Source organism: Scyliorhinus canicula, chromosome 6 (assembly GCF_902713615.1).
Source record: "Scyliorhinus canicula chromosome 6, sScyCan1.1, whole genome shotgun sequence".
NCBI lineage: Eukaryota > Metazoa > Chordata > Chondrichthyes > Carcharhiniformes > Scyliorhinidae > Scyliorhinus > Scyliorhinus canicula.
Window position 1 is genome coordinate 209,298,279 of NC_052151.1, and position 71,449 is coordinate 209,369,727.

General features: G+C 46.7%; 2 protein-coding genes across 2 annotated transcripts; one reads left to right on the forward strand and one right to left on the reverse strand.

Annotated features, from left to right (window-relative positions):
• Positions 1-4,916: 4,916 nt before the first annotated feature.
• LOC119967849 (NACHT, LRR and PYD domains-containing protein 3-like) lies at positions 4,917-17,517 on the reverse strand. The gene is made up of 5 exons (XM_038800897.1): positions 17,234-17,517; positions 6,109-6,195; positions 5,819-5,989; positions 5,541-5,708; positions 4,917-5,357 (listed from the first exon to the last, which is right to left on the reverse strand). Exons 1-5 carry the CDS (start codon positions 17,404-17,406, stop codon positions 5,264-5,266), a joined length of 693 nt encoding a protein of 230 aa, XP_038656825.1. The 5' UTR covers positions 17,407-17,517; the 3' UTR covers positions 4,917-5,263.
• A 419-nt stretch (positions 17,518-17,936) lies between these two features.
• On the forward strand, positions 17,937-59,736 carry LOC119968002 (NACHT, LRR and PYD domains-containing protein 3-like). The gene is made up of 9 exons (XM_038801103.1): positions 17,937-17,967; positions 18,709-20,509; positions 34,836-34,922; positions 40,826-40,996; positions 41,179-41,349; positions 48,870-49,040; positions 53,633-53,803; positions 57,788-57,955; positions 58,116-59,736. The coding sequence occupies exons 1-9, from the start codon at positions 17,937-17,939 to the stop codon at positions 58,210-58,212; spliced, it is 2,868 nt and encodes a 955-aa protein (XP_038657031.1). The 3' UTR covers positions 58,213-59,736.
• The last annotated feature ends 11,713 nt before the right edge of the window (positions 59,737-71,449 follow it).

Genomic DNA, 71,449 nt, shown 5'->3' on the forward strand with positions numbered 1-71,449 from the left:
TTGATACGTTTTTTCTATTCCGGTTCTTGCTCTGTTTCCAGGTGGTTCTGTTGGGTATGGTTTTGTGTTATGCGGGGGATGTTGGGGGTTTGTTTTTTCGCTGTACGGGGCTGGGGGATGGGGTGGAGCTGGAATTTGGGAGCTGCGTCAGAAGGGTGGGGCAGTGTGAAAGCGCGGGCTTTCCTCTGGTTTCCCGCGCTGTGGGGCAGGGGGGGTGGAGCTGGCGGTGGGGGCGTGGCCTCTACTGGTTTTTTCCCGCGCTGGAGCGGTGCCAAGGAGGTGTGGCAGGAAGGGTGATGACCCCATGTCGGGAGGGGTCGGGTTTTGGCGGGAGTTGTTGGGGTCAGCAGAAGTCAGCTGGCTCACGGAAGTACCATGGAGGGTGCGTCGCGGCTAGGAGGGGTCCTAGCCTGGGGCAGGGTGGGGGATGTGGGGGGTGGGGGGGGGATACCGGGTTGCTGCTGGAAGGGCCAGGAAGGAGCTGGTGTGGGCCGGGGGGTGTAGAGGAGAGGTGCTATCGTCATGGGGAACGGGTCGGGCGGGGTGTGTTGGCCTGGGGCGAGCAGTCGATGAGCTATGGCTAGTCGGCGGGGGAGGGGGGCGGATTGCCCTCTGATCTGGCTGATCACCTGGAACGTGAGGGGGCTGAAGGGCCGGTTAAGCGGACTAGGGTATTTTCTCATTTGAAGGGGCTGAAGGCCGATGTGGCCATGCTCCAGGAGACCCACCTGAAGGTGGCGGACCAGGTTCATCTGAGGAAGGGGTGGGTGGGGCAGGTTTATCATTCAGGATTAGATGCGAAGAACCGGGAGGTGGCGATTCTGGGGGGAAGAGGGTGGCGTTCGAGGCGTCTGAGGTGGTGTCGGACAAGGAGGGCATATTTGTTATGGTGAAGGGTAGGCTGCAGGGAGAGAAGATGGTGCTGGTAAACGTGTATGCCCCGAATTGGGATGACGCTGGTTTTATGAGACGTATGTTGGGCCGCATTCCGGACCTGGAGGCGGGGGGCCTGATCATGGGGGGAGACTTTAACACGGTGCTGGATCCCCCACTAGACCAGTCCAGTTCAAGGACGGGTAGGAGGCCGGCGGCAGCCAAGGTGTTGAGGGGGTTTATGGACCAGATGGGAGGGGTGGATCCCTGGAGGTTTGGGAGGCCGAGGGCGCAGGAGTATTCCTTTTTCTCCCATGTGCATAGGGTTTACTACCGAATAGATTTTTTCGTTCTGAGCAGGGGATTGATCCCGAGGGTGGAGGAGCCCGAGTATTCGGCCATAGTAATTTCAGACCATGCTCCGCACTGGGTCGATCTGGAGATGGGAGAGTTGCGGGACCAGATCCCGCTGTGGCATCTGGATGTGGGGTTGCTGGCTGATGAAGAGGTGTGTAGGAGGGTCCGGAGAAGCATTCAGGGGTACCTTGAGACCAACGATACGGGGGAGGTCCGGGTGGGGATGTTTTGGGAGGCTCTGAAGGCAGTGATCTGGGGGAGCTGATTTCCATCCGGGCCCATAGGGAAAGGAGGGAGAGGAGGGAGAGGGAGAGACTGGTGGGGGAGCTCCTAGATGTGGATAGGTGGTACGCAGAGGCCCCGGAGGAGGGATTGTTGGGGGAACGGCGTAGCTTGCAGGCCAAGTTCGACTTGCTGACCACCAGAAGGGCGGAGACACAGTGGAGGAAGGTGCAAGGCGCGGTTTATGAGTATGGGGAGAAGGCGAGCAGGATGCTGGCGCATCAGCTCCGCAGGCGGGATGCGGGTCGGGAAATTGGTGGAGTGATGGATAAGGGTGGGAATGTGGTGCGGAAGGGGGCAGAGGTGAACGGGGTCTTCAGGGACTTTTACGAGGAACTGTACCGGTCGGAGCCACCGGCGGGGGGGGGGTGGGGATGGAGAGCTTTCTGAACAGGCTACGTTTCCCAAGGGTGCAGGAGGAGCTGGTGGAGGAGCTAGTCAGGGGGATTGGTCAAATGCAGTCAGGGAAGGCGCCGGGGCCGGATGGGTTCTCGGTGGAATTTTTTTAAAAGTATGCGGACCTGGTGGACCCCCTGTTGGTGCGAGCCTTCAATGAGGCATGGGAGGGGGGGGGCTTTGCCCCCGACGATGTCACGGGCGCTGATTTCTTTGATCCTGAGGCAGGATAAGGACCCCTTGCAGTGTAGATCATACAGGCCAATCTCGCTCCTCAATGTGGACGCTAAGTTGCTGGCGAAGATCCTAGCCACCAGGATAGAGGACTGTGTGCCAGGGTGATACACGAGGATCAGACAGGATTTCTCAAGGGAAGACAGCTTAACACAAATGTGCAGAGGTTGTTAAATGTTATTATGATGCCGGCGGTTGAAGGGGAGGCGGAGATAGTGGTGGCGCTAGATGCAGAGAAGGCTTTTGATAGAGTTGAGTGGGGGTACCTGTGGGAGGTGCTGGAGAGATTTGGATTTGGGGAGGGGTTCATCAAATGGGTGAGGTTGCTTTATGAGGCCCCGATGGCGAGTGTAGCTACTAATGGAAGGAGGCCAGAGTACTTCAGGCTCTACCGTGGGACCCAGGCAGGGGTGCCCCCTGTCCCCCCTGCTTTTTGCACTGGCAATTGAACCTCTGGCTATGGCGTTGAGGGAGTCGTGGAGGTGGAGGGGTCTGATGCGGGTGGGGAGGAACATCGGGTATCACTGTATGCAGGTGACCTGCTGCTGTATGTGGCGGACCCAGTGGGGGGAATGCCGGGGGTGATGGAGGTGTTGGCTGAGTTTGGGGGCTTCTCGGGCTGTAAGCCGAATCTGGGTAAGAGCGAGGTGTTTGTAGTGCAGCCGGGTGATCAGGAGGATGGAATTGGTAGGTTCCCGTTTAAGAGGGCAGTGAAGAGTTTTAGGTACCTGGGGGTACAGGTGGCCAGGAGTTGGGGGACTCTCCACAAGCTTAATTTTACCAGGCTTGTGGAGCAGATGGAGGAGGAATTTAAAAGGTGGGACATGGTGCCGCTATCGCTGGCGGGTAGAGTGCAGTCCGTCAAAATGACGGTGCTCCCGAGGTTCTTGATCCTTTTTCAGTGCCTGCCCATCCTTATCCCTAGGGCCTTTTTTAGGAGGGTGACTAGCAGCATCATGAGCTTTGTTTGGGCGCATGGGACCCCGAGGGTGAGGAGGGTCTTCTTGGAGCGGGGCAGAGATGGTGGGGGGCTGACGTTACCCAACCTCTCGGGGTATTATTGGGCGGCCAATGTGTCGATGGTGCGCAAGTGGGTGATGGAGAGGGAGGGGGCAGCATGGAAAAGGTTGGAGATGGCGTCCTGTGGAGGCACAAGCCTGGGGGCCCTGGTAACGGCGCCGTTGCTGCTCCCTCCTACGAGGTATACCACGGGTCCGGTGGTGGTGGCTACCCTCAAGATTTGGGGGCAGTGGAGGCGACATAGGGGGGAAGTGGGGGCTCGATGGAGGCTCCGCTAAGGGGGAACCATCGGTTCGTCCCGGGGAACATTGATGGGGGGTTCCTGGGGTGGCACAGAGCGGGCATCAGAAAGCTAAGGGACCTGTTCGTTGATGGGAGGTTTGCGAGCCTGGGAGAGTTGGAGGAGAAATTTGAGCTCCCCTCGGGGAACATGTTCAGGTACCTGCAGGTAAAGACGTTTGCTAGGCGGCAGGTGGAGGGATTCCCTTTGCTGCCCGCGATGGGGGTGAGGGATAGGGTGCTTTCAGGGGTCTGGGTCGGGGATGGGAAGGTATCTGATATCTACAAGGTAATGCAGGAGGTGGTGGAGGCGTCAGTAGAGGAGCGAAAGGCTAAGTGGGAGGGGGAGCTTGGGGAGCGGATCGAAGATGGGACATGGGCGGATGCCCTGGAGAGGGTCAATTCTTCCTCCTCATGTGCGCGGCTTAGCCTCATCCAATTTAAGGTGCTGCACCGGGCCCATATGTCCGGGACTAGGATGAGTAGGTTCTTTGGGGGCGAAGACAGGTGTGTCAGGTGTTCGGGGAGTCCAGTGAACCATGCCCATATGTTCTGGGCATGCCCGGTACTGGAGGAGTTCTGGAAGGGGGTGGCGAGGACGGTGTCGAGGGTGGTAGGATCCAGGGTCAAACCAGGCTGGGGACTCGCGATTTTTGGGGTTGTGGTGGAGCCAGGTGCAGGAGGCAAGAGTGGCCGGTATTTTGGCCTTTGCGTCCCTAGTAGCCCGGCGGAGGATCTTGCTACAGTGGAAGGATGCGAGACCCCCAAGCGTGGAGACCTGGATCAATGGTATGGCGGGTTTTATTAAGCTGGAGAAGGTCAAATTCGCCCTGAGAGGATCGGTACAAGGGTTCTTTAGGCGGTGGCAGCCTTTCCTCTATTTTCTGGCTCAACGATAGGGAACTAGGTCAGCAGCAGCAGCAACCCGGGGGGGAGGTGGAGAAAAAGGCGGGGGGGGGGGGGGGGGGGGTGTTGACTATGTTTATTTAATTTAATTTATTTTCAAGTTCTTTTGTTATTTATCGGGTTTGGGGGGGTGGGGGGGGCTCGATATATGCGTTGGTACGGTCTTGGAGGTGTTATGCTTATTATGTTTTATTGTTGTTTATTACTGTTTGTTGTTATATATTTTGTAAAAAATTTTCAATAAAAATTTTTTTTTTTTAAAAACCGGAAACAAAAAAAAATGTGGGGGAAAATCACGTGTGTGTTTTAGTTTCTTGAAATTTTGTTTTCACCTAATTGTTTTTTTTTCTCCAAGGAAGGGGAGACTAAAGTAATGGGTTAAGAGACATTGCAATTAGCTGTCTCATTTATGTTAAGTGTCCAATAATTGGCACTGATATGTAAAGGGGCTTCAGGTGGCCTCTGGGTCTGGTGATGTGTAGAGTTTTGGGCAGAGTCTGTTGGAAGAAGTAAAAGTGTGTTGGTGAAAAAGGAACAGAACTTTTGTCTCTTCATACCACAGCATCTAATACGTCTAACAGTCATGACACTTTTAATAATTTCACTCTACAGCTATGCATTCAATTAGCACCGTGAATAAATCAATAATTTATCAACCAGTGTCACATGACATAAAATATCAAAGTATCTTCCCTCCACTTGAATGATGAAGGCCTGCGATGGTGCCGTTTGTGGACTCCGGTACATTTCCAGATGCTCTCACACCTGCTGAGATTGCCCAGTATTTTCTACATTTGTTTCAGATTCCAGAATTTCCAGTAATTTGCTTTTATCCGGTATGTTTACTGTCCATTTTTTGCATTGTAGTTTCCACTGTTGTATTCAACATTCAAAACATGTTCCTCTTTGACCAAATTTATACTGTCAACTTCAACTTTCGGTTGAGTCTGGATTCCTGCAGCGACTCTAGCTGTCTCTTTCCTTGTACGCTGAAATTATTCTGCCCCAGACTGAAATGAATGAAGAAATAAACAGAATGAACAACGGTGAAATAAAGTAGAGATTGGGGTGATATTTCAATAACAATTACAAACTAAAACGATTACAAATTAAAAGTTATTGTATCTTCTGTATGTGTTATTTATCTCCTGCACTGTTATTTATAATTTTAAAATTCAACACTGAAAACTCACTGGATCTGCTCCAGACTCTTGCAAGTCAGTACAAACTGGCAGAAAGCAGAGACAGATTGGTCTGTCAAGAAGTTTGATTTCAGGTTCAGAAATGTCAGTAACTTGTTTTCACCGAAAGCAGAGGCAAGATCCTGGGCACAATGATCTGTGAGACCAACAGATTCCAGCCTGGGAATCAGAGAATAAAAATTATAGTGTTTATTTGTAACGCTATTACTGATAAGATACAGTGTAATATTCAGTATTGCAAGTAGAATATCTCAGAGTCTAGTGCTTACCACAGTTCATGTATTTTACAGTCTGGGTTCCTAAGAGCCACCAACAATTTTTTCACCCCTGAATCTCCCAATTTATTGTTACCCAGGTTTAGAACTGTCAGTGACCAGTTTGTACTGAGAGCGGAGGCAAGATCTTCAACGCAAGAATCTGTGAGAGCGTTATTCTTCAGCCTGTAGTTGAGAACAAGGGAAATAATAGGAATCAAAATAAATCTTTGGGGATTATTATCCTTGATAGCAATATTGATTCACAGTATTTTAATCACAGTCTTACACATTCTGGTACTTACTCAAGTTCCTGTATTTTACAGTCTGGATTCCTTAGAGCCGCAGACACCAGTTTCACTCCTGAATCACCCAGTTCATTTCTTCCAAGTCTGAAAAGGAAGGGAAAAATAACTAAATCCAGCTCAGGATCTGATATATATTTTTTCCATTGGGTATTAGAGGAAACATTTTTAAAAAGTCTTGAGTCAGGGTTTTTATAATGGTGGAGTTTTCCTTCTTGTCATGCGAAGAGTTGTGATTTTTACATGATCTTAGGATTTACAGTGCAGAAGGAGGCCATCAGGCCCATCGAGTCTGCACCGGCCCTTGGAAAGAGCACCCTCTTTAAGCCCACACCTCCACCCCATCCCCGTAACCCAGCAACCCCACATAACCTTTCTGACATGAAGGGGCAATTTAGGATGACCAATCCACCTGGTTTAGCTCACAAGGCTAAATCGCTGGCTTTTAAAGCAGACCAAGCAGGCCAGCAGCACGGTTCGATTCCCGTACCAGCCTCCCCGGACAGGTGCCGGAATGTGGCGACTAGGGGCTTTTCACAGTAACTTCATTGAAGCCTACTCGTGACAATAAGCGATTTTCATTTTTTCACCTAACCTGCACATCTTTGGACCAAATGATTTAGCAGCTGAGAACACTACCTTCCCCAGTGATCGCATGCTCCAACAAGCTTTAACTGACTGGAAATTGAACTTCTACCCCTCCATTAAGATCAACTCCTGCCGCAGATAGCTAATTCACCCAGAGGCTCCATGGTCCCTGCAGCGAATATCTGCTGTCGACACCAATTGGACTGCACATAGACCCTGGGATCCAAGTTTCAGCATTCCAGGACCAAATGAGTGTGGGGGTTTCATGGCAGGGAGGTGAGGCCCAGCAGAATTGCCAAAGGGGAATGGGAGATGTTAATCAAGAGTGTGCTGGATGGGAAGATAGGACTGCAGAGACTGGAGATTCTGGGGTATTTTTGTTTGGGGGGAGTGGCTGATAGAGACACTTTCCCCACCTTCACACCCAACACATGAACACGGTTGATTTACGGGCATTTTCCCATTTGAGTTAAGGTACTATGTCTGATTCCCCCACCAGCCTGAAAACTGACCCATGGCAGAACCGTTAGTGGTCCATATTTGGTCAGTTAAGTGGCTCAAGTAAGCCAAAGGCAGCTGGGCACGGTGAGGCGCCACATGCTAAAGCATAAAGCTACAGACAGATCGGAGAGGGTAGGAAGGTTGTCTGAGAAATTACATACTCAACCCCCTCGCATTCCCCTGCCATCCTTCTCCCCGCTTACAAATCCATTGATGGGGGGGGGGGGAAATAGAACTTTGAGGAAATTAACAACCACATTTCTCTGTGACGGTCAGGGATGGTAATAGATAATATTGGCACAAGCCCCCAGTTATTAGTAAGGAGGACTTTGCAGGGTCGACAGGGCAGGTATTGCCATTGTTCTTTCCAGTGCCTGGGTCGATGCTGGGTGGTCTGTTCTGTTTCTTTCCTTTTTATTGACTTTGTCGTGGTTTAAAACAACTGGGCGGCTTTCTGTGGATCTGGAGTCACATGTAGACAAGAACAGGTAAGGATGGCAGAGCTCCCACTCTTTTTAAATCTCCACTCTGACTCTCAGCTCCCGCTCTTTTTAAATCTCCGCTCTGACAGCGGGTATCTCCGCTTCATGGCAGCAGGGTAGCATGGTGGTTAGCATAAATGCTTCACAGCTCCAGGGTCCCAGGTTCGATTCCCGGCTGGGTCACTGTCTGTGCGGAGTCTGCACGTCCTCCCCCTGTGTGCGTGGGTTTCCTCCGGGTGCTCCGGTTTCCTCCCACAGTCCAAAGATATGCGGGTTAGGTGGATTGGCCATGCTAAATTGCCCGTAGTGTCCTAATAAAAAAGTAAGGTTAAGGGGGGGGGTTGTTTTGGTTACGGGTATAGGGTGGATACGTGGGTTTGAGTAGGGTGATCATGGCTCGGCACAACATTGAGGTCTGAAGGGCCTGTTCTGTGCTGTACTGTTCTATGTTCTATGTTCTATGACGATCAGCTCGCGCTCATTTTAAATCTCCGCTCTGATTCTCAGTTCCCGAACTTTTTAAATCTCCGCTCTGATTTTCAGTTCCCGAACTTTTTAAATCTCCGCTCTGATTCTCAGCTCCCGCTCTGACTCTCAGCTCCCGCTCTGACTCTCAGCTCCCGCTCTGACTCTCAGCTCCCGCTCTGACTCTCAGCTCCCGCTCTGACTCTCAGCTCCCGCTCTGACTCTCAGCTCCCGCTCTGACTCTCAGCTCCCGCTCATTTTAAATCTCCGCTCTAATTCTCAGTTCCCGAACTTTTTAAATCTCCGCTCTGACTCTCAGCTCCCGCTCTTACTCTCAGCTCCCGCTCTGACTCTCAGCTCCCGCTCTGACTCTCAGCTCCCGCTCTATTTCAATCTCCACTCTGACTCTGATCTCCCGCTCTGACTCTGAGCTCCCACTCTTTTAAAATCTCCACTCTGACTCTCAGCTCCCGCTAGGACTCTCAGCTCCCGCTCTTTTTAAATCTCCACTCTGATTCTCAGTTCCCGCTCTTTTTAAATCTCCGTTCTATCATCTTCCGCTCTTTTTAAACCTCCACTCTGACTCTCAGCTTCTGCGTTTTTAAAAGGCCTCTTCTCACTCAGCTCCCGCTCTTTCTGAATCTCCGTCCTAAGCCTCAGCTCCCGCTCTTTCTAAATCTCCGTCCTAACCCTCAGCTCCCGCTCTTTCTGAATCTCCATCCTAACTGTCAGCTCCCGCTCTTTCTGAATCTCCGTCCTAACCCTCAGCTCCCGCTCTTTCTGAATCTCCATCCTAACCCTCAGCTCCCGCTCTTTCTGAATCTCCGTCTTAACCCTCAGCTCCCGCTTTCTGAATCACCGTCCTAACCCTCAGCTCCCGATTTCTGAATCTCCATCCTAACCCTCAGCTCCTACTCTTTCTGAATCTCCGTCCTAACCCTCAGCTCCCACTCTTTCTGAATCTCCATCCTAACCGTCAGCTCCCGCTTTCTGAATCTCAGTCCTAACCCTCAGCTCCCACCCTTTCTGAATCTCCGTCCTAACCCTCAGCTCCCGCTCTTTCTGAATCTCTGTCCTAACCCTCAGCTCCCGCTCTTTCTGAATCTCCATCCTAACCCTCAGCTCCCGCTTTCTGAATCACCGTTCTAACCCTCAGCTCCCGCTCTTTCTGAATCTCCGTCCTAACCCTCAGCTCCCGCTCTTTCTGAATCTCCATCCTAACCCTCAGCTCCCACTCTTTTTCAATCTACTTATTGACTCTTACCTCCTGCTGTTTTTAAAAGGCCTCTCTGACCCTCAGCGCCCGCTCTTTTTAAGTCTTCGCTGAATCAGCTCCCAGTTTTTAAAAGCTCTCCCTGAATCTCAGCTCCCACTCTTTTTAATTCTCTGATTTGACTCTCAGCTGCCATTCTTTTTTAAACTCCTTTCTGATTCTCAGCCCCCGTTTTTTTTAAAACTGTACTCTGACTCTCAGCTCCCGCTCTATTTCAATCTCCGTTCCGACTCTCAGCTCCCGCTCTTTTTCAATCTCCGCTCTGACTCTCAGCTCCCGCTCTTTTTCAATCTCCACTCTGACTCTCAGCTCCCGCTCTGACTCTCAGCTCCCGCTCTGACTCTCAGCTCCCGCTCTATTTCAATCTCCGCTCTGACTCTCAGCTCCCGCTCTATTTCAATCTCCGCTCTGACTCTCAGCTCCCGCTCTATTTCAATCTCCGCTCTGACTCTCAGCTCCCGCTCTGACTCTCAGCTCCCACTCTGACTCTCAGCTCCCGCTCTGACTCTCAGCTCCCGCTCTATTTCAATCTCCGCTCTGACTCTCAGCTCCCGCTCTATTTCAATCTACGCTCTGACTCTCAGCTCCCGCTCTGACTCTCAGCTCCCGCTCTATTTCAATCTCCGCTCTGACTCTCAGCTCCCGCTCTATTTCAATCTACGCTCTGACTCTCAGCTCCCGCTCTGACTCTCAGCTCCCGCTCTATTTCAATCTCCGCTCTGACTCTCAGCTCCCGCTCTATTTCAATCTCCGTTCCGACTCTCAGCTCCCGCTCTTTTTCAATCTCCGCTCTGACTCTCAGCTCCCGCTCTTTTTCAATCTCCACTCTGACTCTCAGCTCCCGCTCTGACTCTCAGCTCCCGCTCTGACTCTCAGTTCCCACTCTGACTCTCAGCTCCCGCTCTATTTCAATCTCCGCTCTGACTCTCAGCTCCCGCTCTTTTTCAATCTCCGCTCTGACTCTCAGCTCCCGCTCTATTTCAATCTCCGCTCTGACTCTCAGCTCCCGCTCTATTTCAATCTCCGCTCTGACTCTCAGTTTCTGCTCTTTCTCAATCTCCGCTCTGACTCTCAGCTCCCGCTCTATTTCAATCTCCGCTCTGACTCTCAGCTCCCGCTCTATTTCAATCTCCGCTCTGACTCTCAGCTCCCGCTCTATTTCAATCTCCGCTCTGACTCTCAGCTCCCGCTCTGACTCTCAGCTCCCGCTCTGACTCTCAGCTCCCGCTCTGACTCTCAGCTCCCGCTCTATTTCAATCTCCGCTCTGACTCTCAGCTCCCGCTCTATTTCAATCTCCGCTCTGACTCTCAGCTCCCGCTCTGACTCTCAGCTCCCGCTCTATTTCAATCTCCGCTCTGACTCTCAGCTCCCGCTCTATTTCAATCTCCGCTCTGACTCTCAGCTCCCGCTCTATTTCAATCTCCGCTCTGACTCTCAGCTCCCGCTCTATTTCAATCTCCGCTCTGACTCTCAGCTCCCGCTCTATTTCAATCTCCGCTCTGACTCTCAGCTCCCGCTCTGACTCTCAGCTCCCGCTCTGACTCTCAGCTCCCGCTCTGACTCTCAGCTCCCGCTCTATTTCAATCTCCGCTCTGACTCTCAGCTCCCGCTCTATTTCAATCTCCGCTCTGACTCTCAGCTCCCGCTCTGACTCTCAGCTCCCGCTCTATTTCAATCTCCGCTCTGACTCTCAGCTCCCGCTCTATTTCAATCTCCGTTCCGACTCTCAGCTCCCGCTCTATTTCAATCTCCGCTCTGACTCTCAGCTCCCGCTCTTTTTCAATCTCCACTCTGACTCTCAGCTCCCGCTCTGACTCTCAGCTCCCGCTCTGACTCTCAGCTCCCGCTCTGACTCTCAGTTCCCACTCTGACTCTCAGCTCCCGCTCTATTTCAATCTCCGCTCTGACTCTCAGCTCCCGCTCTTTTTCAATCTCCGCTCTGACTCTCAGCTCCCGCTCTATTTCAATCTCCGCTCTGACTCTCAGCTCCCGCTCTATTTCAATCTCCGCTCTGACTCTCAGTTTCTGCTCTTTCTCAATCTCCGCTCTGAATCTCGGCTCCCTCTCTATGTCAATCTCCGCTCTGAATCTCGGCTCCCACTCTACTTCAATCTCCGCTCTGACTCTCAGCTCCCGCTCTTTTTCAATCTTCGCTCTGACTCTCGGCTCCCGCTCTATTTCAATCTTCGCTCTGACTCTCAGCTCCCGCTCTTTATAAATCTCCGCACTGACTCTCAGTTTCTGCTCTTTTTAAATCTCCACTCTGACTCTCAGTTTCTGCTCTTTTTCAACCTTCCCTCTGACTATCAGCTCCCGCTATTTATAAATCTCCGCACTGACTCTCAGTTTCTGCTCTTTTAAAATCTCCGCTCTGACTCTCAGTTTCTGCTCTTTTTCAATCTTCCCTCTGACTATCAGCTCCCGCTCTTTATAAATCTCCGCCCTGACTCTCAGTTTCTGCTCTTTTAAAATCTCCGCTCAGACTCTCAGTTTCTGCTCTTTTTCCATCTTCGCTCTGACTCTCAGCTCCCGCTCTTTTTCAAACTTCGCTCTGACTCTCAGTTTCTGCTCTTTTTAAATCTCCGCTCTGACTCTCAGTTTCTGCTCTTTTAAAATCTCCGCTCAGACTCGCAGCTCCTGCTCTTTTAAATCTCCGCTCTGTCTCACAGCTCCCGCTCTTTTTAAATCTCCGCTCTGACTCTCAGTTTCTGCACTTTTTCAATCTCCGCTCTGATTCTCAGTTTCTGCTCTTTTTCAATCTCTGCTCTGACTATCAGCTCCTGCTCTTTTTAAATCCCCGCTCTGACTCAGTTTCTGCTCTTTTTATATCTACGCTCTGACTCTCAGTTTCTGCTCTTTTTAAATACCCGCTCTGACTATCAGCTCCTGCTCTTTTTAAATCCCTGCTCTGACTCTCAGTTTCTGCTCTTTTTAAATCCCTGCTCTGACTCTCAGTTTCTGCTCTTTTTAAATCTCCGCTCTGACTCTCAGTTTCTGCTCTCTTTAAGTACCCGCTCTGATTCTCAGTTTCTGCTCTTTTTAAATCCCTGCTCTGACTCTCAGTTCCTGCTCTTTTTAAATCTTAGCTCCGACTCTCAGCTCCCACTCTTTTTAAATCTGTTCTAACTCTCAGCTCCTTCTTTTTCAAAGGGCGCAGATATGGGGAGGCTCCGAGATGTAATGCAGGCCAGGAGAGTTGTCATGTTTCCCCAAGGGTCCTGGGGGGGCAGCCACAGGGAAGCTAGTGCTGCCTGGGACGAGGTGGCGGCAGCTGTAAGCTCCAGGAGTGTGACCTTGAGGACTGGCCTTCAGTGCTGCAAAAGGGCAATGTCCTGCACTGGGTAGCACAAGTGAGTAGACACCAACTCTTGCCCCCCCCCCCCCCCCCCCCCCCCCCCGCCCCTCCAAGACCATTCTGCCCCCATGTAAGCATCAACGTCCCCAACTCTCCATGCAACCCCCAACCCTTCCTTCATCCCCTCCCCACCTCTGTGAATCACGCATGTGGCTAACGATGCCCTCTCTGTATCTTCTCAGGAAAAGCTCTCCCCCAATCGCCGGGAGAGGGCTCAGACTGACGGTAGGGTGCCAGAAGAATCCTCACATCCTTCAAGGAACAGGCTCTGGAGGTGACTGGTGTGGCTGAGGACAGGGCGGTCACCCATGCGGAGGTTGGCAGATGCCACAGAGGTGAGGAACCACTCTGACTGTCGGCTCCCGCTCTTTTTATACCTCCTCCACCTCTTTTGAAAACTTCTTAAATTAGAAAGGGTTTACTCAATTCAAGGAACTTCAATTCAAGGAACTTATCAAAGGAAACCATTGAAAAGTAGAATAAAATGGTGCTACCAACTGCAAAACAGAATCTTAAAAAAAAATAAGTTTAGAATATCCAATTATTATTTTTTTTCCAATTAAGGGTCAATTTAGCATGGCCAATCCACCTACCCTGCACATCTTTTGGGTTGTGGGGGTGAGACCCACGCAAACACGGGGAGAATGTGCAAACTCCACATGGACAGTGACTCAGGGCCGGGATTGAACCTGGGACCTCGGCCCCGTGAGGCTGCAAAACAGAATCAATGAACAGGATTCTCCAGCCGCTTCCGCCTGGCGACCAGAGAATCTCGCCCGAGGTCAATGGACTTCTTCATTGTCCGCCTCTCGCCCGTGGCGTTCTTGTGGCGGGTGGGGTGGAGGTATCCAGCCTTATATTAATGGAGATAAGATAGAATAAAAGATCAACCACAGTATTAAGAGTTGCCTACGGATAGCCCAATAGTGGATGGAAAGTGAAGGAACTAACAAGAATAGATTTATTTTTCTCTCAGGGCGTTGTGTGACTTCGGAATTCCTTGTATCTAAAAAAATGTGTTTTTGTTGAAGTTTTCAAGTTTTAACAATTATCGCATCAAAGCAAAAGAAGAAAGAGTAAAAAAGCCATAACAGAAATCATTGCAAGCATAGGCACAATAAAACTGGATGAGTTGGGAACAGCACCTCCAACATGTTCCCTCCACGGATACAAGATGTGTCTGCACGAATGCAGAATATAGTCAATAATGGAGTCACATCATACCCACAGCTTCAAATAAAAATAGCAGGGGAATAAAAAACCCAAGAACAACAGATCTAAGGGAGATGCCCACAACGCAATGCCTGAGGTTGTGAAAGATACCATCAGATCCCAGCTGGAAGGGGGATCCCTGTCGAAGAGAAGAGGGGGCCATCAGTGCACGCCCTAGAGGGGCGGCGCCCTGGGAGGGAGGCCAGCCCTCCCTCCCCCCAAGCACCAGGGAACCTGCCCTGACATCCTGGAGCATTCAGGAAAAGAGGGAGGGTTATTTCAGAGAGAAAACATGACGCTCTGATCCAAATGAAAAGCAAAAAAAAACAAAACTGGTTCGATCTATTCTTTGATCACAGCGAGGACAAACTAACCTTGACAGGATCAGATTTGGATGAGGGATGGTGTCACCTGAGAGCGCCAGTAAGAGGACTATGGGAAATTATATAAGTAGATGACCATGACCCTCGGGATATCAATTGAAACTGATCATGCCAGCCTCGACCAATCACAGATTGATCACGTACCCCTATTAAAGTTCACCTCACAGATGGTAATACATGAGGGTCAGACAGAGACAGATATAGTGCAGGTGCCAAAGAAGCATGGGAGGGGTATTAAGGAAACCCAGGGGCACACTGTTAATTGCTCATGATGTGGATATACGAAATTTTGAACCACTAAAACCCATCCCGACTACAACCACAGAGACTGGCTCAGTTAGAGATTGAGGAGCAATGTTGGACGTGTGGCAGAGACAAACAAAACCGTTATGGTCCACCGAACGCCAAGCAGCTTCTGGGAGATCAAAGGCCATGTTGGAGGATGAATCGGTGCTGACCACTCTGGACTCTTCCAAACCATTAACCACTTGCATTGATGGAGACATATAAAACATGGAACGCAAGACTATTGTATTGGAGTTTGTTATTGCAACAGTTTGTTGTTAAACCTGTACGTATTCCTGGAAAAGATAATTGGCTGGATTCTCCGCTGTCGGGATTTTCCATTGCGCCGGCAGCCCAGTGATTTCCCGACGGCGTGGGGCTGCCCACAGTGGGAAACCCCATTGGTCGGCTGAAGAATCCCAGGGATGCTCCTCACCAGAAATCTGGTGCGGCAGGAGGGAGCCTCCCTCCCAATGTGTTTGTACATACTTTGTCATGTGTTTAAAAGATGACTCATTACTAATGTAGAAATGAGGAGAGGGACTTGTATAACGCGGCTGGTTTAATTGGGCATGTGTGGGTGTTGTATGCCTTGCACACCTCATAATGAAATGTCCATGCCTAGAAGTTTCATTCTTTTGGAGTCAGTGGGGGGAGGGGGAGCAGGGAAGGTATGTCAGGATCCTTCTGTTTAAACCCTGTTTTCTGTTTAGGCTTTTATAATTTTTGTACCTGGCCAATTACCGAAACATATGCCTTTAAGGTGGAGTTCACGTAATTTGAAAGAAAAACGAACCTCCAGCAGGCTTCGCTGTTGTTCTGACATCAATGATGACACATCTTGATGGACTTGTCTGTCAGCAAAAAGGCTGTTTTGGATTCCCGGATCTTTTCCATGGATCATGCTGATTGGTCAGTGTTTTCTCATGGAATATTTCTTACTCTGTAAGACTGTTTTTTTTGCTTTCAGTTTTGGTTTTAATCAAGAGGCTGGAGGGACAAAACCCTGATCTCTCTCTTACCTGATAGACTCTATCTAAAGGTTCAAAGTGAAGACCTGTCTCTCTCTACAGTCGATTGACCTGCAAGGAAGTTCAGTCCAGCATCAGCTGCAGACAGGGCCAGTTGTTTCAAGAACCATCTTTAAAATCTCGTGAGGGGAACTCTGTTTTTCCTCTGTAAAGTAGGGGACATTCTGGTGGAGTTGGAAACATATATTGGTGGCTTTGATCCTTAAGCATCCTGGGAGGACAGCCTGCCACAACGACCTCAACATCAGAAGCAAGGACACGCATCTTTTATTTCATATTAACCCTCTTTATTTTAATGTCCTCCCTCCCTGTGTGTGTATGTCTTGTGTGTGATTGAGTAGAGGGAGGGTGGGACGGAAAGGGGGCTGGAGTAGTAGATTAGCTGGCTGTCATTTTATTATAATTCGGGGCCTGTGGGCTGGAGTTGGCTGCACACCAGCCCAGGGTGTTGTAACAGATAGTAACTTTTGCATGTGGAAAATAGTCCAAGTAAATAGAGTTGGTGAAAAAGAGAGGCAACATCAAATGGGAATTGGAATAATTCACATTGGGTGTAATTCAATTAATTTGGTATTAATGTACATTCCAGTGAAAGGAAAGTGTAGATGCGACTATTTAAATTAACAGATTCATCTTGGAGATATTTGTGTCCTTGCCTAGAAACTTCTCTTTTTAAAGAGAACTGAATTTGAGAGTCTGGTCATTACCTGAAGCATTGGGGCTACAAATGGTGGGATGGGCAAAGACTTCAAGGTCTTTTGATAAGATCACCTGAGAGTCAAAAATGTTTCTTAATAAACTACCTTAAAAGTTTTGCCTGCCTATCTTGAGCTTTTGTGGCTCCCAAAGTAAAATTTGTGGAACTAATTTGCAACTTTTTTGGAAACGTTTAGAATTTCAGTCACTGAACAGGGTCGCGAACACAATGGAAAGTAATTGGGGAATTTTTGGGTTCGCTGGTTGACTTAGGAGTCATCCACAGTGTGCAAGACTGAGCAACGGCTGGTGTCGGCCTGAACTCCAGGGATTAATCCGCAAATTGCTGAGAATGGAACGGTTTTATGGCAAGATTAAGCTCCTGAAGATTATTCTTGAATTAATGTTCAGGAGAATGTACAATTCTAAATGTTTACAGCTGAAGAAAATTCCCATTTCCCCAATATTCCAAAAACAAGAATCAACCTCCTCAACACTACAAACGTTGGCTTAAATGTTGATTGAAAATAAATATGAATTTCAGTCCTGCTTCTAACTGAAATAATGGAAAGTAGTTTACAGTGGTTTTCCATAGTATTGGTTTATGTATTTACATTTAGATTTGGTCTTCAGGCTTATTAATGATGATTCAATAAAGATTGAACAATCCCTATTTGCCCACTAGGATCCGTTTTATATTCTCCAATGCCGAGAGAATTACTTACAGATCCTCTTATTATTATTTATATTCTTGTTAACCCACTCAGCTTCAACTGACTTGTTACTTCATCATAGATGAACAACATAACTATTACTGTTTTACACTTATTGCTGTGGGTAGCAAAATAATTACCTCAGCCCTTGGCATTTGTGTAGGACGCGGCCCAGCCGCTGGAGTCCTTCATACTGAATGTAGCTGTAACGAAGATCGAGGTCTTTTATTGTCTCCGAGAGTTCAATGGCATGAGACAGGACCACACAGTCAATTGGAGTCAGTACAAATCCATAAAATATAATTCTTTCCATTGATCCAACTGTGGCCTGGGTCAGTGCTTTATTCTGTGATTCAAATAGATAGTGCAATGTGTTTAGGACATTCACTTTACTAGTTATAGATTCTCTCTTTCCGATCTGCCATTCCACACCTGGCAAGATCCTGATACACTGTGTAACCCTGTACACACCTGGCAGGATCCTGATACACTGCACACACCTGGCAGGATCCTGATACACTGTGAAACCCTGTTCACACCTGGCAAGATTCTGATTACAGTGAAACCCTGTACACACCTGGCAAGATCTTGATACACTGTGAAACCCTGTACACACCTGGCAAGATCTTGATACACTGTGAAACCCTGTACACACCTGGCAGGATCCTGATACACTGTGAAACCCTGTACACACCTGGCAGGATCCTGATACACTGTGAAACCCCAAACACACCTGGGAGCATTCTGATGTGTGATTCACCTGAGAACTCAATTCCATAATTATCTGAAACATTTTTGAATTTCCAGCACTACATTGTAGAAAAATCAAAATTATTCAATAGAATGGTAATACAGATTGGCATGAATGGATACGGCATTTTATTTTAAATATTATATTGAATAACGTGTGCAGTCATTTTATTTTTGATTCTAAGCCGCATTAAGTAAAGTAGAGTTATATGCATAACTGGAGAATGTTTTGGGACAGAAAAAGACTACTTGGATCATAGAAAACCTAGTCCAGAAGGAGGCTGTTCGGCCCGTCGAGTCTGCATCGACACTCCGATAGAGCACTCCATTCAGACCCACTCCCCCACCCTGTCTCCCTAACCCCACCTTAGCTTTTGACACCATGGGGCAATTTAGTTGGCCAATCCACCTAACCTACTCATCTTCGGACTATTGGAGGAAACTGGAGCAACCGAAGGAAACCCATGCAGACATTGGGAGAATGTGCAGACCCCACACTTGGTCACCCAAGGCCCGAATCGAACCGTGGTCCCTGGCACTGCGAGACAGCACTGCTAACCACAAAGCCTGTTCCTGTGATAGAGATGAACCCACCTAGTTCCCATCAGGTGTATTTGTAGAAACATGTTCCACTGTTCTGAGATATCGCTTTTTCCATTTGTTGTCTTGGTAACTAACCCGCACCCGATTGTGCTTTGGATGAAAAATATCCTGAATTTCCTTTTCAGTCCCACTACATAATTTCAGTTTATCCATTTGTAAATAATCACATTCATTGTGTGTCCCTTTTTTACATTAATTTCATGGCTTCCATTCCACATCTATAGTGAATGAGATTGACTACATTGATACAACTAACATTGAGAACCATTTCTGTCTGTCCTAATTGAAGGTGTTCAGCAGAAACACAAGGAGACACTCCGGGTACAAACTGAAACACTGACAGTGAACACTATCCTGATAAAGGAGAAGGTTAGGATTTCCCAGCTGGTTGATCGATACGCTGAGCTAACGATCATTTCTACCGTTCGAGATCGGACACTTGTAGAACATGAACTGCTGGCAAGAGGCCGACACCATGAAGAGTGGAGAAAGAAACATCTCCGGAGAGAACTGGAAAAAATCCGAACTGATCAATTATTCCAAAGCAGCTTTTCCTGGACAGGCTATTTGTTGCAGAAAATAAAGAGTTTAGTTTGGCAATCCAATTCCGGGAGTTCAGCAGCAGTGAGTGGAGTCCCGGGAATTGGAAAAACAACAATGGTACAAAAGATTGTTTATGACTGGACCACTGGGAAAATTTACCCACACTTTCAATTTGTTTTCAGTTTCAAATTCCGGGATTTGAACACTATTGATTGTAGAATAAACCTGAGGAATCTGATACTGGATCAGTATCCTTACTTTGGGAATGTCCTGGGAGAGCTGTGGAAGAACCCAGAGGGATTGCTGTTTATATTCGATGGTTTGGATGAATTCAAGGACTGGATTGATTTTGCTGACAATCGGAGAAATACAGAACCTCAGTCCATGTGCACAGATCCCGAATGCTGGTGTGAAGTGTCTGATATTGTGTACAGTTTAATACAGCACAAGCTGCTCCCAGGATGTTCAGTGCTAGTGACCAGCCGCCCCACTGCATTACATTTATTGGAAAAGGCTGAGATCAGTGTCTGGGCTGAAATCCTGGGATTTGTTGGTGATGAACGGAAGGAATATTTCAACAAGTTTTTTGATGATCAGACGGTGGCAGCAGCTGTTTTCAAACATGTGGAGGAGAACGAGATCCTGTACACCATGTGCTACAACCCTTCCTACTGCTGGATCCTCGGTCTGTCACTGGGTCCCTTCTTTACACAAAGAGACAGGAAACAGCAGCGAGTTCCCAAGACCATCACCCAACTATATTCCTACTATATTTACAACATTCTGAAAAACCATGGCCGAGAGATTGAAAGCCCCCGTGATGTGTTTCTGAAGCTTGGTGAGATGGCCTTCACAGGAATCTCCGAGAAGAAGATTGTGTTCAGAAATGGAGATTTGATCAAGTACAATCTGCAGCCTTCCCAGTTCCTGTCTGGGTTCCTGATGGAACTTTTGGAGAGAGATGTTTCTGCCCAGAGTGTGGTTTACACATTCCCACACCTCACCATCCAAGAGTTTGTAGCTGCACTCGCACAATTCCTGACTCCAGATCCCGGGGATATCGGGAAACTCCTCCGCGAAGCCCACAGCAAGAAGGATGGACGATTTGAAATATTTCTTCGTTTTGTTGCTGGTCTCTCCTCCCCACAGGCAGCTTGGCCCCTGGAGGAGATTCTGGGTCGATTTCTTTATCAAACAACTTGTGGAGTGATTAACTGGGTGAAGGAGAAGGTTGAAGGACAGATTAGAAACACAAATATTAAACCTAATCAAACAGACCTCCTGAACACATTTCACTACCTGTTTGAGTCTCAGAATAAGGCACTGGCCCAGACCACAGTGGGATCTGTGGAAACACTTGCGTTTAGTGGATTGACTCTGACACCAATTGACTGTGTGACCTTATCTCATGTTATTGGACTCTGTGATACAATAAATCGCCTCGATCTGCAGAACTGTTCCATTCGGTATGAAGGACTCCAGCGGTTAGAACCCGTACTGCACAAGTGTCGTGTGCTGAGGTAATGATTTATTTTAACTGTTCAACAAATTGTGGAAAAGTCATGGATTGAATTCTTGCTCTGGGTAAATGAAATATAGATAAGTTAAGCCAGAGACAAACAGATTTGTTAATAAAGAGATGAATAATGAGAGAATCAGTTCGTAACTCAGTTAGGAATGGAAAATCTAGGACTTCCAGTGGCGACATGTAGAGGGGAAGTCGCACGTTGGGTGGCTCCCGTTTTGAGGTATATTTTTAGGAGGTTTAAAGTCCTGTCCCGGGTAATTTTTGGAGGATTGAAGGAAGGGAGATAAAATTGCTAAAAGATGCCAAAAGGACTGCAAAAACCAGTTTTGAAGAAGGTAGGGAGCTAGGGCTCGCTGTCGAGTGAGAGGGCCAGCTGTCGAGTGAGAGGGCCAGCAAAGGTGCTGACAAGATGGCGAAGGCTGGACCGCAAGGTGGGGCCACACTGCTTACGGTGGCGACGATGACACGTGATGGCTGTGGAGCTGGAGAAGCGTTTTGTGAGGCATATGGAGGCACTGAGGAAGGTGATGGCGGTCGCACTGAAATTGTTGGTGGAGCAGGCAATCGCCCTGGTGAGGGTAACTGACAAAGACATCGGCCGAGGTGAGAGAGCAGGGTGACCAGATGAAGTAAGTGGAAGAGGCCATGTTGCAGCACAGTGATCAGCTCACCTCGATGGTCATCGGTCATTAAGGCCGGGGCCAAAATTAAATGAGCCACCAAGAGCAGTAATTATCTGCTTCCATAGGTACCACACGAATAATAAGGTGTTAAGCTGGACGAAGCAGAAGCGGGAGGTTCAGTGGGCTGGTGCTGGAGTTCGGCTGTACCAGGACTTGTCGGTGGAGTTGGCAAAGAAGCAAAGCGGCGGTCAGCCGAGTAAAGACGGCACTGTATAACAGTGCGGTGCGATTTCGTATGGTATACCCAGCAAAGTTGTGGGTGACGTACAACACCAAAGGTTTTTATTTTGAGACAGTGGAGGCGGTTGAGGTGTTCGTGAAGGCAGAAGGTTTGGGACAGAAGTGAGGAGTGGAGCTGGAAGAGAGATCACGGACTGTGATTGGGGAGCTGGAGAATGTATAAATGTTATAACTTTCTTTTCATTGACCTGTATTGTAACTTACTTAACTTCACATTGTTATAGAGTTTAAGTTTTTGTTTGGTTTGATTGACATTCTTTGTTGCGATGGTTATATGTTATTATATTGAGTTGTATTGGTTGGATTGTTTTTTTCTGGGACTGGGTGGGAGGGGAGGGGACAGAATACCTTGGAGGGGGGGGTCCCTGCACTAGCTAAATAAAGTCGGCTAGTGAATGGAAGTGAGGTGGGGAGGGGCTGCGGATTTGGAGCCTGGTTAGTAGGTTTCAATGGGCCTAAGAGGTGTGAAAGTTGGGGGGGGGGGGGGTGGGGATCGATACTGGGTGAGTTTTTTTTCCCGAGAGGAAGTACAGGGAGAGATTCTGGGAGGGGGTCAGATGTTAACAATGGATAGGGGCGTGTCAGGCTCTTTGGGCAGGGCTCGGTGGTCTGATGATGGTGGATAAGTAGGGGGGAGTGAGACACCCCCAGTTAGGATAGTCACATGGAATGTGACGAGGTTGGGAGGTCCAGTCAAGAGGTCATCTTAAAACTTTGAAGGCCGATGCAGCAATGCTGCAGGAGACTCAGTTGAGGGTGAAGGATCAAGTGAAACTTAAAAAGGGCTGGGTTAGCCAGGTGTTTAATTCTGGATTTGACGGAAGGGCTCGAGGAGTAGCGGTAATGGTCAGCAAAAGAGTACGGTTCCAGATGGAGAAGGTAGTGGCAGATCAGGGGGGTAGGTATGTGATTGTGACAGGGGCTCTGCAGGGGAGGTTAGTGGTGCTGGTAAGTGTGTATAGTCCCAATTGGGATGATGTAGGATTCGGGAAGAAGGTGTGTGGGGCCATCCCCGACTTGGATTCACACAAACCCATTGTAGGTGGTGACTGGAACCAAGGTTGGACAGTTCACGGCCGCGCTCGCTGGTCCTGTTTGAGGGGGGAAGGGGGCCTGACACGCCCCTATCAGAGGTAATAGATGAGATGCTGGAGGTAGATGGGAGTTATGCAGAAGGTGGGGACCCAGCGAAGTTGGAAAAGAGGAAGGAACTACAGGTGATCTTTGACCGACTATCTACTTGGCCGTGGTACGCCAATTGAGGTGAGCAAGGGGACAGTTTACAAGCATGGAGAGAAGGCAGGCATATGTTAGTGGGTCAGCTTCAGAGGGAGGAGGCGGCAACAACGGAAGTTGTTCAGATGCGGGGCAGGGAAGCTGGTGATGGCTCCGGATCAGATTAATAAGTGTGGTGACGCCGGCGGGCCACACCCAGCGACGAGGAGGGCAGCCACAGCTGGTAAGCTCTTCCTTTTTTTTCCTTGTTTTCATCTAGAGAGGGTGGCAGGGACGGCAGTACAATGCTGCTCCTGCAGAATGTTTGAGGCAAGGGACGCCGTCAGTGTCCCTGCTGATTTCATCTGTGGAAATAGCACCCAACTCCAGCTCCTCAAAAACAGTGTTAGGGAACTGGAGCTGGATGAACTTCAGATCATTTGGGAGGCAGAGGTGGTCATAGATAGAAGCTTTAGGGAGGTAGTTACGCTAAAGAATAAAGATAGATGGGTGATGGTGAGAGGGGCTGGGGGAAGCAGTCAGTACAGGGATCCCCTGTGGTTGTTCCCCATAGTAACAGGTATACCGCTTTGGATACTGTTTGGGGGGAGGAGATCTGGCACAGAGTCTGTTCCTGTTGCTCAGAAGGGAAAGAACAAAGAAAATTATAGCACAGGAACAGGCCCTTTGGCCCTCCCAACCTGCGCTGATCCAGATCCTTTATCTAAACCTGTCTCCTATTTTCCAAGGTCTACTTCCCTCTGTTCCCGCCCGTTCATATACCTGTCCAGATGCCTCTTAAATGATGCTATCGTGCCCGCCTCTACCACCTCCACTGGTAGAGCGTTCCAGGCACCCACCACTCTCTGCGTAAAAAATCTTTCCCTTAAACTTTCCCCCTCTCACCTTGAAATTGTGACCCCTTGTAACTGACACCCCCACTCTTGGGAAAAGCTTGTTGCTATCCACCCTGTCCATACCTCATAATTTTGTAGACCTCAATCAGGTCCCCTCTCAACCTCCGTCTTTCCAACGAAAACAATCCTAATCTACTCAACCTTTCTTCATAGCTAGCACCCTCCATACCAGGCAACATCCTGGTGAACCTCCTCTGCACCCTCTCCAAAGCATCCACATCCTTCTGGTAATGTGGCGACCAGAACTGCACGCAGTATTCCAAATGGGGGAAGGGGGGAGAGGAGAAGAACATTAGTCATTGGAGACTCCATAGTTAGGGGGATAGATAGGGAACGAGAGAGAGGTTGGTGTGTTGCCTCCCAGGTGCCAGGGTCCGCGATGTCTCGGATCGTGTTTTCGGGATCCTTAAGGGGGAGGGGGAGCAGCCCCAAGTCATGGTCCACATAGGTACCAACGACACAGGTAGGAAAAGGGATAGGGATGTAAGGCAGGAATTCAGGAAGCTAGGGTGGAAACTTAATCCAGGACAAACAGAGTTATTATCTCTGGGTTGTTACCCGTGCCACGTGCTAGCGAGTCGAGGAATAGGGAGAGAGAGCAGTTGAACACGTGGCTACAGGAATGGTGCAGGAGGGAGGGTTTCAGATTCCTAGACAATTGGGGCTCATTCTGGGGTAGGTGGGACCTCTACAAACGGGATGGTCTACACCTGGACCAGAGGGGTACTAATATCCTGGGGGGGGGGGGGAGGTTTGCTAATGCTCTTCGGGAGGGTTTAAGCTAGTTCAGCAGTGGATTGGGACCCTGAATTGTATCTCCAGTACACAAGAAGCTGAGAGTAGTGAGGTCATGAGTAAGGTTTCAGGAGTGTACTGGCAGGAAGGAAGGTGGTTTAAAGTGCATCTTCTTCACTGTGCCAGGAGCATCCGGAATAAGGTGGGTGAGCTTGCGGCATGGGTTAGTACCTGGGACTTCGATGTAGTGGCCATTTCGGAGACATGGATAGAGCAGGGCGAGGAATGGTTGTTGCAGGTGCCAGGGTTTAGATATTACAGTAAGCTCAGGGAAGGTGGTAATAGAGGGGGAGGGGTGGCATTGTTAGTCAAGGACAGTATTACGGTGGCTGAGAGGACATTTGATGAGGACTTGAATACTGAGGTAGTATGGGCTGAGTTAAGAAACGGGAAAGGAGGGGTCACCCTGTTAGGGCTTTTCTATAGGCCTCTGAAATGTTCCAGAGATGTAGAGGAAAGGATTGTAAAGATGATTCTGGATAGGAGCGAAAGTAACAGGGTAGTTGTTATGGGGGACTTTAACTTTCCAAATATTGACTGGAAACACTATAGTTCGAGTACTTTAGATGGGTCCGTTTTTGTCCAATATGTGCAGGAGGGTTTCCTGACGCAGTATGTAGATAGGCCAACGAGAGGCGAGGCTGTATTGGATTTGGTACTGGGTAATGAACCAGGACAGGTGTCTGATTTGGAGGTAGGTGAGCACTTTGGTGATAGTGACCACAATTCAATTACGTTTACTTTAATGATGGAAAGGGATAGGTATATACCGCAAGGCAAGAGTCATATCTGGGGGAAAGGCAATTATGATGCGATGAGGCAAGACTTAGAATGCATCGGCTGGAGAGAAAACTGCAGGGGATGGACACAATGGAAATGTGGAGCATGTTCAAGGAACAGCTACTGCGTGTCCTTGATAAGTATGTACCAGTCAGGCAGGGAGGAAGTGGTTGAGCGAGGGAACCATGGTTTACTAAAGCAGTTGAAACACTTGCCAAGAGGAAGAAGGAGTCTTGTGTAAAGATGAGACGTGATGGTTCAGTTAGGGCGCTTAAGAGTTACAAGTTAGCTGGAAGGCTCTAAAGAGAGAGCTAAGAAGAGCCAGGAGGGGACATGAGAAGTCTTTGGCAGGCAGGATCAAGGATAACCCTAAAGCTTTCTATAGATATGTCAGGAATAAAAGAATGACTAGGGTAAGAGTAGGACCAGTCAAGGACAGTAGTGGGAAGTTGTGCATGGAATCCGAGGAGATAGGAGAGGTGCTAAATGAGTATTTTTATGAGTATTCAGACAGGAAAAAGACAATGTTGTCGAGGAGAATACTGAGATACAGGCTACTAGACTAGAAGGGCTTGAGGTTCATAAGGAGGAGGTGTTAGCGATTCTGGAAAGTGTAAAAATAGATAAGTCCCCTGGGCCGGATGGAATTTATCCTAGGATTCTCTGGGAAGCTAGGGAGGAGATTCCTGATCCTTTGGCTTTGATCTTTAAATCATCTTTGTCTACAGGAAAAGTGCCAGAAGAATGGAGGATAGCAAATGTTGTCCCGTTGTTCAAGAAGGGAAGTAGAGATAACCCCGGTAACTATAGACCAGTGAGCCTTACTTCTGTCGTGGGAAAAGTCTTGGAAAGGTTTATAAGAGATGGGTTGGATAATAATCTGGAATGGAATAATTTGATTAGAGATAGTGAAAATGGTTTTGTGAAAGGTAGGTCGTGCCTCACAAACCTTATTGAGCTCTTTGAGAAGGTGACCAAACAGGTGGATGAGGGTAAAGCAGTTGATGTGGTGTATATGGATTTCAGTAAAGTGTTTGATAAGGTTCCCCACGGTCGGCTATTGCAGAAAATACAGAGGCATGGGATTCAGGGTGATTTAGAAGTCTGGATCAGAAATTGGCTAGCTGATAGAAGACAACGGATGGTGGTTGATGGGAAATGTTCAGACTGGTGTCCAGTTACTAGTGGTGCACCACAAGGATCTGTTTTGGGGCCACTGCCGTTTGTCATTTTTATAAATGACCTGGAGGAGGGCGTAGAAGGATGGGTGAGTAAATTTGCAGATGACACTAAAGTCGGTGGAGTTGTGGACAATGCAGAAGGATGTTACAAGTTACAGAGGGATATAGATAAGTTGCAGAGCTGGGCTGACAGGTGGCAAATGGAGCTTAATGCAGAAAAGTGTGAGGTGATTCATTTTGGAAGGAATAACAGAAAGGCAGAGTACTGGTCTAATGGTAAAATTCTTGGTAGCGTGGACGAGCAGAGAGATCTCGGTGTCCATGTCCATAGATCCCTGAAAGTTTCTACCCAGGTTGAGAGGGTTGTTAAGGTGTACAGTGTGTTAGCTTTTATTGGTAGAGGAATTGAGTTTCGGAGCCATGAGGTCATGTTGCAGTTGTACAAAACTCTGGTGAGGCCGAATTTGGAGTATTGTGTGCAGTTCTGGTCGCCGCATTATAGGAAGGATGTGGAAGCATTGGAAAGGGTACAGAGGAGATTTACAAGGATGTTGCCTGGTATGGAGGGAAGATCTTATGAGGGAAGGCTGAGGGACTTGAGGCTGTTTTCGTTAGAGAGAAGAAGATTAAGAGGTGACTTAATTGAGGCATACAAGATGATCAGAGGATTAGATAGGGTGGATATTGAGAGCCTTTTTCCTTGGATGGTGATGTCCAGCACGAGGGGATATAGCTTTAAATTGAGGGGAGATAGATATAGGACAGATGTCAGAGGTAGATTCTTTACTCAGAGAGTAGTAAGGGTGTGGAATGCCCTGCCTGCAACAGTAGTGGACTCGCCAACACTAAACGCATTCAAATGGTCATTGGATAGGCATATGGACGATACGGGAATAGTGTAGATGGGCTACTAGGCCAATACTTATCTGGAATAAGGGAACTGCCGGATCAGGGAACAATGGCCTCTTGCTCTGCATCTGGCCACCAACAGAGTTGTCTCAGGTGGGCTGTGGTGGGGTCTATCCCTTGATGTCCATGACTGTCATGGAATAAGGCAATCATTTGATTCCTGTCCTTCTCAGGAACCACATACAGTTTATCTTTGAGAACCACGCCATCATGTGTGGTCAGAGCGTGTTTAAACCTGTCATACGTGGCCAAAAACTTTCCTCTACTAATCTTCCTGAGATTGATGTCCTGTTTTTGGGCCTGTACTAGATCCTCAATGTTTGTCTGTGAGACTTGAACTGAACTCAAAGGGGCGCTAGCTGGGGGTGTACAAAAATGTCCATGCCTGGAACCTGCTTTTGCCAATGCGTCGGCTTTCACATTTCCAGGGGGGGGTGATCGATGATAACTTCTTTCTTTAATTATTCCGTAAATCCTATCCTTTGCCTGTTCTAGGATATGGCGGAGCAATGGGGCTGATGGAAGGGGCTTTCCATCTGCGGAAACAAAACCTCTTGTCTTCCACAGGGGTAGAAAATCTGTCAAACTGTTGCAGACATATAGACTATCAGAATATATGTCTGCTGGGCTGGGGAACGAATCTGGGGGTCCACTATGTAAGCTATGGCCGCGAGCTCTGCTGCCTGCGCGCCTTAGTGACTGGGTAACTTTAACGATATCTCTTCTAATGCGCGTCCCTGCACATCCTCTACATAGATGCCGCATCCTGTTATGCGCTCACCATTTAAAACAGTGGATGAACCATCCACATAAATCTTCAAGGGGGCACACGTGTCTGTGTGCTGGGGGCTTTGAGTTGAACTTCCTATTTTCCTGGGGTGCGTCTTTGAAATGAAGGGTCCTGTGTTGTGGAGGGGGCTACTATCTCGTAATCATGGGGTTGTCCTGGGTATTGGAGGTTGTCTGCTAAAAAGGTGTAGGTCTTAGTCCGTTTAACTGTGATGTCCCGTCCCTGTGAAAGAAGGGTCCACCTAGCTGCTCTAATTTGGCTAGTTGAACCGTCCTTTAGTCGTCCGTCCAATAGAAGCTGTGTGGGGGTGTGTTCGGTCAGAATCGTTATGGGGTTCAGTCCGGTAATGTACGAAAAGTACTGTACTATCCAGAATACTGCTAGCAGGTGCCTCTCGCAGGCTGAAAATCCTTGCTCGACTGGGTCTAAAAGTCGGGAAGCATAAGCCATTGGTCGTAGCTGCTCGTGCCATTCCCGAAGGAGCACGGCGGAGAGGGTCAGATCTGTGCTTGCTACCTCAATTGCATAGGGGGAAAGCGGGTCTGGAACTTGTAGTGCAGGGGCTGCGCTAAGGGCTTTCTTTAAATCGTCCACAGCCTCTGTATGCTGTGGAAGCCATTCCAAAGGGGCTCCTTTCTTAAGGAGGTCTGAAAGTGGGGCTGCCTTTGTCACAAAACCATCAATATGGTTCCGACAGTACCCAACCAGTTCTAAAAACGACCGGAGGGCTGAAATATTTTGGGGAAGGGGCAATTTGACGATCGAGTCAATTCTTTTGAACTCGATCTCGCGTTTGCCGTACCCAAATACATCACTTTACTCTCCAATATTTGGGCCTTTCTGGGGTTTACTTAAATCCGATTGATTTCAGAAGTTCCAGGAGTTCAGACAGAAGTGTGATGTGCTCTGCCTTGGTGTCTGTCTGCAGTATTAGTTCGTCCACATACTGTACCAGACATTTGGGTCGGGAAAATTTTGATAGTCCATTTGCCAGCTGTCGGTGGAAAATGGAGGGGGATTTGTGGAATCCTTGTGGGGGGCATGTCCACATGTACTGCTGACCTTTAAAAGTGAATGCGAATCTGTACTGGCACGCCTTTGCCAATGGGATTGACCAGAAGCCGTTGCTAATGTCCAATACCGTAAAATACTTGGAGTTGAGTACCTGCTTGAGCATGGTCTCGGGACTTGTTGCTACCGTGGGGGCTACTGCGGGGCTGACTTTATTGAGTTGCCGATAATCAATGGTAGACGCCATCATCCGTCGGGCTTCCTCACTGGCCAAATTGGGGCATTATTAGTCGAGGCTACTGTCCTAAGTATGCCCTGCTCTAATAAGCTCTCTATTACCTTTCCGATTTCTCCCTCCGCTTCCAGGGGAAATCTATACTGTCGTTGGGGTCAGGTCCTGTAGCCTGAACTGGTCCAGTCATTCTGCCGCAGTCGTGCCAGTGACTGGCAAATGCTGTCCGGTTGCTGTTTAAAACTGTCCTAACCTGTTTGTCCGTGCTGAGCGTGGTCGTCTCAAAACAATAGTCTCCTACTGCGCTAATCCTGTGTTCATACTCACCTACTGTGAGCGTTGCAGGGGCTCTGTCTGATTTTGCCATTCGCCAGACACACTGATTGACTGGATCGAACGACAGGCTGTGGGCATTCATAAAATCAATACCCAGTATGTGTTCTGCTGTGTGGGGCAGATCAACTAAAACAACGGGGTGTCTGGTGGAGATATTCCCTAGCTGGATGGGTAGAGGGGCTGCAATGTGTCCCTGCTGTGAGTGGCCTGTAAAGCCGCTGAGTGTTATTGTGGCTGTAGTGGGCCACGTGTCAGCATGTGGTGTTGTGGAGGAATTAATGGTCGTGCGGGACCCTCCTGTGTCCCAGAGTAATTCTTTGGGCTGTCCCCGAATTTTCGCTGTGACTACTGGTCGTCCGGATCTGTCCCAGAGGGTGTCACAGACCCAAGTGGGGGAGCCCGAACACCGTCAGTCCGTTCCGTCCACATTGTTCTGTCCTGACTGCGTCCCTATGCTGTGAATAAGCTTCGCTCTGTTCCTGGTCAGAGTGCCTGTCTGCTGGCCTCTCTCAGGTTTTTGTGGTGCATTGCATTCCCTAGCAAAATGCCCTAACTGTCCACAGTTAAAACATTCCTGTGACTTTTGTGGGGGGCTGTTCTGTCCCTCATTTACCCATGCGGGGTTTTGGTGCGCTCTTACTGCTTGGATGTCTACCTCGGTTTGCGCCTCCTCGGGCTTCTTAAATGCTGTCTTATTATGCACAGATTGCTCCCAAGCGTGGGACAATCTTTTCAAGACCCATTTTCCATTATGGGCCTCTTCTGAGGGGTCGTAATTAGAGCAGGCTTTCTGTCCTGCCTCTGTGGCGTGGGAGATAATAGTGCGGGTCCATTTAACCATGTTATCTTGGGTCAAATGTGCGCGGTCTAATTCACCAAAAACTGCAGTGAAGTGAATCCACAGCCTTCCTGCAAATGCTGTGGGGTGCTCGGTCTTTTTCTGCCTACACTTGTTTAGGCCTTCTACTGGATCTCCTCTGTTATACCCTATCGCATCCAAAATAGCTGTATGAATTTCTTCGAGGGTACCTCCTCCAACGTTCTGTGGGTCGGGGAGGGCTGCTACTACTGATGAGTCTAAACTCAAAACTGTGAGCTTAACCTGCTCTCACGCAACAAGGCCGTACATGGTCGCCTGTTGCTTAACTCTTGCAAAGAATTGGTGGGGGTCGGAAGTGGGGAGGAATGGGGTGATTTTCTCACACGCGTCCCTTAGTTGAGTCACGGTTAAGGGGGTGGTGTAAGTGATCTCGGGTGCGACGTCTGCAGTTGCTTTTTGTTGGGTGGTGACTGGGTTCATTGGTGCGGGTGCTATCTGATCTGTGGGGGGTTGGGGCGCTTTCCTTTACTGATGCGTTTCTAGCACACATGTTGGTTACGCATGCAAAAACACACTTCCGAATTATGAGGATTGATGTGAACTATTTGAACACTTGTGGTTTTTTCCTTTTTTTCGAATTTGGATTTCTGATTTAAATTGCTGGGTTCTCTCGGAGTGGGGGGGCCACTTCTAGTCGAGTCCCATCTGGGTCGCCACTAAATGTTGCTCGTTCTGGGTGAGTGTGCTTAACACTCATTTGGCTCTGTTTATTACTTAGCTCTGGAGTCGCCAGGTATCGTTATGGTACCGCCACAACGTTCAAGTTCAGATCAATAACTCAATACACCAGTTAGTAAGTTCAAAACAAGACACGTTTATTATAACACAGTTATTTACTACTCATGCATATAAAACTAAGACTAAACTGTTCCTACCACTACTAGGCCAATACTTATCTGGAATAAGGGAACTGCCGGATCAGGGAACAATGGCCTCTTGCTCTGCACTGGATCCGCAGGTTTCCAGTAGGTGTGGACTAAAGGGGTCAGGAGTGTCTAGTCTCGTTGAGTGCGTTGTATGACACTTACTTGATGGCGGCTGCTGACCAGGCCTCTCCTTCTCTTGGTCAAGGTATTCTGCTGCAAAGGTGTTCTGCTGGGAGGGCCGGCTGGTCAAGAAGAAAGAATCAGTCCTGGGACCTGACTTTTATAGGTCCCAGGGGCTTCGCGCCCTTCTGGGCGGACCCTCTATAAATTTGCAATCGATTGGGTCTCTTCCCAATCGATTGATTTGAACTTCCCCAATAACGGGGCTGTTCCTTGATCACTGGGTGGTTCTTGGTGCTTATTGTTTCAGACTCCACTGGCGCCGGGATGTCTGACCTGCTATAGAATGTGCCGATTGCAGTTAACTGTTGTGTCCATTGTGCATGGGAATCACCGGGAATCGCTTCATTAGTATGCAAACTGCTAGTTTCTGTTCTGTCTGGTTTCTTCACAGACAGAATCCACAGGGAGGTTCTGTAAACTGCTTGTCTCTTTGCAACTGTCCATTTTTCCCTGTAACCTTTGCGTTCTTCCATTTTGTGTGAGGAAGTGGCCAACCCAGGTGGCTACAGGCTTTAGAGGGGTTTCACAGGTTGGCGCAATATCGAGGGCCGAAGGGCCTGTACTGCGCTGTTATGTTCTATGAAAAATGAAATGAAAATAGCTTATTGTCACGAGTAGGCTTCAATTAAGTTACTGTGAAAAGCCTCTAGTTGCCACATTCCAGCGCCTGTGCGGGGAGGCTGGTACAGAAATCGAACCGTGCTGCTGGCCTGCTTGGTCTGCTTTAAAAGCCAACGATTTAGCTCAGTGAGCTACTGGAGGAGTGCCTCCTGAAGGTGATAGGTAAAGATCAGACGGGATTTGTGAGAGGGAGGCAGATTTTTCCAAGATAAGGAGGTAATTGAATGTGTTATGGCGCCGGCGGAGGGGTGGGAAACAGAGGTGGTTGTGACATTGGACGCGGAGAAAGCATTTGACCTGATTACTTAATGGCAGTTCTGGAGCGGTTTGGGACTGTATAAGGAGCCGAGGGCGTGTGTCCACAAAAATAACCTCAGTTCTGGATATTTTTCTCTCCACCGTGGGACTAGGCAGGGATGTCTATGCCCCTCTGTTGTTTGCACTCACGATTGATTCGTTGGCCATCGCATTAAGAAGTTTGGCTGTATGGAAAGGAATAGTGGGGGGGAAAGGGGGAGGAGAGTAAGAGCATAGGGTGTCCTTGTATGCAGATGATTTGCAGTTGTACATGTTGGAACTGTGTGTCAATAGGAGGAATATTGGAGTTGCTTCGAGTGTTTCGGTATTTCTCAAGGTACAAATTAAACCTGGACAAGAGTGAGTATTTTGTGGTGTCTTGGGGGGGGGGGGGGGGGGGGGGGTAAACATTTCTGGTTTGGTGTGGAGGGTAAAAGCTGATCTGGCAAGGTGGGATGGTCTCCCTCTGTCACTGATGGGTTGGGTACAGACGGTTAAAATGAACGTGTTGCCGTGATTGCTGTTTATTTTTCAATGCCTGCCGATTTTCCTGCCAAAGGCATTTTTTGGAGAGATTAAAGGAATCATTGTCTCGTTGGTATGGGGAAGGAAGGTGGCCAGAGTTAGAAAGGTGCTGCTACACCGGGGAAGGCTGGCAGGGTCTTCCGAACCTGATGTATTATTACTGGATGGCGAACATGGAGAAGGTGTGGACCTGTGTCAGAAGGGAGAAGGGTTTGTGTAGGGGGTCGAGATTGAAGGCTCTAGTGACAGCACCGCTCCCGATGGCTTCAGGGAAATACTAAGGGAGTCTGGTAGTAATAGCATTATTGAGAATTTGGAGGCAGTGTCGCCAGCACTTCAGGTTGGGCACCTGGTCAAGGGAAATGCCGATTCGGGGGAATCACAGATTTGAGCCAGGAAGTGAAGTAGGATGGGAATTTTCAGAGATGCGAGGAGAAGGGAGTTAGGGCACTAAAGGATTTGTTTCTAGGGCTTCGGTTTGCAGGATTGAAGGAGCTGGGAGCGAAGTACTGGCTGGAGCAGGAGTAAATGTTTAGATACCTGCAGGTTTGGGATTTTGCCAGAAAGGAGATACAGAGCTTCCCCGTGGAGCTGCCTCCACATTGCTGGAGGCGGTGCTGACGACAGGGGGACTGGAGAAGGGAGTAGTGTCGGCGGCTTATGGGGTTATTTTGGAAGAGAAGGCACCGCTGGAAGGGATCAAAGCAAAGTGGGAGGAAGAGTTGAGAGAGGGTATGGAGGAGGTGGCTCTGGTGCTTCGGAGAGTGAATGCCTCCACCTCGTGCGCGATGTTGGGGCTGATGCAGCTGAAGGTGGTATATAGTGTATACCTCACAAAGGCGAGGATGAGCCAGCTTTTTGAGGGGAGTAGAAGTTGTGTGTGAACATTGCAGGAGGGGCCCCTGCAAACCACGTTCATATGTTTTGGTCCTGTCGAAAGCTAGGGGATTACTGGAAGGAGGTTTTTAGGGTAATATCTAAAGTGGTGCACGTGAAACTGGACCCGGGCCCGCTGGAGGCCATATTCGGGGTGTCGGACCAGCCGGGGTTGGAAACTGGTGCAGAGGCAGATGTTGAAGCCTTTGCCTTGTTGATCGCCCAAAGGTGGATCCTATTGGGGTGGAGGTCATCCTCTCCACCCTGTACCCTGGCGTGGCGGGGGGACCTGCTGGAATTCTTAACTCTTGAGAAGGTGAAGTTTGAACTGCGCGGAAGGATGGAGGAGTGCTACAATTCGTGGCTGTTCTTCATTCCGCATTTTCAAGAATTGGATGACATCGTACATTAGGAAGGGCTGGGGGGAGGGGGGCTATTGGTGATTCCTGATTCCTTTTTTATTTGATGTTTGTGTTGACATGTGGGTTGTTGTTTGGGGGTTGGGAGAGGATGGGATTGTTGATATGGGGATTGACATTGTATTTGTTACTGTTGATTGTTGGTGGGTGTAAATTTTGAAGAAAATGTGAAAAAGGAGAATTAAAATATTTTTTTTAAAAAAAGGAATGGAAAATCTAAAATTAATTTTTGTGATCAGTACAGTCTATTGCAAGAAATTGAGATTTCTGAAGTAGCAGAAATTAGATAAAATTCCTCATCTGCTCAAGATCGAGGAGATAGATTTTGATCATTTGAAATTTAAACTGGACCGAGGTATAAATGAAGGATTCTTACAGACCACACTTTATTTTAAAAAGGCAATTCCTGACAGTCTCTGAACATTTGGGAAGTTGAATAGAGTGAGATTCATTGTCACTGACAGGAAAATCTGCACATTTATTTTTTGACGTCTTTTCAAAACATTTGGTAACAGGCGAAAGAGGGAATTTTTAATCAGGGGTTCTAACTCTTTGTGTTCAGATTGGGGATGAACGATCTGGGAGATTCAGGAGTGAAACTGCTGTGTGCAGTGCTGAGGAAAATGGACTGTAAAATGCAGGAACTGGGGTAAGTAACAGATTGTGAGAGATTGTGTTTATTAGAATCGCGATGCTTGCCATGTTACATGGTAACAGTATATTATTAGTGTTACTATAATAATGTTAACAGATATTGGGTGGGAACATACAAATATATGAAATAGGAGCAGAAATCAGCCATTCGGCCCCTTGAGCCTGCTCCCCCATTCAATAGGATCTGTTTAAGTTCCACATTCCCCATCTGCCTCTGACAACCTTGATTCTCTTGCACAGCAAGAATCTATTTACATCTACCTTAAAAATATTCAATGATCCCACTTCCACCGCCTTCTGAGGCAGAGAGTTCCAAAGTCGCTCAACTCACTGGGGGAAAATCTTATCTGTCCTGTAAGGGCGGCGCCCCCCCCCCCCCCAATTTTAAAACAGTGCACTCTAGTTCTGGCCTCACCTCCGAGTGGAAACATCCTTTCATCCACCTTGTCAACACTGGACAGAATCCTCTATACTTCAAACCCAGCCTGTCCAGCCTCCCCTCATAAGACAACCTGCCCATTTCAGGTATCAATGTAAACCGCCACTAAAACATTTCCAATGCATTTACATCCTTCCTTAAACAAGGAGACCCAATACTTCTCACTGTATTCGAGATGCGGTCTCACCAGTGCTCTGTATAACCTGGTGTTGCAAGACTTCTTACTGTATAACCTAAGCATAACTACTTTTATAAACGTCTTCTTTTAATAAAGGATGGTATTCCATTAGTCTTCTTGATTACAAGCTACACCTACATACTATTGTTTTGTGACCCATGCACGGGAACACCTAAATCCCTCCGCACTTTGGCATTCTGCAATCGGACTCAATTGAAGTAATGCTCTGCTTTTTTTTTATCTTCCTGTCAGAGTGAACTACTTCACACTATCTCACATTATACTCCATCTGCAAACTCTGTATGCCTTCTTCACAACATTAACCTCCCACCTATCTTTGTGTCATCTGCAAATTTAGCTACCATGTCTTCGCTCCACTCACCCAAGTCATTGATGCAGGTTGTAAAAAGTTGAGACCCCAGCAAAGACCATTGTGGGACTCGACTCGTCAAATCAGACAAAGCACCATTTATGCATACTGTCTGTTTTCTGCCAATCCAGGCTAATATACCCTCTACTTTTATTGTTTGCAATATCTTTTGATGTAACACCTTATCAAATGCTTTCTGGAAATTTAGGTACAGTAAATCTACAGCCTCCCCTCTATCCACAGCAGATGTGGCTTCAAAGAATTCTGGTAATTTAGTTAACATGTAGTGGGATTCTCTGGCTGTTTGCTGGCGGTGGGATTCACTCGCCCATTCGGCCCTTTGAGCCTGCTCCGCCATTAATTCTGATCATGGCTGATCATCCAACTCAATAGCCTGATCCCGCCTTCTCTCTCTTCCCCCCCTCCCCAAATCCTTGACCCAACCTCACCTCAAGTGCTACATCTAATAGTTTCTTGAAAATAGAGTTTGGCCACAACTGTTTTCTGTGGTTGCAAAATCCACAAACCAACCACTCTCTGTGGGTGAAGAAATTTCTCCTCATCTGAGTCCTGGATGGTCTGCCCTGTATCCTGAGACTATGATGCCTAACTCTGGACACTCTCTCCATCGGGAAGATGCTTCTTACATCTACCTGTCTAGTCCTGTTAGAATTTGAAAGGTGCCTATGACAGTCCCCTCATTCTTCTAAACTCCAGCATACAATCCTAACCAACTAATTTCTCCTCATACATCATTCCTGCCATCGCAGGAATAAGTTTGGTAAGCCTTTCTGCACACTATAGCAAGAATATCCTTTTTGACCAAAACTGCATACAATATTCCAGATGGGGTCTCACCAGGTCCTATATAATTTCAGCAAGACATCCATGCTCCTGTATTCGAATCCTCTTGCAATGAAGGCCAGCATACAATTTGCCTTCTTAGGAACATAGGAATTAGGAGCAGAAGTAGACAATTGAGACAACTAGATTGAAGTAGACAATATTCAATCAGATCATGGCTGACCTCTTCCTGGTCTTGGGTCCACCTTCCTTCCTGTTCCCCATATTCCTTTAACCCTTTTAAAAAATCCCATCCATTGACTCTATCGACACCACCCGCTGCCTGGGGAAAGCGGGCAGCATAATCAAAGACCCTCCCACCCAGCTTACTCAATCTTCTAACTTCTTCCATCGGGCAGGAGATACAAAAGCCTGAGAACATGCACAAACAGACTCAAGAACAGCTTCTTCCCCGCTGTTACCAGACTCCTAAACGACCCTCTTATGGGCTGACCTGGCTAATACTACACTCCTGTATTCTTCACCCGATGCCGGTGTCTTACGTATTTACATTGAGGACCTTGTATTGCCCTATTATGTATTTTCTTTTTTTTATTTTCCTTTCTTTTTATGTACTAAATGATCTGTTTGAGCTGCTTGCAGAAAAATACTTTGCACTGCACCTCGGTTCATGTGACCATAAACAAATCCAATCCAATCTATCTTTCTCTTGAAACCATTTAATGATTTGGAATCATCACACAATGAGACAGCGAGTTCCACAAATTCACCACCCTCTGCGCACAATTGTGCCTCCTCATCTCAGTTTTAAATCTACCATCTCTCAACCAATATATCTGTGACCTCTCGTTCTAGATTGGCCCACAAGGGGGAACATTTGGTCTACATTTACATTATCAATCCCTTTTAGTATTTTATACACCTCGATCAGATCCCCTCTCATCCTTCTAAACTCCAGCGAGTATAAGACCAAACTGTTTAATTTCTTCTCATATGTCAATCCTTTCATCCCTGGAATCAATCTGGTGAACCTCCTCTGAACTGCTTCCAATACCACCACATCCTTCCTCAAATAAGGAGAGCAAAACTGGGCACAATACTCCAGATGTGGTCTCACCAACACGTTATACAAATGCAACAATGCTTCTCTACTTTTATACTCCAGTTGTTTTGCAATAAACGCTAACATTCCATTTGCCTTTCTTACTACATTTTGTACCTATATACCGACTTTCTGCGATTCAAGAACAAAAGACACCCAGATCACACTGCCCAGTCGCCTCTTGAATCTGCTTTCCATTTAGATAATTTGCCTGACAATTGTTTCAGCCAAAATGGATATCCTCACACTTATCCACATTTAACTCCATCTGCCAAATTTTGGCCCAATTTCCTAACTATATCCGTCTGTGAAATCTGTATCTTATTTCACTGCCTGCTTTCCCACCGATTTTAGTATCCTCTGCAAATTTTGCTGTGTTACACTCTGTCCCTGCTTGCAGATCATTTATATAGATTGTAAACAGTTGAGGTCCAAGGACTGAACCCTGCGGCACCCCGTTAGTTATACTTCGCCAGCCAGAGAAGGAGCCATTTAACCCAACCCGCTGCTTTCTGTCAGTTAGCCAATCCTCAATCCAATCTAGTTTTCTACCCCCAATCCTCTTCTAGATCAATCATTTATGTGGCACCTTGTCAAAAGCCTTCGGCCTGCTGCACCTGAATGCTTACTTTCAGCGACTGGTATATGAGGACACTCGGGTCTCGTTGCACATTCCCCTCTCCTAATTTTTGGCCATTTAGATAATAATTTGCCTTCCTGCTACCAAAATGAATAACCTCACATTTATCCAAATTATACTGTTTCTGCCATTCATTTGCCCACTTACTCGAGTTGTTTAAATCACACTGAAATATCTCTGCATCCTCCTCACAGCTCACCCTCCCACCCAGGGAGTGTCATTTGCAAATTTGGAGATATTACATTTCTTTCCCTCATCTAAATCGTTGATATATAATGTGAATAACTGGACTTCCAGCACCAATCCCTGCGGTATCCCACCCGTCACTGCTTGCCATTTATAAAAATACCTTTTAATTCCCAATCTCCCAGTCTTTGTTTCCTGTCTGCCAACTAGTTTTCTGTCAATCTCAATACACTGCCCTTAATACCATTACACGCTAATCTTTTCTGTGGGACTTGTTGAAAGCCTTCTGAAAGTCCATATAAACCACATCCACTGGCTTCCCTTCATCAACTGTATTAGTTAAATCCCCGAAGAGTTCCAGTAGATTTGTCAAGCACGATTTTCCTTTCATAAATCCATGCTGACTCTGTCTAATCCTACAACCGTTTTCCAAGTGCTCTGCTGTAAAATCTTTGCTAATGGTTCTAGAATTTCCCCACTACCGACGTCAGGCTGACTGGTCTATGAGTCCCTGCTTTCAATCTATCTCCCTTTTTAAATAGTGGGGCTACACTAGCTACTCTCCAATCTGTAGGAACTGTTCCAGAGTCTATAGAATCTTGGAAGATGTCCACCGATGCATTTACTATTTCTCGGGCCACTTCTTTAAGAACTCTGGGATGTAGATTATCAGGCCTTCAATCCCATCTATTCTGCCATATCATTTCTCGACTAATACTGATATCCTTCAGTTCCTCCCTCTCACTAAAGCCTGTATTCCCCAACATTTCTGGTATTTTATTTGTGTCCTCCTTCGTAAACACTGAACCAAGATAGGCATTTAATTGGCCAGCCATTTCTTGGTTCCTCATTATAAATTCCCCTGTTTCTGACTGTGAGGGACCTACATTTGTCTTCACCAATCTTTTTCTCTTCACATACCTATGGGAGGCATGAAAGCCGAGCAAGGTGAAGTGAACTGGGATACTAGGCTAGGGGATAGATCAATAGAGAAATAGTGGGAGATATTTAAAAGGATATTTCTATCTCCAGTTCTTAAGTTCCCTGCAAGCTTGCTTTCATACTCTATTTTCCTCTTCTTAATCAACCTCTCGGTCCTCTTTTGCTGAATTCTAAACTGCCCCCAATCCTCAGGTCTGTTGTTTCCTTGACCAATTTGGATGCTTCTTCCTTGGATATAATATTGTTTCTAATTTCTCATGTAAGCCATTCTTTGGCCACTGCTTCCCCAGTGATTATAACTTCACCAAATTCCTCTCTCCCCTTCACCTCCCGATTTACAGATATTACGGGAATGTTTCTTGTCCTCTATGGTGAATACAGAAACAAAATATCCGTTTATTTCTTCCACCATTTGCTTATTACCTACGCTTAACTCCCCATCCTCACTCTCCAGAAGACCAACACTCACTTTATACTTGCTCTTTTTCTGTTTAAATACCTGTAGAAACACTTGTATTCTATTTTTACATTTCTAGCTCGCTTTCTCTTGCTAATTTCTTTCTCCTGGTTAACCTTTTAGTAATTCTCTGCCCCTCTTTATATTCTCCCCAATCACCAGACCTGCCACTCATCTTTACGTAGTTGTACGTGTTTTTCTTTAAGGTTAATGCTGTCCTTAACATTTTTAGTTAACTATGGATGATGGCTCTTCCCTTTTAGAGGAGATAGATATATCCCTTTAACTCTCTCCCACTGTTTCTCTATTGATCTATCCCCTAGCCTAGTATCCCAGTTCACTTGACCTTGCTCAGCTTTCATTACCACATGGTTGCCCTTATTTAAGTTTAAAAGATAGTCTTAGATCCACTCTTCTGTCACTCCTGGTGTGGTCGCTGTCACCTGGGAGTGCTTAATCTGGTCACATTACACAATGCCAAATCTAAAATAACCCGCTGTCTGGTTGGCTCCAAGCGTGTTGCAGGTTACTCCTCAGCCAGGTTACTACTGCCGAACTGGTTTTTCCAATTTACGTGAGATTAAAGTCATCCATCCGTGATTATTGCCATTTCTTTATCACAAACACACAATATTTGTATATTTTGCCTTGCATTGTGGTTACTGTTAGGGAGCCTGTAGACCACTCCCAACTCGTGACTTTTTTCCCCTTCTGTTAGCCTGATTAATATTATTTCTTCTCCACCAACCCATCCCGAACCATCCATCTCTCTGTCTTCAGGCTGGAGGAAAACAGATTGTCAGATTCTTGTGCTGAGAATCTCGCCTTCGCTGTCAGTACTAACTGGTCACTGAAGGATCTGAACCTGAGTAATAATAAACTGGGAGATTCTGCAGTGAGACTATTGTCTGTGGCTCTAAGGAATCCGGAACGCAAAATCCAGAAACTGGGGTAGGTAACGACCTGTGTGAGATTGTGATAATGAATCCAGAAACTGGGGTAGGTAACGACCTGTGTGAGATTGTGTTTACAATAACACAATGCCTGACACTGTACATTAACATTACAATCAGTAAGAGCATTGGTAATAAGCTCTGGGATTCATCCAGATTCATATTGTCTCTGATTTCCAGACTGGCTGACGCCTGTCTCACAGGTTCTTGTGCAGAGGTTCTCGTCTCCATTCTCGATACAAACCAGTCACTGACGGATCTCAACCTGAGCAGTAATAAACTGGGAGATTCAGGAGTGAAACTATTGTGTGGGGCTCTGAGGAAACCGGACTGTAAAATACAGAAACTGGGGTAAGTACCAGATTGTGTAAGATTGTGTTTATATAGAGAACGTAGAACAGTACAGGCCCTTCAGCCCACAATGTTGTGCCGATCATTTATCCTAATCTAAGATCTAAGACCTTCAATTAACTGCTGTCAACGTGCCTGACCAAGAGTCACTTAAATATCCCGAATGACTCTGACTCCACCACCTCTGCTGGCAGTGCATTTCATGCACCCACCACTCTGTGTGTAAAGAACCTACCTCTGACATATCCCCTATACCTTCCTCCAGTCGGTGGTAGGATCGGTCAGAGTCAGCATGGATTTATGAAAGGAAAATCATGCTTGACAAATCTACTAGAATTCTTCGAGGATGTCACCAGGACAGTTGATGAAGGGGAGCCAGTGGATGTGGTTTACATGGATTTTCAGAAGGCTTTCGACAAGCCCCACATAAAAGATTAGCGTGTAATGGTATTAAGAGTAGTATATTGAGATTGACAGAAAACTGGTTGGCAGACAGGAAACAAAGACTGGGAGATTGGGAATTAAAAGGTCTTTTTATAAATGGCAAGCAGTGACGGGTGGGATACCGCAGGGATTGATGCTGGAAGTCCAGTTATTCACATTATATATCAACGATTTAGAGGAGGGAAAGAAATGTAATATCTCCAAATTTGCAGATGACACAAAGCTGAATGTGAGGGTGAGCTTTGAGGAGGATCCAGTGATCTTTCAGTGTGATTTGAACAAGTCGAGTAAGTGGGCAAATGAATGGCAGAAACAGTATAATTTGGATAAATATGAGGTTATTCATTTTGGTAGCAGGAAGGCAAATTACTATCTAAATGACCATAAATTAGGAGAGGGGAATGTGCAACGAGACCCGAGTGTCCTCATGCAGTCGCTGAAGGTAAGCATTCAGGTGCAGCAGGCCGAAGGCTTTTGACAAGGTGCCACATAAATGATTGATCCAGAAGAGGATTGGGGGTAGAAAACTAGATTGGATTGAGGATTGGCTAACTGACAGAAAGCAGCGGGTTGGGTTAAATGGCTCCTTCTCTGGCTGGCGAACTGTAACTAGTGGGGTGCTGCAGGGGTCAGTCCTTGGACCTCAACTGTTTACAATCTATATAAATGATCTGCAAGCAGGGATAGAGTGTAACACAGCAAAATTTGCAGAGGATACTAAAATCGGTGGGAAAGCAGGCAGTGAAGATAAGATACAGATCTTCTTTCAAAGTCAGCGATTTAGCCCTGTGCTAAACCAGCCCCGAGAACTCTAACAGATTTGTCAGACATAGAATTTCATAGAATTTACAGTGCAGAAGGAGGCCATTCGGCCCATCGAGTCTAAACCGGCTCTTGGAAAGAGCAACCTACCCAAGGTCAACACCTCCACCCTATCCCCATAACCCAGTAACCCCACCCATCACTAAGGGCAATTTTGATCACTAAGGGCAATTTATCATGGCCAATCCACCTAACCTGCACATCTTTGGACTGTGGGAGGAAACCGGAGCACCCGGAGGAAACCCACGCACACATGGGGAGGATGTGCAGACTCCGCACAGACAGTGACCCAAGCCGGAATCGAACCTGGGACCCTGGAGCTGTGAAGCAGTTGTGCTATCCACAATGCGACCGTGCTGCCCTCCCTTTGAAGGAGCCTTTGACAAAGTCTTTTTATGCTTACCTTGTATATATCCCTGCCTCCGGTGATTCCTGAAAGATCACCACCAATGCCTCAACAATTTCCTCAGCTATCTGTTTTAGATAGTGTAGTCCATCAGGTCCAGGTGATTTATCCACTTTCAGACCTTTCAGTTTCCCCAGAACCTTCTCCTTAGTGATGGTCACTGCACTCACCTCTGCCCCCTGGAGCTCTGGCATCCCACTGCTGTCTTCCACCATGAAGACTGATGCAAAGTAACTATTCAGTTCCTCTGCCAATTCTTTGTTTCCTGTTATTACTTCTCCAGCCACATTTTCCAGTGGTCCAATGTCTATTTTTGCCTCTATCTTACCTTGTATATATTGAAAAAAACTCTTCCTATCTTCTTTTATATTACGAGCTAGCTTGAATTCATATTTCATCCTCTCCCTTCTTATTGATCAGCCATGATCTAATTGAATGGCGGAGCAGGCTCGAGGGACCAGATGGCCTACTCCTGCTCCTAGATCTTATGTTCTTATTGCTTTTTTAGTTGTCCTCTGCTCGCTTTTAAAGGCTTCCCAATCTGCTGGCTTCCCACTAATCCTCTCCATTTTGTATGCTTTTTCTTTTGCTTTTATGCTGTCCTTGACTTCCCTCGTCAGCCATGGATGCCTCGTCCTCCCCTTCGCATGTTTCCTTCTCCTTGGGATGAATTTCTGTTGTGCCTCCTGCATAACCCCCAAAATTCCTGCCACTTCTGTTCCACTGTCTTCCCTGCTGGGCTCTTTTTCCAATCAACTCTGGCCAGCTCCTCCCTCATGTCTTTGTAGTTACCCTTATTTAATTGTAATAACGTTACATCTGATTGCAGCTTCTCCCCCTCAAACTGCAGGGTAAATTATATCATATTGTGGCCACTGCTCTCTCAGGGTTCCTTCACCTTAAGTTCCCTAATTAAGTCTGCCTCATGACACATCACCAAATCCAGAATTGCCTCTTCCTAGCTCTGTCACAAGCTGCTCCAAAAAAACAGTCTCTTAGACATTCCACAAATTCCTTTTCTTCGAATCCACGACCAACCTGATTTTCCCAGATCACCTGCATATTGAAGTCCCCCATGATTATTGTAATATTGCCTTTTTTTCGGATCTCCTGATTTATTTTCTGCCTCACATCCTGACTGCAAGGGGGCCTGTACGTAACTCCCATCGGGGTCTTTTTACCTTTGTGATTCCTCAACTCTACCCACAGAGATTCTATGCTTTCTGATCTTATATCGCTCCTTGCTATCGATTTAACTTAATTCCTTACTCACAATGCAACCCCGCAACCGTTGCCCACCTGCCTGTCCTTTCGATAGGGCATATATCCTTGTACATTTAGATCCCAGCCCCGATCCCCTTGCAGATGCCCAAATCGTACCAGCTGATTTCAATGTGCGCACAAGCTCGTTTACCTTGTTCCGTATACTATGGGTATAAAGGTATAATGTCCTCAGTCCTGCATTGACCACCTCACACTTGTCACCTTTTTTGCTCTGCCTGATGGTGATGTTGTTCTCTTATTTTTGTTCTCTATTTCCCCTTCAGTTATGACACCTTCTAAGCAAGCGCTCTGGTTCCCATCCTCCTGCCATACTAGTTTAAATCCTCCCGAGTGACACTAGCAAACCTCCTAGCCAGGATATTGGTGCACCTCCAGTTTAGATGCAACCCGTCCTCCTTGTACTGGTCCCATCTACCCCGGAAGAGATCCCAATGGTCCAGAAATCTGAAACCCTCCCTCCTACACCACCAGTTTAGCCACGTGCTTAGCCGCACTATCCTCCTATTTCTAGCCTCACTGGCATGTGGCACAGGGAGTAATCCGAGATTACAATCTATGACATCCTGCTTCTCTTACTGCCTAACTCCCTGAACTCCTTCTACACGGTAAATGAAAAAGCCCTGGGGAAAATTGATGTACAGAGAGATCTGGGTGTTCAGGTCCATTGTACCCTGAAGGTGGCTGCGCAGGTCAATAGAGTGGTCAAGAAGGCATACGGCATGCTTTCCTTCATCGGAAGGGGTATTGAGTATAAGAGTCGGCAGGTCATGTTACAGTTGTGTAGGACTTTGGTTCGGCCACATTTGGAATACTGCGTAGGGTTCTGGTTGCCACATTACCAAAAGGATGTGGATGCTTTGGAGAGGGTGCAGAGGAGGTTCACCAGGATGTTGCCTGGTATGGAGAGTGCTAGCTATGAAGAGAGGTTGAGTAGATTAGGATTATTTTTATTGGAAAGACTGAGGTTGAGGGGGGGGACCTCCATTGAGGTCTACATAGTCATGAGAAGTGTAGACAGGGTGGATAGCAAGACGCTTTTTCCCCAGAGTGGGGGACTCAATTACTAGAGGCCACGAGTTCAAGGTGAGAGGGGAAAAGTTTAAGGGAGATATGTGTGGAAAGGTCTTTACACAGAGGGTGATGGGTGCCTGGAACGCATTGCCAGCGGAGGTGGTAGAGGCGGGCAGGATAGCGTCATTTAAGATGTATCTAGACAGATACATGAATGGGCAGGGAGCAGAGGGATACAGATCCTTAGAAAATAGGCGACAGTTTTCGACAGAGGATCTGGATCGGCGCAGGCTTGGAGGGCCGAAGGGCCTGTTCCTGTGCTGTAATTTTTCTTTTTTCTTCTTTGTTCTTTGCAGGATCTCACCACTCCACCTCCCTATGTCGTCAGTACCTCTGTGTTCTACGACCTCTGGCTGTTCACCCTCCCCCTTCAGGGTGTCTTGTGTTCGTTCAGAGACATCCTTGACCGTGGCACCAGGGAGGCAACATACGATCTTGGAGTCTTTTCACTGTGCCCCTTACTATAGAGTCCCCTATAACTATCTCTCTTCTGCAATTTGCCCTCCCCTGCTGAGCAACTGAGCCATTTCTAGTGCCACTGTTCTGGCGCCTGTTGTTTTCCACTGATAGGCTATTCCTCCCCAACAGTATCCAAAATGGTATATCTTTTTGAGAGGGGGGGACAGCCACAGGGGATTCCTGCACTGATTGCCTGCCCTTTCTAGCAGTCACTCATCTGTCTGCATGCACCGCGGGTGTGACCACGTCTCTATAACTCCTATGTATAATGTTTCCCGCCACCTCCATGCTCCTAGGTGCACACAACTGGTGCTCCAACTGCTGCTTCAACCAAACCACGTGGTCTGTGAGGAGCTGCCATTGGTTACATTTCCTGCAGACGTAGTCGACCGGAACGCTGGAAGTGTCACAGATCTGCCACATCTCACAGTTAGAGCACTGCACCCCGCTGAGTTACATTTATGCACTAGTTAATTAATTCAAAATAAATAACTTAAATTGTTATTAGATTAAGTTACAATTAACTATATGGCCCTAGCGCTAGATTGTTACTATAAAATTAAATGCTAAATAGTAATCTCTGCCCTCAAGATTAGTTACTCCTCTAAGTAACTAAGGCAGCAGGGTAGCATGGTGGTTAGCATAAATGCTTCACAGCTCCAGGGTCCCAGGTTCGATTCCCGGCTGGGTCACTGTCTGTGTGGAGTCTGCACGTCCTCCCCCTGTGTGCGTGGGTTTCCTCCGGGTGCTCCGGTTTCCTCCCACAGTCCAAAGATGTGCGGGTTAGGTGGATTGGCCATGCTAAATTTCCCGTAGTGTCCTAATAAAAAAGTAATGTTAAGGGGGGGGGGGTTGTTGGGTTACGGGTATAGGGTGGATACGTGGGTTGAGTAGGGTGATCATGGCTCGGCACAACATTGAGGGCCGAAGGGCCTGTTCTGTGCTGTACTATTCTGTGTTCTGTAGTTAGTTAATTAGTTTTAATTAGTTTTTTCAATGCTTTTTTTTCCCCCACAGTTAACAGATTCCCTACCAGCCAATCAGGTCACAGCTTTACTGTGATGTCACTTCAGTGTCTTCCCCCCACAATTTGAAAAGTTACTTGTATCACTTACCTTCCCCGGATACTCTCTGGATCTCTCCCTGCAGATTACCAGTTCCAAAGCCAGAAGAAAGAAAACAAAACAAAACGGGAAAAGCACCTCTTCATACCCTGCACCGAATTACCACACAGTTCCAAATTTCAATTCTCACTCAGGCTTTCTCTATGAGGCTGTCTCTACTTCACATCCGCAAATCAAAATCATTATTAATAATATTTATAAATTCTACATTATTATCAGGGTGCTATTAATGAACATATAGTAGCTTGGTTATGAAGAATTTGAGTATTGCTGAAAAAGACATGCTGATGTCGCTTTCCGTCTTGCACTCATCAGAAAGATAAGAATGCCACATTTCCAAGGGACTATAAATATACTGCATGATAAACAAGGTGCTGATAGGTTGACAAATGGATTCTGGCAAAGACATGGACACGGAGAACACACCAGGAACAGTTAGCCCAAAGCTTTTGTTTCAATTTAATGAGGACAAGTTGACTTTTGTTGACATATTCCATAGAGAATGTACCAAGGGTCAGTGACCCCAAACTTTTTCTTAATTGGAAAGGTTGAATAATTGGACAAATTCCTATTGTCTCCAGAGAACTGGACTCTGCCAATGAATGTACACAGCTTCTAGCTGTGTAAGTGCCTCACGGTAGCATGGTGGTTAGCATCAATGCTTCACAGCTCCAGGGTCCCAGGTTCGATTCCCGGCTGGGTCACTGTCTGTGTGGAGTCTGCACGTCCTCCCCGTGTGTGCGTGGGTTTCCTCCAGGTGCTCCGGTTTCCTCCCACAGTCCAAAGATGTGCGGGTTAGGTGGATTGGCCATGCTAAATTGCCCGTAGTGTAAGGTTAATGGGGGGATTGTTGGGTTACGGGTATACGGGTTACGTGGATTTAAGTAGGGTGATCATTGCTCGGCACAACATCGAGGGCCGAAGGGCCTGTTCTGTGCTGTACTGTTCTATGTTCTAAGTGAGTCTGATTCATCTTAAATTTGTTGTTGGTGTAATCCCAAGTGTGTCAAGACTTGCAGTAACAACAAATTTAAAATCATCAGTCTGATTCGCAATGTGGTTTACTTAGACTTGCTCGAAGTTCCATATCTTCAGAGGCAGGGCCCAGTCCAGTTCTCTGTAGGCAAAATAAATGTGTCCAGCCAATTTTGTCTTTTCAGTTGAACGAAAGCTTGGGGTGACTGCCCTTTTGTGTATTTTCCATGGCAACACCTTGACCGACCAGAGTCAACTTACCATCTGATCAACGTCCTGTTTCTCATGCAGTATAAATTGTTGTTTTCTTTGAAATTTGGGGCGAGATTCCCCAGCCATTCACTGGCAGTGAGATTCTCTAATCCCACCGGCAGCCCACCCCTGCCCATGGATTTCCCAGCGGTGTCGGGTGGCTTCAGTAATAATAATAATCGCTTATTGTCACTTCAATTAAGTTACTGTGAAAAGCCCCTAGTCGCCACATTCCGGCGCCTGTTTGGGGAGGCCGGAAGGGAATTGAACCCGCGCTGCTGCCTTGTTCTGCATTACAAGACAGCTATTTAGCCCACTGTGCTAAACCAGCTCCAATAGGAAATCTCGATCACAAGCAGCAGAGAATCCTGCCACCAGCGAACGGCACACCAAATTCTCTGTTTTTGCTAGGAGCAGTAGCAGGCGGACTCACAACTGAGAATCCCGGCCTTTGTATTCTTGCGTCTGTCCTGATGAGTGTAAGATAAAAAGCTTTGACAGCATGCCTTTTCTCAGCAATATTAATAAACACTACATTATCATTAATATTGCAATGATGTGAATAAAGACTGTACATTCTTATTAGTGTTTATCAATATTATTACTGATAAGTATCAATGATAGTATTATTATGCACTGGGATTGCTCCTTATTTAAATTATCTCTGTGTTTCTGATCTCCAGGCTGAGTGCAGTGAGTCTCACAGCCTCTTGTGCTGAGGATCTAGCTTCCACTCTCCATGCAAACTCAGCCCTGACGGTTCTAAATCTGAGTTATAATAAACTGGGAGATTCAGGAATGAAATTATTATCTGCAGCCCTGAGGAATCCAGACTGTAAAATACAGAGACTGCAGTAAGTGGCATAATGTGTGAGATTGTGTATATATAATAACGGAATGTGTGACACTGAACATTATTATTAATGTCGGTAAGCGTGCTAATGATAAGTATGGTGTTTTGTTCGTATTGTTACAATCCTCTGGCTGGATCCTGGGTTATGGGGAAGATCTGGTTCGGGACCGATCAGATTTTCACTAAAGTAGTTAAAGACAGGGTTTTCCAGCTCTTGCTGCCAGCGGAAACTTCTGTTCCTCCAAAGGTGATGCCCTGCGGTGGATACTCTTGACAGCCGGACAGGCAAACCACGCAAAACACCATGGACTATTGCGGAACTGGAAGATCCCACCGGTGGCCTGCCGATCCATCTTTGCCACCGGAAAACATGCCGTCGAGGGGAAGCCGGAAAATTCCACCTAGGATTTGAGATTTAAGACTCCTGCAAAGGAATAAAGTCACAAGATTCTATGGGTTTGGAACAAACAAAAATAAACTTACTGTAAAAGTTCAGAAGATAAAACAATTCCCAACATCTATCTTATATTATTGGTAAATATGAGTTACATTTGAATTAATAGGAAAATTGGTCAAATGCACCACACTGCACAATAAATGACAGGTACAACCAAAAATGTATTTCACAAATTTCTCAACAACCCATCCAGATGTTAGACATACTGTGAGCTAGTCAATCTCACTGAAACACCATCTATCTCTCAATGTTTTCAACTTCACCTTCGAAGATCTTGCCTTGAAATTATCTCCAAAAGTCACTCCAATTCAGAGATAGAACAAAGAACAAAGAAAATTACAGCACAGGAAAAGGCCCTTCGGCCCTCCCGGCCTGCGATGATCCAGATCCTTTATCTAAACTAAATATCCCAGGGTATAGATGCTTCAGGAGGGATAGAGAGGGAGGTAAAAGGGGTGGAGAAGTTGTATTACTGGTCAGAGATGATATCACAGCTGTGATTAAGGAGGGCACGATGGAGGATTCGAGTATATTTGTATATAAGGAGCAAGAGGGTAACTAGACACTCAAAGACAAAGGGAATTTATGCGTGGAGTCAGAGGAAATGGGTGAGATTCTTAATGAGTACTTTGCATTGGTATTCACCAAGGAGAGGGACATGATGGATGTTGAGGCTTGGGATGGATGTTTAAATACTCTAGGTCAAGTCAGCATAAGGAAGTGGGAGGATTTGGGTATACTAAAAGGCATTAAGGTGGACAAGTCCCCAGGTCCGGATGGGATCCATCCCAGGTTACTGAGGGAAGCGAGGGACGAAATAGCTGGGGCCTTAACAGATATCTTTGCAGCAGCCTTGAGCACGGGTGAGGTCCAGGAGGACTGGAGAATTGCTAATGTTGTCCCTTTGTTTAAGAAGGGTAGCAGGGATAATCTAGGGAATTATAGACCTGTGAGCTTGACGTTAGTGGTAGGCAAACTGTTGGAGACGATACTGAGGGATAGGATCTATTCACATTTGGAAGAAAATAGACATCAGTGATAGGCAGCATGGTTTTGTGCAGGGAAGGTCATGTCTTACAAACCTAATAGATTCTTTGAGGAAGTGACAAAGTTGATTGATGAGGGAAAGGCTGTAGATGTCATATACATGGACTTCAGTAAGACGTTTGATAAAGTTTCCCATGGCAGGTTGATGGAAAAAGTGAAGTCGTATGGGGTTCAGGGTGTACTAGCTAGATGGATAAAGAACTGGCTGGGCAACAGGAGACAGAGAGTAGTGGTGGAAGGGAGTGTCTCAAAATGGAAAAAGGTGACTAGTGGTGTTCCACAGGGATCCGTGCTCGGACCACTGTTGTTTGTGAAATACATAAATGATTTGATTTATGAGTGGGAAAATTGATGTACAGAGAGATCTGGAGTTCAGGTCCATTGTACCCTGAAGGTGGCAATGTAGGTCGATAAGAGTGGTCAAGAAGGCATACAGCATGCTTGCCTTCATTGGACGGGCTATTGAGTATAAGAGTCGGCAGGTCATGTTCTATAGGACTTTGGTTAGGCCACATTTGGAATACTGAGTGCAGTTATGGTCAACAGGATGTTGCCTGGTATGGAGGGTGCTAGCTATGAAGAAAGGTTGAGTAGATTAGGATTGTTTTCGTTGGAAAGACGGAGGTTGAGGGGGGACCTGATTAAGGTCTACAAAATTATGAGAGGTATGGACAGGATGGATAGCAACAAGCTTTTGCCAAGCGTGGCGGTGTCAATTACAAGGGGTCATGATTTCAAGGTGAGAGGGGGAAAGTTTAAGGGAGATGTGCGTGGAAAGTTTTTTTACGCAGAGGGTGGTGGGTGTCTGGAACGCTTTGTCAGCGAAGGTGGTAGAGACGCGCACGATAGCATAATTTAAGATGCATCTAGACCAGGGGTGGGCAAACTACGGCCCGCGGGCCGCATGCGGCCCGCCAAAGGTCTTTATGCGGCCCACCAAGATCAAGTCTTTTTTTTTTTTAAATGTTTTTTTTTAAAAAAAAAGGTTAATGGGGGGAGCTGTTGGGTTCCTGGTATTGGGTGGATACGTTGACTTGAGTAGGGTGATCATTGCTCGGCACAACATGTGTTTCATGTGAAGTTTCTACATTAAAATATTAATTAATAAAAATTAATTGCTTTTTTTTTCTTTAAAAACCTTTTATTTTGGCTATTTTAAATATTAATTATTTTACTTAATATACTATGCGGCCCTTTAAAATTGTGAACTTCTGAATGTGGCCCTTGCACGGAAAGTTTGCCCACCCCTGATCTAGACAGATATATGAACTGCCTTACCTGCTACACTTCTCGCATTAAAACAAATGCACCTCAGACCACCTGTCCCTTTGCGTTCATCACCTCTTCCCTGTCTACTCTTCCCCTTAGTCACATTGAGTTTATTATCTAGTACCTTACTAGATAATCTAGTATTATTATCTAGTTTATTATCTAGTACCTTACTGGCTTTAGTTGTTGCCTCTTTATTGACCTCTAACTTCCTAATCTGGTTCCCATCCCCCTGCCACATTAGTTTAAAATCTCCTCAACAGTGTTAGCAAAAGCACACCCGAGGACATTGGTTCCAGTCCTGCCCAGGTGTAGACCATCCGATTTGTAATGGTCCCACCACCCCAGAACCGGTTCAAATGTCCCAAAAAATCTGAACCCCTCCCTCCTGCACCATCTCTCAAGCCACATATTCATTCTGACTATTGTTGAATTTCAAACCTGACTGTCTTGTGGCACTGGTAGCAATCCTGAGATTACTACCTTTGAGGTTCTACTTTTTAACTGATTTCCTAACTCCCTAAATTCTGATTGTAGGACCTCATCCCGTTTTTTTACCTATATCGTTGGTGCCTATATGCACCACGACAACTGGCTGTTCACCCTCCCCTTTCAGTATGTCCTGCAGCTGATCTGAGACATCCCTGACCCGTGCACCCGGGACTCAACATACCATTCGGGAGTCTCATTTTCGACCATAGAAACGCCTGTCTACTCCCCTTACGAATGAGTCCCCTATGACTATAGCCCTGCCAGTCTTTTTCCCGCCCTTCTGTGCAGCAGAGCCAGCCACAGTGCCATGAGCCTGGCTACTACTACCTTCCCCTGGTGAGTCATCTCCCCCAACAGTATCCAAAATGGTATACCTGTTTTGGAGGGAGATTACCGCAGAGGACACCTGCACTGCCTTCCTGCTCTTTCTCTGCCTTTTGGTCACCCCTTCCCTCTCTCCCTCACCAATCCTAATCTGCGGTGTGACCAACTCACTGAACGTGCTATCCACGACCTCCTCAGCATCGCGGATGCTCCGAAGTGAGTCCATCCGCAGCTCTAGAGCTGTCATGCGGTCTAACAGGAGCTGCAGCTGGACACACTTCCCGCAAATGAAGGAGTCAGGGGCATCGGCCGCGTCCCTGAACTCCCACATTGAGCACGAGGAGCATAACACGGGTCTGGGATCTCCTGCCATTTTTACACTTTACCTTAACTGATTACAAATGTATCAAATAATGAATAAGGGAAAGGAATAAGGATTTTACTTACCAATCCGAATACTTACCAACACACGAAGAGTTAAATTTCTCCCAGCTACTGCTAATTGGAGCACTTTCCTTACCAGCTAATCAGGACACTGCTTTGCTCTGATGTCACTCTTCAATGTAAGTTTTTAAAGAGATCTTCAACAGCAGCCCACCTCACAGGGCTTCAAGCTCACTTTCCTAGATTTGTGTTCCCTCGATTGCCAAGTACACTCTGGTATTAACTTATAAATGCAATTTCAGAGCGCTGGACATTTCCAAGCAGCGCACCACTGCTCCAAAGGGGTTCTTCTGCCTCAATGGTCCGCAGCACAATGTCAACAACCTTCAGCTGCATTCGAGCAGCTTCCAGCCTCCTCTCCAGTCACCTTCAAGTCTACTAACTACAGCTCTTTTTGTTCTTAATTGGGACTTCTTATCTTTGCCCCTTACACTGGGACATTTCTTGGCTGACAGATTGACTCACCCAAACTGACCATCAGTAAGCTTTTTATTGCTAAGTACATCATTTTAGTATCTCTCTCCATTTTGTATATATATATTTATTTCTCTGGTCCACAGGTTGTGTGATACTGGTTTCTCAGCTTTGAGTATCCAGGATCTTGCCTCTGCTCTCAGTACAAACCGGTCACTGATAGAGTTGGACCTGGGTCATAATAAATTGTGTGACGCAGGAGTGAAGCACCTGTCTGAAGCTCTGAAGAACCAGAACTGGAAAATACAGAAACTGCGGTGAGCATCTTACTGTGCGGAATCTTACTGTGCGGAATCTCACTGTGCTGAATTCTGAGTTCAATAACTGTCCGGCACCGTACACCATCAGTCAAAATCGAAGTATGAGCCGTGGACCTTGCTGCTGAGTCAGAACATTGTGGGTTGAAGTGTAACTCCAGATACTTAAGCAGAAATGTCTCGGCTGATACTCCAGCGCAGTATTGAGAGAGTGCTGCATGGTCACAGCTGTTATCTTTTGGATGACACTTTACATCAGAACATTGGAACAGGAGTAGGCCATTTGGCCCTTTGAGCCTGCTCCACTATTCAGAAGATCACAGCTGATCTGCTGGTGGTCTAAGCTCCATGTTCCTGTCTGCCCTTCAGAACCCTCGACTCCCTTGTCTAAAACGATCTGTCTAACTCTGCCTTGAATAAATTCAATGACCCAGCTTCTACTGCTGTCTGCCTAAAATAATTCCACATATAGTGACCTTGGGAGAAAGAAATTCTCCTCATATCCCGCCCCCCTCCCCGCTTAACAAGAATCTGTCCATTCCTGCCTTAAAAATATTCAAAGACTCTGCTTCCACCATCTTTTCAGGAAGAGAGTTCCAAAGACTCACCCCATCATGTATCCACCTGAGCAAGTCGCCCCAGGATCTTGCATGTTTACCTCTCATTCTTCTGAGCTCCAGTGGGTTTCGGCCTAACCTGTTGAATCTTTCTTCACACGACACCCTCCTCATCACAGCAATGTGTCCAGGGAACCTTCGCTGAACTGTTTCTAAAGCTGTTATATCATTTATTTAAAATTGAGACTAAACTGTACACCAGTTGTAGTCTCACCAAGACTATATCTAGCTGCAGTAAAATATCCCTACTTTTATATTCCATTTTCCTTACAATAGACTCCATTATTCCGTTTATCTTCCTAATCACTTGCGGTGCCTGCAAATGAATTAGTGATTCGTGTACCAGGCCACCCACATCCCTCTGCCACCCGCATCCCTCTGCCACCCGCATCCCTCTGCCACCCGAATTCCTCTGCCATCCGCATCCCTCTGCCAACAAGTTCGACAATCCTTCTCCATGTAAATAGTACAATGATGTTTTATTCTTCCTGTCAAACTGAACAAATTCACACTTACCCATGTTACATTCCATCTGCTAAATTTTTGTCCACTCACTTTAAAGCGATGCCCATGTGTCGGGTGGATGTAAATGATACTCTGGCACTCGAGAGCAGGAGAGTTAGTTCCTGTAGCCTGGCCAATGTTTCTGCCCTAGTCCGCATCACGTCAACAAAAAAGATGAAATGACAAAATTTAAGGACTCCCCAAAACATCCAAGAGATTGTTTTGTGAGACACGTTGGTCTCCGTGGTAATATGTAATGTTGAGAGGACAACATCAACTGATAATTTAGCACCATTAACATCTTGACACTTCGGAAGATGTTTCAGAATAAGATCAATGTGATACTGAACCACAGAAAGAGATATTACATCAGATGACCAAAAGCTTGGTGTAAGAGATCAGTTTTAAAGAAGGTTTTAAAGAAGGAAAGTGAGATGGAGAGCTGTAGGGAGGCTACAGAGCAAATGCTGGAAAATGGGAGTGGACTAGATCGGTGCTTGATGGCCAACGCAGATGCTATGGGCCGAAGGGCCTTTCTCTGTGCTGTAAATCTCTGAGGGTGTTTCAAAGCTTGGAGCCAAGGCGACTGAAGACATGGGGCCATAACGACTGGCTCCTCAGTGTCGCATTTGGGAAGTAAATCAATGAAGTGCTGGGAAATCTCTCTCAGGCTCCCAGGTAAGGGTTAACCCAGCAATGGTCCAAATGGACTAACTTTCACTGGATAATTGCTCTGGGCTGGGAACCATTTGAGAAAGTAATTTAAATTGCCAGTTTCGGATGGTTCTCCAGTTTTAAAGAGTTACTCTGAAAGAGTTAGAAGGAAAAGGAAAACTTTGAGCGTCAGAGTAACTATTAAAGACCCAGACCGAGATCCACATTGCACATACCAACCCCACCTCGGCAGATGTCCGAATCCCCAACCCCCCACCCTCTTACATCTTGTTCACTTACCTTTGTAACTTACCTTCTCCCTCTCCTGGTCCATTTAAACTCGCCTGCTTTACAGCAGCTTGTGCTGTTAAAGGGAGTGGGTGTCTTCCTTCCACTTTCTGATGGAGCCTCAGAGCTGCTTCACTGTTCCTTTCTTACCTGGCCTGAGTGAGGAAGGTGAGGCGAGTCTGGGTTTGGAAATACAGCAAAGGTAACCCAGTGATCTCCACTCTGAGGAAGCCACGGGTCTACAAAGCCACCAATGGTGCAGCAATTAACCATTGGGGGTGGGTCAGAATTAGAGGAGTGCAGTTATGTTGTGAGGATAGATTTGGAGGGTTGGGCCTGTATTCATTGGAGTTCAGAAATGAAAGGTCAATCTTATTGAAACATGTATAGGATCCTGGTGGACTGAGGTGAATGCTAAAAGGATTTTCTCCTTGTGGGTGACAGTTGAATGGGGACACAGTTTAAAAATAAAGCGTCTCCCGATGGAAATGAGTATTTTTATTCAGAGATTGAGAGTCTTGAATTTTCTTCCCCAGAGAGCCGAGGAGACAGGGTCATTGAGTATTTTAAGGCTGAGTATGATTATTTCTTAATTGACAAGTGAGTTAAAGGATGTAGAAGGTGGACAGGAAAGTGGACTTGAGGCCACACTCAGACCCGTCATGATCCTATTGAATGGTGGAGCAGGCTCAAGGGACTTGGCTTACTCCGGGTGTTAACTGGCAGATTCCTGAGAGTCTGTGTCAGTCAGCAAACACAGGGGTAAAAGGGAAATGGGACTTGCTGTGATTTAAGGCACAGCAGTAGAGTTCAGAATGACCTACAGTTTAGAGGGTAGAATGTGGGAGACTAACCAGGAGTGCATGGGAATGATTGAGCCTTGAGATAATTAAAGCATGAGCAAGGATTTCAATAGCAGATAAGCTGAGGCAGAGTGAAGTTGGTTATGTTGTGGAGATGAAAATAAACAGCTCCGCATGGCAACATTATGATGCCAGAAGCTCATCTCTGGATCAAATGTGATACTCGGCTTGCAAAATCTCAGACATTTTCCAGAGAGAGGGATAGAGTCGGTAGCCAGGGAAAAAGGGTTTGGAGCAGGAATTAAAAAATGAAATGGTTTAAGACTTCCTCAATACTTAATTCGATGAAATTTCTGCTCGTTCAGTCCTGAATTATAGCGGCATGGTAGCAGTGGTTAGCACAGGTGCTTCAGAGCTCCAACGTCCCAGGTTCGATTCCTGGCTTGGGTCACTGTCTGTGCGAAGTCTGCACGTTCCCCCCCATGTGTGCATGGGTTTCCTCCGGGTGCTCCGCTTTCCTCCCACAGTCCAAAGATGTGCAGATTAAATGGATTGGCCATGATAAATTGCCCTTCGTGTCAAAAAGCTTGGGTGGGGTTACTGGGTTACGGGGATAGCGTGGAGGTGTGGGCTTGGGTGGTGTGGGACTCTTTCCAAGAGTCTGTGCAGACTCGATGTGCTGAATGGCCTCCTTCTGCACTGTAAATTATATGGTTCTATGAATGTGAAATAAGCAGTCTGATCATTTATCAACAGGTTTGGTGAGGTAGAGCTGAGTCAAGACATTTATATGTGAAAACATACGCTGTGATCATAAAACAAGAGGAGGAATATGCTATTCGACCCCTCGAATCTGCTCTGCTAATAAGTAATATGATTGATATGACTGTGGCCTTCAAACTGCATTTTCCTGCCTGCTGCCACTCCCCCATCCCCATGAACCCTTAACTCCCTTCAGATCACGAAAGATGTTCATTGATAATAAGTCTGTCTGCCTGTCGTTTACTGTCAGTGTTCATGTTACTTATAAAAACTACATTATTGGTAAGTTATAGTGATGTCAATTAGAAGTTTGGGATTTACCTCCATTCCCATTATTTCTCGTTTCTGATCTGCAGACTGGATGATACCCGTCTCTCAGACTCGTGTATCAATGATCTCGTCTCTGCTCTTGGTACAAACCGATCAGTGAGAGGGCTGAACCTGGAGTCAAACTCCTTCACAGACAAATCCATCCCTCAGCTGCAAAAACTCATAACAAACTGTAGCAGCCTGAAACGGATCGAGTGAGTGGCTTTTATTAAATGATTAAGTTAATAATTAAAATAATAATGGGATTCAATCACTTCTTTGAGAAATATTTGTCTGTAATTGTTATTAAGATATCCCAGTATCCCTGTTATTTTTACTGTTGTTCAATCTTGTTCAATCTAAAATTTCTTTCAGGCTGTGGAAGAATCGGTTCAGTTTAACTGGAGAAAATCGACTGAAGTCACTCCAGGGTATAAGACGAGGACTGAGTGTGGAGCTGACGTCATGTTAAATTACAGACATCCCTGCTCTCATCCTGTGAACATTTTTCTCTGATTTCCTATCCGTCCCCTTTAACCGGCCAGGCTCCAGGTTGAAATCCTATTGGCCATTTCCCAGTTTCCAGCTGGAGCTGAGTGAGTGTCATCTCCCATTGTGACATCAGAGGCCCAGCATCAGGGTCACCAGACTCCGCCTCCTGACCCCACCAGACTCCGCCTCCCAGCCCCACCAGACACCACCTCCCGACCCCACCAGACTCCGCCTCCCGGCCCCACAGCGCTGCTAACTCTAACCCTGCACCCTCGTATTCTCTCATATTTGTCATTCTTTACTGTCAGAAGATACCGAATACTCGTCTGAAATAGCAGAGGTGGAAGTTGTTCAGCCGCTTTTCCTGGCAAGTATAAATGGTCTATGCTTCGCTCCGGTAAAGGAAGATGCTGGCAATATAAGCCTTGTACATGTACAGCTTTGTATTTTCAGTTAGTTGTTGTTGGTCCACACTCGACTTATCAGCTTTGTCTTGATACCTGCAGTCTTGACAAACCTGGGGTTGATTTCAGCATCAAAGGCTAAATTGCTGATAGTTGTTGATCGAAGGTATGTGAAGTTTTGACATTCTCCAGAGTTATTGATGGAAAGTAGAGCCCTGGCCCATAACTTAGATCTTCCTGAGGATTAATTTCAACCCAAATCTCTTGTGTACAAACACACAGATTAGGAGCAGGAGTAGGATACTCGAGCCTGCGCCACCATTCAATAAGATCATGGCCCGTCTGATTGGAACTTCAACCCCACATTCTTGCCTTCTCCTGATAACCTTTCACCCCCTTGATAATGAAGAATCTCTCTATCTCTGTCTTAAAAACATTCAAAGACTCTGCTTCCACTGCCTTTTGATGAAGGGAGTTCCAGAGACTGTCAACCCTCTGAGGGAAACTATTTCCCCTTTCTCTGTCTTAAATCAGCAACCCTTTAATTTTTAACAGTGACCCTTAGTTCTAGATTCTCTGACAAGAGGAAACCTCCTCTCCACATTCACTCTGTCAGTACCCACAAGGATCTTAAAGGTTTTGATCATTTCACCGCCCACTCTTCTAAACTCTAGTGGATACAAACCAATCTCTCCAACCTTTCCTCCTAAGACAACCTGCCCATTCCTGGTATTGGTCCAGTAAACCTTGGGACCTCTTCTAACACATTTACATCTTTCCTTAAATAAGGAGACCAATCCTGTGCACACTACTCCAGATGTGGTGTCACCCAGCCCTGTACAACTGAAGGTAACTTCCCTCCTTTTGTAGTCAATTCCCCTCATAATAAATAACCCAACTCCTTAGCTGAATCTTGACCACACACATCGGGCTCTGATTAGCGTCACAGTCAGTGCTCTGATTGCTACAGTTAATAATGACACTGTTGAACATAGAACATAGAGAAATACAGCACGATGTTGTGCCAAACTTTTGTCCTAGGTTAATCATAGATCATAGAATTTTGGACACTAAGGGCAATTTATCGTGGCCAATCCACCCAACCTGCACATCTTTGGATTGTGGGAGGAAACCGGAGCACCCGGAGGAAACCCATGCACACACGGGGAGGATGTGCAGACTCCACACAGTGACCCAAGCCGAAATCGAACCTGGGATCCTCGAGCTGTGAAGCAATTGTGCTACCCACAATGCTACTGTGCTGCCCTTAAGAACAAATTAATCTACACTCCATTATTCTACCGTAATCCATGTACCTATCGAATAGCTGCTTGAAGGTCCCTAACGTTTCGACTCAACTACTTCCACAGGCAGTGCATTCCATGCCTCCACTACTCTCTGGGTAAAGAACCTACCTCTGACATCCCCCCTATATCTTCCACCATTTACCTTAAATTTATGTCCCCTTGTAATAGTTTGTTCCACCCAGGGAAAAAAGTCTCTGACTGTCTACTCTATTCCCCTGATCATCTTATAAACCTCTATCAAGTCGCCCCTCATACTTCTCCGTTCTAATGAGAAAAGGCCTCGCACCCTCAACCTTTCCTCGTAAGACCTACTCTCCATTCCAGGCAACATCCTGGTAAATCTCCTTTGCACCTTTTCCAAAGCTTCCACATCCTTCCTAAAATGAGGTGACCAGAACTGCACACAGTACTCCAAATGTGGCCTGACCAAGGTTTTGTACAGCTGCATCATCACCTCACGGCTCTTAAATTCAATCCCTCTGCTAATGAACGCTAGCACACCATAGGCCTCCTTCACAGGTCTATCCACTTGAGTGGCAACTTTCAAAGATATATGAACATGAACCCCAAGGTCTCTCTGCTCCTCTACATTGCCAAGAACCCTACCGTTAACCCTGTATTCCGCATTCATATTTGTCCTTCCAAAATGGACAACCTCACACTTGTCAGGGTTAAACTCCATCTGCCACTTCTCAGCCCAGCTCTGCATCCTATCTATGTCTCTTTGCAGCCGACAACAGCCCTCCTCACTATCCACAACTCCACCAATCTTCGTATCATCTGCAAATTTACTGACCCATCCTTCAACTCCCTGATCCAGGTCATTAATGAAAATCACAAACAGCAGAGGACCCAGAACTGATCCCTGTGATACGCCACTGGTAACTGTGCTCCAGGCTGAATATTTGCCATCCACCACCACTCTCTGACTTCTATTGGTTAGCCAGTTCGTTATCCAACTGGCCAAATTACCCACTATCCCATGCCTCCTTACTTTCTGCATAAGCCTACCTCCAAAAGTGCTCCCCCACTAACAAACCTATCACTTGCCCTGGTTCATTACCAAATCCAATATGGCCTCTCCTCTGGTCGGACATTCTACATACTGTATTAGAAAAGCTTCCTAGACACACTGCACAAACACCACCCCATCCAAACTAGTAAGGCATTATCAAATGCCTTACTAAAATCAATGTACACTACATCCACTGCTTTACCTTCATCCACATGCTTGGTCATCTCCTCAAAGAAGTCAATAAGACTTATACGGCAAGACCTACCCCTCACAAATCCGTGCTGACTACCCCTAATCAAGCAGTGTCTTTCCAGATGCTCAGAAATCCTATCCCTCAATACCCTTTCCATTACTTTGCCCACCACCGAAGTAAGACTAACTGGCCTGTAATTCCCAAGGTTATCCCTATTCCCTTTTTTGAACAGGGGCACGACATTCGCCACTCTCCAATCCCCTGGTACCACTCCTGTTGACAGTGAGGACGAAAAGATCATTGCCAACGGCTCTGCAATTTCATTTCTTGCTTCCCATAGAATCCTTGGATATATTCCGTCAGGCCCGGGGGACTTGTCTATCCTCAAGTTTTTCAAAACGGCCAACACATCTTCCTTCCTGAAGAGTATCTTCTCGAGCTTACCAGTCTGTTTCACACTGTCCTCTCCAACAATATGGCCCCTCTCGTTTGTAAATACTGAAGAAAGGTACTCGTTCAAGACCTCTCCTATCTCTTCAGACTCGATACACAATCTCCCGCTACTGACCTTGATCGGACCTACCCTCGCTCTTGTCATTCTCATATTTCTCACATATGTGTAAAAGGCCTTGGGGTTTTCTTTGATCCTACCCGCCAAAGATTTTTCATGTTCTCTCTTAGCTCTCCTAATCCCTTTCTTCAATTCCCTCCTGGCTATCTTGTATCCCTCCAGCACCCTGTCTGAACCTTGTTTATTCAGCCTTACATAAGTCTCCTTCTTCCTCTTAACAAGACATTCAACCTCTCTTGTCAACCATGGTTCCCTCACTAGACCATCTCTTCCCTGCCTGACAGAGACATACATCAAAGACACGCAGTACCTGTTCCTTGAACAAGTTCTACATTTCACTTGTGTCCTTCCCTGACAGCCTATGTTCCCAACTTATGCACTTCAGTTCTTGTCTGACAGCATTGTATTTACCCTTCCCCCAATTGTAAACCTTGCCTTGTTGCACACACCTATCTCTCTCCATTACTAAGGTGAAAGTCACAGAATTGTGGTCACTACCTCCAAAATGCTCCCCCACTAACAAACCTATCACTTGCCCTGGTTCATTACCAAGTACCAAATCCAATATGGCCTCCCCTCTGGTCGGACAATCTACATACTGTGTTAGAAAAGCTTCCTGGACACACTGCACAAACACCACCCCATCCAAACTATTTGATCTAAAGAGTTTCCACTCAATATTTGGGAAGTTGAAGTCATCCATGACTACTACCCTGTAATGTCTGCACCTTTCCAAAATCTGTTTCCCAATCTGTTCCTCCACATCTCTGCTGCTATTGGGGGGCCTATAGAAAACTCCCAACAAGGTGACTGCTCCTTTTCTATTTCTGACTTCAACCCATATTACCTCAGTAGGCAGATCCCCCTCGAACTGCCTTTCTGCAGCTGTTATACTATTTCTAATTAACAATGACCCCCCCACCTCTTTTACCATCTTCCCTAATCTTGTTGAAACATCTATAACCAGGGACCTCCAAGAACCATTTCTGCCCCACTTCTATCCAAGTTTCCGTGATGGCCACCACATCATAGTCTCAAGTACCGATCCATGCCTTAAGTTCACCCACCTTATTCCTGATGCTTCTTGCATTAAAGTATACACACTTCAACCCATCTCCTTGCCTGCAAGTACTCTCCTTTGTCAGTGTTACCTTCCCTACTGCATCACTACACGCTTTGGCGGCCTGAATATCGGTTTCCTTAGTTGCTGGACTAAAAATCCGGTTCCCATTCCCCTGCCAAATTAGTTTAAACCCTCCTGAAGAGTACTAGAAAACTTCCGTCCCAGGATATTGGTGACTCTCTGGTTCAGATGCAACCCGTCCTGCTTGTACAGGTCCCACGTTCTCCAGAATGCGCTCCAATTATCCAAATACCTGAAGCCCTCCCTCCTACACCATTCATGCAGCCACGTGTTCAACTGCACTCTCTCCCTATTCTTAGCCTCGCTATCACGTGGCACCGGCAACAAACCAGAGATGACAACTCTGTCTGTCCTGGCCTTTAACTTCCAGCCTAACTCCCTAAACTTGTTTATTACCTCCACATCCCTTTTCCTACCTACTTCATTGGTATCAATGTGCACCACGACTTCTGACTGCTCACCCTCCCCCTTTCAGGATCCTGAAGACACGATCCAACACATCCCTGGCACCCAGGAGGCAACATACCTTCCGGGACTCTCGCACACGACCACAGAATCTCCTATCTATTCCCCTAACCATTGAATCTCCTATTACTATTGCTTTTCTATTCTCCCCCCTTCCCTTCTGAGCCCCAGAGCCAGACTCAGTGCCAGAGACCTGGCCGCTAGGGCCTTCCCCCGGTAGGTCATTCCTCGCCGCCTCTTCTCCCCCCCATCCAAAACGGTATACTTGTTTTGAAGGGAAACGGCAACTGCACTGTCTGCCTGTTAGTTTTCTTTCCCCTGACTGTAACCCAGCTACTCTTGTCCAGTACCTTGGGTGTGGCTACCTCCCTGTAACTCTTCTCGATAAACCCCTCTGCCTCCCGGATGATCCGAAGTTCATCCAGCTCATCCAGTTCACCACCCACATCCTACAGGAGGAGCATGCAACTTCCCTAGCCTCCATCCCCTCTTACTTTACAGAATATAGCGGCCCTGTAGACCAACTGGGCCCCCGCCCTCTGACTCTGCTTCCAGTCCACTGTAGTCTCTGTAAACTCCTGGCTCCCTTCTCGCTCTTTGCGGAAATGAAATGAAAGGAACACCTTGCTCCCTCCTCACCTTAATCCCTCAGTCACCAAACTCTCACTGTAGCACTCAAAATGCACCCAAATTCAGCACTCCCTCAGTCACCAAACTCACTGTAGCACTCAAAATGCACCCAAATTCAGCACTCCCTCAGTCACCAAACTCTCACTGTAGCACTCAAATGCACCAAGTTCAGCACTCCAGTACAAACAAAGTCTGCACTGTAACTGGATCCTTTTTATACTGTGAATCTAGCCTAATCCAATTAACTAATTAACAAGCTCCAGCTGCAAATACCTACAAGTAGAGCCTTGTTTAAGGCTGATTCAGAATTCCCCTTCTTCTAAACCAAACAGCAACTTTTAAGTTAACTAACTAAATAAAAGAAATACTAGACTTTAGATAAAAATGACCCTTATACTCCCTCAGTCACCAAACTCTCACTGTAGCACTCAAATGCACCAGGTTCAGTACTCCAGTGCAAACCAGCTTTTGGTGAATCCCCAGCTTTTCTCCTCTACACAAACCCGTCTCCCATGTCTCCGCCACATTCACCCCCAACAACAAGTACCACTTAAGTGAATAATATAAAACTGACTGAAATGTAAATAGAATTAGGGGCACCACCCACATGCCCCCCTCCTTTGTAAAAAAAAACACTCGGTCATTTTGTGTATTTATATTTATACCATGTGTAACAAAACCCAATTAAAGCATTTTTTTAAAAAAAGAATGAAGCTAGAAAAACTTTATCACTAAGATTGTGACAATTTGATCAACTGCCTGTATTGAGTCATCCCCTTCCTCGCCCACCAGATCAAACTTATTTTAATGTTCCAACACACTCTCGATCTGAACTTTCCAACATCACTCCTGTTAAAAATGACCAAAGGTAAGACTTCATTTTTAAATCATAGGAAGTTTTAGATTACCCACTCATACAGTGGGTACTACTTCCAGGGGTAAATGTTAAGGGGCCATGGGAGGGTGTCTTCGCCAGGGGTTTATATGAGGGGGCTTTGTAGCTAGCGAATGTATTTGTGACTGTGTATTCTTCCTAATTCCTAATATATGCATAGGTAAAGCTAGAAAAAACTAACTCAGCTAAGAGTGGTACATAGAGCTCATTTGACCAGAACCTGAATGAGTAGGTTCTTACCAGAGGTGGAGGACAGATGTGAACGGTGCCAAGGAGGCCCGGCCAACCACGCCCACATGTTCTGGTCTTGCCCCAGACTTGCTGGGTTCTGGACAGATTTCTTTGAGCCAATGTCCAAAGTGGTGGTGATGAAGGTGGAGCCTTGCCAGAAGGTGGCCATCTTCGGGGTATCAGACCTGCCACATCTGTTCATGGGGAGGAGGGCGGATACCCTTGCCTTTGCCTCCACCTCCCTGATCGCCCGCCGTAGAATTCTGCTCAGCTGTTGGTCAACAGCACCGCCCAGAGCTGCAGACTGGCTGTCCGACCTATCGGAATTTCTCCAAATGGAGAAAATCAAATTCGCCATCTGTGGGTCGGAAAATGGCTTCCACAAAATATAGGAGCCATTCACCTGGTTGTTCCGGGACCTGTTTGTGACCAGCAACTAAGTAGCCAGGAGCTAGGAAGAGGTAGCCACGACATAACAGGAGAGATGGGGGAGGGGAAGACGCGGGCAAACATGAAAGTGTAGCCAAACTCAGCGAGAGAAATAGGGGGTAGCAGGGAAGAAGGGAGGGGCCGGGGAAAAAGCAATAAAGGAGAACCAGAAGGGAAAAAAGAGAGGGGAACACAAACGGGGTAGACAACACAGGGGAAGACAACGGCCACAACAAATACCGCAAGACAAAAAGAGGACAAAAGAGCGTGAAGAAGGAACGGTCCAAGGTCAAAGGTTATGTAAATGAATAATATAAAACTGACTGAAATGTAAATAGCATTAGGGGCACCACCCAGATGCCCCTCTTCCCCCCCCCCCCCCCCCCCCCCCCCCATCCTTTGTAAAAAAAAAAAACAACTTTTGGTCATTTTGTGTATATTTGTATTTATACCATGTGTAACAAAATCCAATTAAAGCATTTTTTTAAAAAAATGAAGCTAGAAAATACTTGCTGACATTGATTTGTGTTCGTTCGCACATATTCTGTGGGGGGAGAAAAGGGCTTCAACAGATGAGAATGATTGAGGCTCCCCGGTGCACTTTAGAGGTCACTAGGGGTTCTGCAGATCAAAGTTTGGGAAACCCTGAGTTCCATGCTAATATTCTACCCCAACAGCATAGACTTATTAATTAGCCTTTTGTGCAGTACCTTATCGAATGCAGTTTGGAAATGCAAGTATATTACATCTACTGGTTCCCCTTGATCTATCCTGTTCATTACCACCTCAAAGAATTCTCAGAAACTTTTCAGGCATGATTTCCTCTTCATGAAGTCATGCTGTCTCTGGTTAATTATATTATGTATTTCTAAATGTTCTGCTATTACATCCTTCATAATGAACTCATATTTTCCCAATGACAGATGTTAAGCTAGCTGGCCTATCATTACCTGATTTTTGCCTCCCTTTTTCCATGAGATCCACCTCCTGGTTCCCTCGATCCCTGTTCCCACTAAAGTGCTAATTCCCAATTGTTCAGCTTAATCCCCATGTTTCCTAACAGTATAGATCGCTGCCTCTTCAGGGGTTGACCTCCTTTAAATCTTGCATCATCAACTCTGTCCTAAAAACAATAATTCTCAACCTCCCCTTTCAAACTATTAACCAATATCCAAACTTTCTTTCCTCTTTAAAGTCATTAAATGTGCTGTTGCTTCTGAAATTCAATTTTCTAGGATGTTCATCTCTGGAACCCTCCAATCACGTTTCCATCCTTGACACATTCTCTCCAATGCCTCTCCACTGTTGTCCAGCTGGGTGGGAGTGCTCTCGAACGGTTCCATTCTTAATTATCTGATCATAACCAAAGAAGCACTCACGATACCTTCCCTTCCGACTGCTGGTGTTCGATAACAATCTATCCTTGACCTTTTCCTATTTCTCAACTGCATGCTGCCCGTAGCAACATTATCCGAAGACACTGCGTTAGTTTTCACACGTACACTGAGAATAGTGAGCTCTACCACGGCATCTCTTGACTTCTTTACTCCCTCAATACCGCCCAGCACTTCCTTGGTACTGCACCTCCAACAGTGCAAGTCTTACTCGGTACTGTCCCTCAGACAGTGCTGCATTTCCCCAGTGTGGCTCCAAAGACAATTCAACGCTCCCTCAGTACTCGCCCTCCATCAGCGCAGTATTCCCTCAGTATTGATTATCCGACAGTCTCAACAAAGACACCATGAAGAAATAGGTTATTCAACCCATTGAGCCTATTCCACCATTTAATAAAATGGCTGATCTGATTGTAACCTCAAATCTGCATCCTGCCTACCCATGGTAATAGTGATAATCTTTTTTAGTGCCAAAAGTAGGCTTACAATGAACTTACTGTGAAAATGCCCCTCATCGCCACACTTCGGCACCTGTTCGGGTACACGGAGAATTCAGATTATCCAATTCACCAAACAAGCACGTCTTGTGGGAGGAAACCTGAGCACCTGGAGGAAACCCACACAGGCATAGGGAGAATGTACAGACTTCTCAGACGGTGACCCAAGCCAGGAATCGAACCCGTGTCTCTGGCACTGTGAAGCAACAGGGCTAACCAATGTATTGCTTGTTCATAAAGAATCTATCCACCCCTGCCTTATAAATATTTGAAGGCCCGGATTCCACTGCCTGTTCAGTGAGAGTTCCAAAGATTCCTGAGAGAAAACATTTCACCTTAACTTCAATTTAAATGTGCAACCTAAGTGACCCCAGTTCTAAGTTCTCCCATCCTCCCCGCATTCACGCTGCCAAGACCTCTCAGGATGTATGTTTTTATCAAGTCACCTCTTGATCTTCTGAACTTCAACAGATACAAACCTCTGCTTTTCTCACAAGACAACCTGTCCATTCCAAGCATTTGTCTGGTAAACCTCTGAATGCTTCCAACGCATTTACATCCTTCCTTAAATAAAGTGAACACACTACACCGTACTCCCAATGTGGTCTCACTAATGCTCTGCATAACTGAAGCATAACCTTCAAAACCATAATCCCAGCCAAGCTCATATCAAAGCTCCAAACCCTAGGACTTGGCTCCTCACTCTGCAACTGACTCCTCGACTTTCTGACCCACTGACCACAATCAGTAAGAATAATCAACAACACCTCCTCCACAATAGTCCTCAATACCGGGGCCCCGCAAGGCTGCGTACTTAGCCCCCTACTATACTCACTATATACATCCGACTGTGTGGCAAAATTTGGTTCCAACTCCATCTACAAGTTTGCTGACAATATGAGCACAGTGGGCTGGATCTCGAATAACGACGAGTCAGAATACAGGATGGAGATAGAGAACCTAGTGGAGTGGTGTAGCGACAACAATATATCCCTCAATGTCAGCAAAACTAAAGAGCTGTTCATTGACTTCAGGAAGCAAAGTACTGTACACACCCCTGTCAGCATCATCGAGGTGGAGATGGTTAGCAGTTTCAAATTCCTAGGGGTATACATCACCAAAAATCTGTCCTGGTCCACCCATATCAACGCTACTACCAAGAAAACACAACAGTGCCTATACTTCCTCAGGAAACTAAGGAAATTTAGCATGTCCACATTAACTCTTACCAACTTTTATTGATGCACCATAGAAAGCATCCTATCTGGCTGCATCACAGCCTGGTATGGCAACTGCTCGGTCCAGGACCGCAAGAAATTTCAGAGAGTTGTGAACACAGCCCAGTCCATCACACAAACCTGCCTCCCATCCATTGACTCCATCTACACCTCCCGCTGCCTGGGGAAAGCAGGCAGCATAATCAAAGACCCCTCCCACCCGGCTTATATCACTCATCCAACTTCTTCGATCGGGCAGGAGATACAAAAGTCAGAGAACACGCACAAACAGACTCAAAAACAGCCTCTTCCCAGCTGTTAACAGACTCCTAAATGACCCTCTTATGGACTGACCTGATTAACATTGCACCCCTGTATGCTTCACCCGATGCCGGTGTCTATGTATTTACGTTGTGAACCTTGTGTTGCCCTATTATGCATTGTCTTTTATTTTATTTTCATGTACTTAATGATCTCAATTTCACGGGCCTGGGGGAGAAGGTGAAGGAGAATTTGGAATGTGGGACAGTCTCCCTTTGTCGTTCGTTGATTGGGTGCAGGCAGTCAAAATAAATATTTTGCCGCAGTTTCTGTTTTTGTTCTAGTGTCTACTGGTATTTTTGCTAAAAGCATCTCTTTTGAGCCTTCACGTGCTGGGGTTAATCAGCTATGAGTTGCTCACCAGTGAGTGACCCAGAAGCCTGTCTACTACACAATCCCACTGAGGTGTATCTGTACTGGTGGAGCATGAGAGAGAAAGCTGTTACGCCTTTCAATTGTGATGTCTGAGAACTCCCCCTCTGAGCTGCTCAGGTCTGTGGTTTCCAGGGAGCACAAGGATGGCCCGGGCTGCTCTCCTGATTGCATTGCAAGGTAAGGGAGATGGCATTCATACATCACTGGGATAAATGATGGGAGATGTTTACTCGTGATGTTTGAGGAATGAATGTTTTTCTCCAGCTTTCTCGCTTTTGCTTACTGCTCCCACTTCTCCATCAGTGCAGGTGAAGTGCTGCTCCTCCCCAGCCAGCTCAAGGGCTCTTTTCTCATGGGGAGTGAGGATGCGGAGCTCCCGCATGACTTTGGGTGGCTGTGCCCTCACACAGGTTATGCTCTTGCGGGGACACAGCTGGGGAGTGTCGGTGGGAGTACCGCCAGTTCAGATTATTCAGGGATGGCATGTGGGGGACTGGATTGGGAACAGTGAGCAGCAGAGTTGAGACTGGGTAGCACAGTAGCACAATGGTTGGCACAGTTACTTCACAGCTCCAGGGTCCCAGGTTCTATTCCTGGCTTGGGTCACAGTCTGTGCAGAGTCTGCATGTTCTCCCCATGTCTGCGTGGGTTTCCTCCGGGTGCTCCGGTTTCCTCCCACAGTCCAAAGATGTGCAGGTTAGGTGGGTTGGCCACGCTAAATTGCCCTTAGTGTCCAAAAAGGTTAGGAGGGGTTACTGAGTTACGGGAATAGGGTGGGTGTGGGCTAAAGTAGGGTGTTCTTTCCAAGGGTCGGTGCAGACTCGATGGGCCAAATGGCCTCCTTCTGCACTGTAAATTCTATGTTCTATGTGAGAGGCACAAAGGTGGTTGGGGAGAGGACCTTGTGACAAGTGGGCGACCCACAAGGTGGCTGGGTAAGAGATCACCTTGGAGGTTTGAGGGGTGCATTGACTGACTGGGTGTGACAGACGTACCATGGCCTTGCGAAAAAGGTCATTAATTTCTTCCGCCTCTGAGGCCCCATTTCCTTCTGTAAGGAGATGGCACTCACTGCAGATGCTGTACTCTCCCAGGCAGGGATGGTGACCATGTTAGTGGGTTGCACCCTGGAGTGCAGGCACAGGACATCACACCTGTGCTGCACTCCATCCAGGAGTGTGGTCAGAGCTCTCTCCGAGAAACAGGATGCTGGATTTTGTGTTGCCATCCCCTCTCATGGATCTGTGCAGTGCTGGGGAGATGTTTAAATGGAGCTCCCCACTGATTGCACAGATTACGTTTACTTGAGACGAGTGCACCAGCTGGGGGTGGGGGGGCACGAAGAGTGTGGCATGAATAACGGGAGGGGGGGGGGCAGGTGAAGTGTGGCATGATTAACGTGGGGGGGCGGGGTAACCTTTTCTTTAAGAGCCTCAAAATTCGGTGATAAATTTATCGGCGGGATTCACACTGTTTTTGTCGCCGGAACAGACGCTTTGCTATTTTGTGTAAGGTTCCACGCAGTGGATGGGATTTTGTACTGCTGCTGGTAGTGGGCGGCAATGGAGTCAGTGGGGTGGGTACAAAATATTACGGGAGGTAAGAAAAGGGGAATTGCGACGGTTAGATTTCCTGCAGCAAATGTCCCCAGCCTCTGAAATGAGGAATGTTGAAGGGGGGGGGACCGGTTTGAATTCAGTATTATATCCAGAGTGGGCCGTCCCGCTCTAACCTCCTCAATGCTCGATAATCTGCACCCAGCATCCCAGCATCAAGCCGGCAGGATTTACAACAGCTTTTTAAAAACAGGGACTCGGGGCTTCATTTCCAAAGGGGAAATCAGAGGTTGTCACGACCCCCACGGGGAAACAATCATTGGAACTCATGGAGTACGAGCTCCCCAGGTAGGAGGCGGAGGCCATACCCCCCTGGGGCTGATTATAAGCAATGTATAAAAGCAGGCCCATATCGGGGCCTGGTGAGATAAATCCTCCCAGTCGAGATTGCACTGGGAGTGAGATGTTGCATTGTACCGACTATTGGAAATATGTGAAAATAAATCTGTTTTCATTAATATCAACTTCCTCTCAGTTATTATAGAGATAAACAGGCAGAGAGCTCCGCCAGCA

Bases quoted from the DNA above. Each gene is read 5' to 3' on its own strand.
- LOC119967849 (XM_038800897.1), bottom strand. From the start codon at position 17,406: ATGGAAAGAATTATATTTTATGGATTTGTACTGACTCCAATTGACTGT. The intron at 6,196-17,233 runs GTAATTATTTTG...CTTCCTTTTCAG, and splicing joins CACAAATGCCAAGGGCTGAG to ACTTGGAAGAAATGAACTGG. The intron at 5,990-6,108 runs GTAAGTACCAGA...TCTCAACTACAG, and splicing joins TGTAAAATACAGGAACTTGA to GCTGAAGAATAACGCTCTCA.
- LOC119968002 (XM_038801103.1), top strand. From the start codon at position 17,937: ATGGTAATACAGATTGGCATGAATGGATACG. The intron at 17,968-18,708 runs GCATTTTATTTT...ACTAACATTGAG, and splicing joins GATTGGCATGAATGGATACG to AACCATTTCTGTCTGTCCTA. The intron at 20,510-34,835 runs GTAATGATTTAT...CTTTGTGTTCAG, and splicing joins CACAAGTGTCGTGTGCTGAG to ATTGGGGATGAACGATCTGG.